General features: G+C 44.0%; 1 protein-coding gene across 1 annotated transcript; it reads left to right on the top strand.

The window, feature by feature from the left end:
- The first annotated feature begins 24,448 nt into the window (after positions 1-24,448).
- LOC146859308 (keratin, type I cytoskeletal 19-like) lies at positions 24,449-42,168 on the top strand. The gene is made up of 8 exons (XM_085649981.1): positions 24,449-24,904; positions 28,295-28,377; positions 30,296-30,452; positions 30,990-31,151; positions 32,375-32,500; positions 33,208-33,428; positions 36,077-36,108; positions 41,692-42,168. Exons 1-8 carry the CDS (start codon positions 24,449-24,451, stop codon positions 41,796-41,798), a joined length of 1,344 nt encoding a protein of 447 aa, XP_085506107.1. The 3' UTR covers positions 41,799-42,168.
- The last annotated feature ends 18,780 nt before the right edge of the window (positions 42,169-60,948 follow it).

The following is a 60,948-nucleotide window of genomic DNA, read 5'->3' on the forward strand; positions in this document are numbered from 1 at the left end:
CTATTCCGGTCTAGAGGATACATGTCAGAGACAAATTCAACCGATTCAACTTGGAGAGGACTTAAACAATCAAATTGTCTGACTTACTAGACCTCAATTTTAGTTTATAAAGTTCTGGTTTTGTTAATTCAGCCAAGGGAAGCTTTGAGTCTGTCTGTGAGGGAATACAGGGTTGAGTATCTACACTGGATGGTAGTCCATAAAATTTCTTGATATGACTCGAGTGCAACCACCCTTTCCTTCCCTCGATTTTCACAGCTGTCCTTGTGGTGAGTAGAACCAACTTCGGTGACTTCCACCTAGGATCCAGTTGGGTCTTCCGGTCAAAATTCCTGACCAGCACCAGGTCCCCAGGAACCACGTCATGGGGTTTCACCTCAGTATTGTCGGGAAAAGCTGCGGATACCTGTGAACGACAAGATTGTAGTGCAGACATCAAGGAAGCCAGGTAATCTGTCAGCATATTACAGTCAACATCAGTGATTTTACGAGGTATAGGCGTCCCCCACATATTTGGTGGTCTACCGAAGATCACCTCATACGGGGATAGCCCTGTTCGAGAATGTGCTACCATTCTCATGTAAAAGAGCGCAACTGGTAAGGCTACTATCCAATCGACTCCTTTTTCTCTACATATTTTGGACAATCTAATTTTCAGAGTTTGATTATGACGTTCCACGAGACCTGCCGCCTCGGGATGTCGGACACAGTGGAATTTCCATTGGTAGCCTAATAGAAGGGAAACGTGTCTCATTAGTTCGGATGAGAACGGCTGGCCGTTATCTGAGTAGACAACACGTGGTAAACCGTACCGTGGGAAGAATTCTCGAACTAACTGTTTGGCAGTAGTCGGGGCAGTGTAATCTGAAACCGGGTATGCTTCTGTCCAACGGGAAAGAGCACAGACAACTACGAGAACATATTTGAATCCTCGACATCGTTCCATCTGGATATAATCCATCTGGAGGACTTCAAAAGCATGATCGGGAGTTTGGAATCCACCTTGCTCTACGGGGATGCTTTTACCTGGATTAAACTGACAACATATCATACAGGTACGAATTTTTTGTTTCGCTGCGGCTCGCAAGTGTTTGTTGAACCAAATGTGTTGAATGCTGTCTAGCATAGCTTTTTCTCCTAGGTGCGCTGGACTATGTATTGTGTTAATGATGACTTGGACCATTGAGTCGGGAAGAAACCATATAGATTTTTCCTTCGTCATCCATCCTTGATCTGTTTGGATCCCTCCTAATTCAGTCCATTTCTTTATTTCTTCTGGTGTAGCATGTGTCTGTATGTCAATTACATCAAGGGCGGGATCCTTAACTGTCATGCAATGTGTTGGTGTCAGGACTATTGTCTTTGTCATGTCAGTTGTGTGAGTCTGATTCTGAGCAGTCTGTTTAGCTGTTCTGTCAGCTAGGTCATTACCCTGAGAAATAATATCGGTAACCTTTGTGTGGGCTTTGCATTTCATAATCGATATTGCAGTAGGTAGATGAATCGCGTCTAATAGGGCTTGAATGAGGGGTCCGTGTTGGATGTGGGCACCGTGAGAAGTTAAATAACCTCTCTCTCGCCACAGTACGCCGAAGTCATGGACGACTCCGAATGCATAACGTGAATCTGTGTATATGTTGACTTTTTTATTTGTGGCTTGAATACAGGCTTGTGTCAGAGCGATGAGCTCTGCTGCTTGAGCTGACAAAGTGTTAATACAATTTGTTTCAATGACTTCAGTGTCTGTTGTGACTGCGTAAGCGGCCACTAACTCTCCTGTACTTGTTCTCATACATGACCCATCTACATATAATGTCAAGTCTGGATCTGACAAAGGGATGTCTGTCAAGTCTTGTCTGGGTTTCGTCGTGATAGTAATGACTTCGACACAATCATGTGCCAATGGATCTGTTCCGCCTACTGGTAACAGTGTGGCAGGATTTAACGTATTACAACGTCTGATTTCTATGTGTGGCTGAAACAATGTCAATTCGTAACCGGTGAGTCTTGCTATAGTCAAGTGTTGTGTTTGTGTGCGGTTCAAGAGAACCTCTACTGCGTGTGGTACTTGTACTGTCAATTGATGTCCTAACACTATGGCATCGCTTTGTCTGATTGCTAAAGCTGTTGCTGCCACTGATTTCAGGCACGCTGGAAGAGCCTGAGCTACTGGATCTAATGTACTAGAGAAATAAGCACATGGTTTGTGTGATCCTGCTTGTTCCTGAGTGAGTACTGACAAAGCAGTACCTTCGCGTTCTGTAACAAAGAGTGTAAACTGTTTACTGTAACATGGTGTTGCTAGGACAGGTGCTTGACATAAAGCTTTCTTTAAGCTTTCAAAGGCATGTGTATGTTCTGGAGTCCAAGGGAGGACAGTCGATGTGGCTGCCTCCTGTGTTGTCAACTGGATGAGTGGTTTTGCTAGAAATGCATATTGAGGGATCCACTGCCTACAGTATGAAGTGAGGCCTATAAAAGCCCGCACCTCCTTTTGTGTCTTGGGTGGTGGCATGTTAGCAATTAACTGGATGCGATCGGGTGTAAGCTGCCTTCCCTCCTTGGACAGCGAGTGCCCAAGATAAACAACTCGCTGGACACAGAATTGCAGCTTGGAAGGGGACACCTTGTGCCCCTTGTCAGCCAGAAATTTCAAAACCGTCAGTGACGCTGTTTCACATTCAGGTTCGCTTCGGGCGGTGATCAGCAGATCATCGACATATTGAAGCAAGGCAGTGTTAGCTGGCATGTGTATACTGTCAAGTTCTCGTTTCAGTGCTTGGCTATAGATGCTGGGGCTTTCTGTAAATCCTTGAGGTGCGCGTGTGAATTTAAAACTTCGTCCATTTAAACTAAAACCGAAAAGATATTGACTTTCCGGATCAATTGGGACACTAAAGAAAGCATTCTTGAGATCAATTACAGTGAAAAACGTTGCTTCTGAGTCAATAGCTGTGAGTAATGAGGAGATATCTGGGACCACAGGGTATTGTGGTACAATACATTTATTTAATTCGCGCAGATCAATAACTAATCGATATACTGGTGGTGCTTTTGGATCCGTTCTTTTAAGGATCGGAATTATCGGGGAATTACATACATTGGAGTCAGTTTCCACAACCACTCCTTGGGCAATAAGCTCGTCAATGATTTGCAGTAAAGCCACTACAGCATCTGGAGGTAACTTGTATTGTCGCATTCGTGGTAGTACCACTCCTGTCTTTAGTGTGACTCGATATGGTGTAATGTTCATGCAACCAACATCAGTGGGGCCTTGTGCCCATAAATGTGTAGGTAAATTCTGCAGTCGGTAATCTATGTCTCTGGATACGTAGTGACCTTTAAAGTCACGTAAAAATAGTCGTACTCCTTCCGGAGAGCAACATATTATAGCTCCTAGAGCTTTCAATGTTTTTATACCTAACAAGTTTTCTGGACATGATTTAGTAAGCAATAAATCTGTAGTACGTGTTAATGGACCGACTGTAAGTGGAAGAGGTTGTGTTACGTCATTTATTATCGGTTTTCCTGAGAATCCAAGGGAAATATTTTGTGAGCCTGAGAGGGGTGCCCCTGGAACTTCACTGCGTCTTATAGTTGTTCTGCTTGCCCCTGTATCAAGTAAAAACTTTCTGTCTTCCCCTAATAGTTCACTATGTACATAAGGTCCCTCTTGGTCTACAGGAACCTCTATAAGGGGTAAGCCAACTTCCCTCTCTAGGCTATCTCATGAGTATCGCTGATAATCGGGATAATCTGTTTGTGCATACTGATACATTTGTTGTGTTGTTGCTTGAGTTGCAGCAATAGGCTGCGCTTGTGGTGGTACTACGATCTGTTGTGGAGCTGCCTGTTGCGGAGCTAGTTGTTGCGGAACTAACCTAAGTTGTGCCTGCTGAGGCATTTGTTGTTGATTCTGATCCTGTCTGGGTGGACGTGGTCTCTCATGTGTTCTACCTGTGGCTATATTATGTTTCAGGACTGGACAATCGTGTATATAATGACCTGGTTGTTTACAATAGTTGCATGTCCCTTTCGCAGGACTTGCGGAATCACCCTTTTGATGACTATCGGCTGGAACTGACTGTGCAACAAGCATTTTAATTTTCGTATCTTTCATACGTCTTTGTTCGTGTTCTTGTTCTTCTCTAATTCTATTGTGGTGATATTGTAACATCTGTAGCATCTGTGATGGGGTATTACCTTGCCAGGTACTTTCGAATTTCAATACTCTATTCTTGACTTGTAGCAGAGAATTTTCAACTAATTTTGTCACAAACAGATGTGGATATGACTCACTACTGGCTTTTATGCCACTATTTATACTAAAACATTTTTCAAATCGGGAATAGAAATCACTAGTGTCTTCATCTGGTTTTTGTTTACAGGCTGAGATTGCACCCCAGTCTTCCTTTTTCGTAGTTAATAAACGTGGCAGTACCTGTATTAGTAATCCTGCTAGTGCTGTAGTCTTTTCCCCAAGCCCTGCTCCTGCAGCTCGGGCCTTTTCTTCGTTTTCTAATGCTGTCCAATCTATCTTTTGGTCTCCCACCTCCCATTCTTTTTCTTTGAGTTTCTCATAAACACCGGCGGGTAATAGGACTTTTAATATTTTCATAATATCGGGGTAGGTATACTCTCCCATGAGTAACATGTCTTTTATCTCACGGTGGAAACCTGCTGGGTCCTTGTCATGGCTGGGTACTACTTTCTTCATTTCTAATAATTCCAGTTTAGTTATAGGCGTGTACACAAACACTAGTGTAAAATTATCACCGGCACCTCTAATTGGGTGTACTTCGCGTAACGGGTTCTGTCTATCTATGTGATACATTTTTCTTCCCATGATGGGAACTGGAACGTGTTCTGGGCATACGAAATTTAAATATTGGTTTCGGGATTCTAGAATTTCCTTAATCAAATCAGTACCTGACCCTCTCCATATATTTGTGAGTAGTTCTGTCAATATGTCAGGTAAGGGTCCTGGATCGGAGTGTTGGCTTTTATATAATATAAGGAGGTGTTGAATCATGTATATACTAGCTAAACGCTGTTCATATGGGTCTAGATTCAGAAACGTGTGTGTAAGTACATCGTCATTGTATTCGCCGGGACTGTCAGCCCATTGTACTGCTGACCTGGCTAATTCTTGTTCGTCCATGGAATCGAGCACGTGGTACCCCCTTCGATCTCGGAGTAATTTATCAGCGGCTTGGAATAAGTGTTCGGGGGATTTTGTATTTAGCATAGGGTTTGGAAAATGTCTATTATATTCCGGACGTATTAGACGTATTGGGTCGTTAAAACCTCTGGTATTATTATGGGATCTTCCTTTACCTACATAAGCTATCGTGTCTAATTGCTCTGATTCTTGCTCCTCCTCCTCTCTGTTTAGGTCAGTGGCGTCTACCTCTAATCTTTCTTCGTGTATTCGTTCTACTTCTTTGCGGATCTTTCGGTACATAGCTACTATACATAACTGTTTATCATGTCTCCCTTCTGATATATTCTGGCCCCAAGTGACAAGTTTTTGCATTTCTTCCGGATTTACCCCAGGCCGGTCTTGATTTCTGATTACACAGTTTATGAGGAAACGTAACAGTTGTCCCTGTACCTCCGCTTTCTGGTACACCATGGCTCTGCTAATACTTTCAGGACCTCGTCCTGACTGGACAAAGTGATATATATTTTCTAAATGTGTAGCCATTCCTGGTAGCTTCGTTAAATATATTGCAGCTCGTCGAATACGTAATGATGACAGCAGCATTTCGTCCCGTTTACCGGGCACAGGATCATATCTACAATCTACTAGAAGTTCCTTAAGCATGTCGGGAGTTGCTAGTTTGGGCGTACGTTGGTGTGCTAATTCTCTAAGGGAAAATTTATTTCCTCTGGGTGGCGTAGAAAAAATGTCTGTCGTACCTCCTGTAGCACCGTCTGGGGTGCTGGACGTGAAAGGATTTGTTGAAGGTGAGACAGCAACCGTCGTTGCGGGAAAAGCTGTAGAAACAGATGTGCTTGTCGGAATGTGTGTCGGAGCTTGTTGTTGCGGAGGTACAGACGGAGGGTCTTGGCGATGAGTACCATCGGTAAGCGGTCTATGTGGTGCGGTATTAGCATACTCGGGAGCTGCGTCATCTAAATAAGAGGAAAGGAAAACATCTTCTGCGGTTCTGGGATGCCCCTTGGGATGTGCTTTTATCGGAAACAATGGAGGTGGCAAGTCTTTTGGTATTTCCGGAGTAGCCTTAGGTAACCCTTCGGCCAGAAGTGGATACATACCATTCATAAGGGCGTTTCTTTGTCTGTCTACTTGTTCTGATTTTACTCGGGTACCTTCCTCAAGTAATAGATTTTCTCGGGTTTTATTGGAATTCTCTCAACCTTTCTCTTCCTGTCTGAGTGCTTTTTCCGTACGTCTATATGATTCTTTACGCCATAATTCAATGGCATCTTTCTGTGACTGTCTGGCTTTCTTTTTCCATAATTCTTCTTCTACTCGCATGATGCAATCTGCATCCCAGGTCCCCGCTGCGGGCCATCTCTGACTCTCTGGTAATTCTTTGGTGTAGTCCACCCATAAATCAAGAAATAATACGGCATCTAGGCCATGCTTATGATACATAAAGTACCCTGGAGTGTCCCTTGGTGGGATGGGAACAGCTTCTTCGAGTACACCTTTTCTAGTTTTGATCTGTCTTAGTTTCGAAAAGAGCGGCATTTTTAGACCTTATTACTAGAACACACTTTATAAAAACACAATAATGAACAGTCATTCACACCACAGTATATAGAACGTATTTCAAAACATTTAACACTTAACAGTTTTACGAACAATGATAACTAATAGAAAACTAGTTACTGACATAATACTGACACTAGATAGTACTTATTTATATTTATTTATATGCAAAACATACTATATATACTGCTAAACAGTACAGATACACTGCTAAAACAGTGCAGACCGGATTTGTGTACCCAAACCCGTCTTGACCGGCACAGACTATGTGCACGTTAAATGCCTCCCCGGTAATGGTACTCACCGGGTAGCTCGGAACGGAAGGCCTCGGAACGGAACTGAAACTGGACCGGACTGGACTCGACTCAACTGGACTCGGAACTTCGGAACCTGGCGGGTCTCTGTATACCTCGGATCTTGCTCTCTCAGCTAGGCTCTGGTCGGGATACTTCGCACTTCTCACCGCCTCGTCTGGGTGTTGATCGCAGCCTCAGTCGTCCCCGCTTGGCCGGAGGGAGATACAGGAAATCCTGCAGGTACGCGTTTTTGTCCGTTCAGCTGTGGCAGGAGACCGGGCCTGCAACGCACCGCCGGCGCGTGAGATGAGAAAGTGTCCCTGTTCGGGCGCCAATTTATGTGGTAAATATTTCGTTACCGGTACTATTTTTTATGCGGTAAAGTCTTAAAAGAACAACTCAGTAAAATGAGAGGCAGAATCCGTGGTATTAGAGGTTTTAAAAAGGCTTTATTCCTATACAAAGGAATACAATTCGAATTGTAGGCATTCTATTCCATCACCACGAAAGTTCAGGAAGGAAGGGCAATACATTATTGACAAGTAATCATTTTTATAGAAAAGGCATTACAGTGAAACAGATGCAGTAGGCGTAACAACTGATAAGACAAAATAAAATATGCATGCGTAACTAGAATAGGCGTAACTAGAAAACGTCATTATACATGATGTCACAAGTAGGTGGATCCATAAGAGAATCCTGCAATGTCAGCAGAAATATTTGGCAGAGATGCGCGCGCAGCCGCATGACGTGTGATTGACGTGCAACTAGAGGGTGAAGGGGACTTGACATTTAGCTCTATATGTGGAGACAGAAGTCTGGGGTTATGTCAACCTAATCCCAAATCATATCTAATATCCTATGTTTAAAGAACTGTGTTATCCAAAAAGAGAGGTCTCTTAGGATAGAATCTTATTCTATACTGACTGTTAGTGCGTGTACAAGCGTCTAAGTGTCTACACTAGATGCGAGGGGGTAGGAATATTCCATGGTAACGGGTCTATGAATTACTTGCATGAGGGCAGCGAGGCCTGGCCCTTTGCACGGTAGCTGGAAGAATGTTTATCTAACTACTAGACAGGAATGCATCGGATGAGGAGCGGAGGAGATAATCTTGAAGGTGAAATACAGTTTTTGGCAGGCGACGGGCTGGATCAGGCACCGTTAGCCGCGCAGGGAGTAGGACAAAGTTCATGGTCACAGATGCAGGCTCAGACTGGAGCTTTCAGAGGCAGAAGGCAGGAAAAGGCTTGATGACAGAATTCGGGCCTACTCGCCTGAATCTGTAAAATGTGGAACGTGAACCACATAAAGTCGGTGGCCTTTCATACTTAGGAAAGGAATATCTGACCCATTCATGGTGGATCTGAAAGAGGACATGTTGACGGTGGACGCACATATATTTGCGTCTTCAAAACTGGAGCAGGAGGGAACATACATGTACTTATAGCATGCACATGGAGCCGTTGGGGTCTATGATAGGGGACATAACTGATCACAAAATCCATATTTCCTCAGGAAGACGCCGAGAAAGAGAAAGACGGCGAGCGAAGGACCAACGGAGAAACACAGGAGAATCAGGGGACGAGGACATCGGGACCAGGACCATCCAAGGACCGCGACGACATCAGCCCCAGCCTGGTCGGCGAAGAAGAAGCGTCAGCAGAACCGGAGCACTGGTCGGAGGACTGGTGGAAGCCCCCGGAGGACACCTGCATGCCGCCGTAACTCTGGAGAGTTACGGCTTCAGCGGTACGTGCAAGGGGACTGTGAGGATATGAGGGGCTGGGAGGGAGTTGCGGCCCTTCTTGTGTGTTTTGTAAATTGTTAAGGAAAACGGGGGGGGGAGTATAGAGAGGGGCACGAATAGGCAGAGTCAACCAGCCATTCCTTATCTCCACCCTCTACGGCACTCGGGACCGGGGAAATAGCTCATTAAACGGTGCAGACCAGAGAGCACTCGCCACCTGAAGCAAGGGGCGAGCTTGTGATTATAGATACATTTTTTTTTCTTTTCCAGATACATACTTATACGGCCTAAACCTATCAACCGGGCATATCACAATATCCTTAGCCTGAGCACTGGGTGTGTCAAATCCCTTTTTATTTTATTTTACCCTTGGTGACTGTAGTTGTTCCCTCCCCCTCCCCTCGACAGTCATACTTACCGCCTGTTGTCTCTTCTCTTTCCATGGTACCCGGGGAACGTCAACACCAATAACCTGGAGAGGACCCCATTGGCAGACGAGACTCCAGCATCACTCACGAATCACCTACCACGAAGCCCACCTGTGTTTACCCATTTATTTTCCACCCTGTGTCTCTAATAAATACGCCATCATTGATCCACGCATAAGACCTCCTCGATCCTTTTTCCGCCCATCCCTCTCACACAGACTCTTTCTTAACATAAGCAAATTAACTATAATTACACTGTTACTTAGGACCATTTACTCACTTTTGTTGGAAAAAAAATAAAGTTTAGAGTTTTCAAAGCACAGGAGGACAAGGGCCAAAAACATCTACAAGATCATTTCCTGAACTATACACCCAGGCAAATCTTGATGTCCAACAGAGCAGATGTGAATACCAAGGTCAGATTCAATATCAAATCTCATTGAAGTAAATTGTTCAGGGTATTTCGGGCTCAGCTTTGACATTGCACCCAGACCATAGCAGACAACCATTTCAGGCATCCTTTAAAAAACAAGCTTGTTGGAAGAGGCTTTTTTTTATATACCAATAATACTGTGACTAGTCCCGCCTAAAAGGAGACGGCGCCTGATTGGATGTAATTCAAGCATCACAAGTCCATACTTACGGATTCTCTTGCACTGCATCACATGCACCAAAGAGCTTACTTTCTTCTATGACGCTAACACTACAAATGGCTTCTTGTCACAAGCTTGTGCTTAAATAAATAAGACCCAGAGGAAGCATCTAGGGGGAGCTTTACTAAGATTTTACACCAGGTTTGCGTCGGAAATTGGAGCAAAATCTTTCTTTTCCGATTTAATTTCCAGCACTAAACATGTTTAGTGCTGGAAATAATGTAAAAGTATTGCTGATTTGCATTACTTAACGCCAAGGGGGCGTTCCATGGGTGGAGCATGTGCCTTCCAATACCCCCACCCAAGGTTTCTGACGTTAAACCCAAATTACTAAATAAAGTAGACAGGATTTAGCTTCAGAAAACCTCACCCTTTTGAAATAGGTGCAAGGAAGGAGAAATGCTTTCATTCCTCCTGCCTTTTCTGATTTTGTACATGTGCAGCATTGTACAGCACACATACAAAGATGCAAAAGGGTTTAAGTCAGTCTATGCATAGTATTTTGTACTGGAAGGATACCCTTCTAGTACAAAACGTACGCTAGAGTCACAGAGACACCCTTCAAACATGGCGCAAATGTGTCTCTGTGGTGCATGGCAGCCAATTTCAGCGCCGGCGCTAGGGAATGGGGAGGAGAATGCCATATCTCAGTAAATTTGGCGCTCTCCTCCTCTCTCCTTTTCACACATTTGCGGCGGCTGCACTGCGCTGCATGAAAAAGTGGTAAAGCTGCCCTCTAATCTTACAATTCATTTTTTCAACCATTATCTCAGATCAGTATTGGGCTTTCAGACTTTCAAAACTGCAAGGGATCTTTTGAGTTGAAGAAGTCTCAAAATGAATCACAGAAGAAGGGTTGTCTTGGGATTTTCTCCAGCAACTGAGGCACATCAGCTTTTTTTTTATATGTAGGTTTTTTTCCCCTGGTAAAATATTTATTGTAGTGTGATGATGCTTATTAAAAGACTTTGGAAAATACTTTCGGGAAGGGACAGGAATATTCTTGTTTTACTTCTTTACATGAAAGTCCTCTTTTTTCTCCCCACTCCACAATTAGGATCCTGACACCCACTAATAAAAATATATTACTGCTGAAGCTGCAGAAACATGGCTTGAAATAAGCTCATAAATGGAATAAATATATGACTAGTCAGAGCAATGCTCTTAAAAAGAAAAAAAAATGAACCTATGAGCTGTGCTTCAGTTTTGCCCTAGTGCAGGACTTGTTCCCAGGCTTTGGCAGGGATTGACGTGTAGGGTTTGTATTATTAACTCCAATGGGGTGATATTTTGGCTACAATATTCTAGTCCTATCCAATGTGACACATATACCAGCTAGGAAAATAGGTTTACTCTGTTGAGCCATCACTACCGGCACCCCCCCCCCCCAAACTTTCAGACAAAGACAGTAGTTAATTTGAGCCAGTGGTTGTCGGTGTGGGCCATCGGCACTCATTTTTGGGGTCCAACACTTATATTTCCTCATCAGACATTTCCCAAGAGCCTGAGAGGGAAAACACACAAAGGGGAAAGAAAGAGGGAGAGAAAGACAGCAAAACCGCCATGCAGTGACAAAGCAGTAACCTGCAAGAGTGAGATAAAGGGCTGGGACTGTCTGGTAGTGAATTAAAGAGGCATGAGTGGGATTCAGAACTACACAAAAACGGTATTCGGTGCGCTGACATTTAATTGCACCGGGCGCGGGCTCCTAAGCAGTGCTTTCGGCCCAGGCACTCCTTATTTGACCAATTAAGCACTGGACAGATTCACCATCTCTAGTGGGTCTGGTACACCCTCAGAAAGGACACCATCAGACTGCAGACTAAGTGCAAAAAAGTTAAAACAAGAAGTCAGGCCCGTTCCATCTATGCACCAAGGACTGGAAGAATGTCTCCATATCCATCAAACGTGCCCCAAAGCTGCTCCAATTTAGGAAAGAAATGAAGACTCCATTCTTTAACAAACCCTACATCACAACGGATGAACCCTCCACAGCTCAGTTTCCTCTCCTATTACTCGCTGACTTTAGGCTTGCTTTTGACCATGTATAGAGCTCTGCTCCCTTTTCGCTAAGTTTGTGCTATAGAAACGCCATATACATACACACATACATACAATGTCCACCAAGGTCCAAATGTGTTAATGGCTGCTGCTCCGTTTCTATATCAATGCTTCATAAAGTATGGCAGGCTCCAACAATCCCTATAGCATGCCTCAAGCATAGATGTCTCTATCGCTACCAAACAGTAATTTCCATAGCTTCTAGGCACTTTCCCAATCCCCAGTTATTAAGGTGTTATTCTTCATATTTACTTATGTTAAATTGCTCGCTAACCTCTCTCTTTCAGGTCCGGTAAGTATTTTTGCTTGATTCATCGTATTACACCTTTTTTCCACTTGCTACTAACCCTTAATTTCTTTCACAGTTTACCCCCCTCTCGCCTCACTAAGCGAGATATTCTTTACGAATTATTTACCTTACGAGTCATCGACTCACTTTCATTTCAAATATCGCACCGTAATAATGCTCGCTCCGTCTCCCCTCGAGCCGACAAGCACTGTTTAACTTTAGAGGAGTGATCCTTGGCAACAGCGGCGTCGCGCACTCACGTTGCCAAGGTACCTTCCTCAATTACTATACTAACAATACAAGCATTCTCTCGCACTTGAAGCGCGTGTCTCAATTCCATGGCAACGCGGGACAGCAGCTGATCGGGAGTTTTTAGCGTCAGTTACTCGATCAACTCCCAATCAGCTGCTTCTGTTGGGCAAGTCACAGTCTACCCAAAAAAAAAAAAAAAAAAAAGAGAAGGGGCTAAGGTTATATTTTTCAAACCTTCAATACCAAAAAAAATACCTATAGTTCGAATTTGAGGCTATTTAATTCCCAACTTTCATTTCATTACTAGCCTCTTTCTACCCTTCTTCATCATGTCTGATTCAGATTCAGACGATGGATCTGCCCCTACAGCCAATATTGAGCATGAAGCTTTTAAAAAACTCTTACATCTAGAGATGAAAAGCTGTATGATTGACACTATTAATAAAGTCATGTCCACTAAGAGATCTCTCCCTTCAGAGGCTGAAACTATACATGAGATTCTTAGCGATGACATTAATACTTCCAGGGGTAAAAGTTTGAAAAAAACCAATAACATACAAAAGTTAACCCCTAAGAGCACCTCGGGAGGTCCTTGCACCTCAAATAATTTTGTAGGTCCTAGCACCTCACCATTTAATGGAGGTCAACGCACCTCATTCTCCCTAGGTGTCCCTCGTGGCACAACATATTCAGGTGTCCCTAGCGGCACAAAATATCCGGGTGTCCTCAGCGGCACAAAACATCTGAGTGCTCATGACTCAATGGGAGACAATGAATGTATTAATCTCAATGATGACAATGCCTCTGATACCCCTGATGAATACATTCTGGACTTAGATGAGGACGATGACCAAGACCTTTTTAATATTGAAGATGCTACATCATCTTCCAAAGATATTATCATCAATCCTCTGGGTGAAGAAATGTTCTCACCTCTAAATCCTTAACACCCTAGAAGTTCAGAATGGTACCCTGAAGAACACGTGGCCAAATTTATTAATAAATGGCTCAGATACCCATTAAAACCTCATACTCGCAACATCCTTAGAGCAGAATGCTCTAGACATTCTATTGAAAACAAAACATGTCAAACTCCAAACCTGGATCCAGAACTGATCAAATTTCTCTTTAAGCTCGGTCGAGATCCTAGAAAAGGAATGGAGAGATCGCTTAAAGGCTGCCAAGACCGTCTCCTTGACGTTCTAGGTCCACTATCCAGGATTATTGATGCAGCAGAGGACAGCCATGTAAATGGAACGCCACTCGACCTAAACCTCATCAGAGGCTGGAGCCAAAGGGCTCTAATTCTTCTCGGCAATGCTAATGCCAGCCTCAACGCTGAAAGACGGAGAGTTGTCTTAACCAAAATCAATCCTAAACTCTCCGATATGGCTGACAAAGAAACTTCAGAAAACCCTAAAGGTCTCCTCTTCGGCGAAGACCTTATTAAATCTTTGGGTAAATACGTTTCTACCTTCACTGCCCTAGACAAGGCACAACAAAAGATGCGAAGGGTGTTCAACCCGAACCTTTTTGGGAGGGCCAGAAGAAGGGGCCTCTCTTCTGGCCGTTTCAATCAAAAGCCCTTTACAAGATCACGTGGTGGTTTCGGAAGAGGCTTCCAACAAGCCAACAATCCTCAGTTCTACCCCCAAAGAGGGAGAGGTATACGGTCCAGAGGTTATAGATCACGTGGAAACTCCTTCAACAACAACAGCAACCCAAGTAAGTGCTCTTCACTTTCCTCCACCCCTTTCTTTCCCACAAAAGGTAGGAGGGAGACTCAGATTCTTTTTTCAAAAATGGAAACTAATTACTCAAGATCCTTGGGTTTTAAATACTGTCAGGGGTTTTACAATAGACTTCTCCGAAATACCCTCACAAAGTTCTCCTCCTTCAGTCATTCCAGTTTCTCTAGATCAACAAAAGATAATAGAAGAGGAAATCTCCTCCATGCTCCAGAAAGGAGCATTAATAGAAGTTTCCATGGAAGAACTCAGGTTCATAAGCACCCTCTTCCTCGTAAAGAAAAAGGACAAAGGGTGGAGACCCGTTATAAATCTAAGACAACTGAACAAATTTCTGATTTACAGACACTTCAAAATGGAAGGAATCCATCTTCTCAGAGACCTTCTCTTAGAAGGAGACTGGTTGGTAAAATTAGACCTAAAGGATGCCTATTTCATAATTCCTATGGCCAAGATCCATCAAACCTTCCTTCAGTTCCTCTGGAAAAATCGACGATATCAATTCCAAGCCCTTCCTTTCGGCCTTTCATCGGCCCCTTGGTGTTTTACAAAGGTTATGAGGGCTATCACTTCTTATCTAAGAGAAAGAGGCATCCGTCTGATTATTTACTTAGACGACATCCTCTTATGTCTCAAGAGCTCTCTCAAATTTATCAGGATCTCAAGACGGTAATGGACCTATTGGAAAGTCTAGGCTTCATCATCAACAAAGAAAAATCAGTCTTGACTCCTTCCAGGTCCCTGGAGTTTCTAGGTTTCACCGTAGATACCTCCAAATGTCTTCTCTTACTCCCTTCCAAAAAGATTGCCAAAATCAGAAAGGAAATTCGTCACGTTTTGAAACAAAAAGACCTTCCCCTAAGAGAGCTAGCCAGATTACTCTGTCTCCTCTCTTCCTCTATCCAGGCTATTTTTCGGGGACCTCTAAATTACCGGGCCCTACAGAGGGTAAAAACAAGAGCCCTAAGATCCGGCCTATGGTACGAAGATCGGATTTCCCTAGATCAAGAAGCTCAAACGGAACTGGAATGGTGGCTCAACAACCTAGACGCGTGGAATGGCAAAGCGATCTTTGGTTCAAAACCAGAATTGATTTTAGAATCGGACGCGAGTCTCCATGGCTGGGGAGCTTGCCTACTCAGTCAGACCACAGGGGGTCTCTGGTCCCAAGAAGAATCTTATCATCATATAAACTATTTGGAATTGACTGCAGGACTTTACGCCCTGATGAGTTTCAGACACTCTCTCCAGGGAAGCTCTGTCATCTTAAAGATGGACAACATTTCAGCAGTAGCCTACATAAACCGACTGGGCGGTACCAAATCTGCGGATCTATCAAATTTAGCCAAGAAACCCTGGATGTTTTGTCTAGAACACAAAATCTCTCTGAAAGCAGAATATCTTCCAGGAAAATCAAACATCTCCGCGGACTGGAACTCTAGGTTTCTCTTATACCGCAGCAATTGGAAACTGAATCCTTCAATCTTCAGTTCCCTGAACAGAATTTGGGGTCCGCTCGAAATAGATCTTTTTGCGAGCAGACTAACCTTTCAACTTCCCAAGATCTTTAAAAATGAGGAACGCCTTTTGCTGGGGGACCTACCTGCTATCCTGCTGGGCCTGCGCTGCTGTGCCTGTGTCTTGCCGCCGCTCCTGGGCCCCTCACTCTGTGTGTCTCCCCCGCCGCCACTACATCTCGCGGCCGAGAGCGGGGGGAGACTACAGCTCCCAGAAGCCTTGCGGCCGCTGACGACACTCACGCGACCGGATACGCATAAAAGAACGCACCTCCCTCGGGGGAGCAGGATCTTTGAAAACGAGGAACGCCTTTTGCTGGGGGACCTACCTGCTATCCTGCTGTGCCTGCGCTGCTGTGCCTGTGTGTTGCCGCCGCTCCTGGGCCCCTCACGCTGTGTGTCTCCCCCGCCGCCGCCGCCACTACATCTCGCGGCCGAGAGCAGGGGGAGACTACAGCTCCCAGAAGCCTTGCGGCCGCTGACGACACTCACGCGACCGGAGGCGCATAAAAGAACGCACATCCCTCGGGGGAGCGGGATCTTTGAAAACGAGGAACGCCTTTTGCTGGGGGACCTACCTGCTATCCTGCTGTGCCTGCGCTGCTGTGCCTGTGTGTTGCCGCCGCTCCTGGGCCCCTCACGCTGTGTGTCTCCCCTGCCGCCGCCACTACATCTCGCGGCCGAGAGCGGGGGGAGACTACAGCTCCCAGAAGCGTTGCGGCCGCTGACGACACTCACGTGACCGGAGGCGCATAAAAGAACGCACCTTCCTCCGCGTCGCGGGACGTGCGCGGGCGGCGCCGGGCTAAGCCCGGGCAAAGGGCGGGCCGTTGTGTGGCCGTTAGGGGGCCTGGAGGAGGCCGGGCGGGCCACCCCCCTAAGCTGCGAGGAGATCTTCATAATCGCAAGTACTTTATTGGTGACTGACATTTAGGACTCAGTGTTTTAATTCCGTAGTGTTGTTTGTAATATCCAGCTCGCACCTTTCTGTGTACTCAGAGACTCATGTTTTATTATGGCCAAAAATAAAATTACCATGGATAATTACCTGGTTAAAAGGGTTACTAAAATTAATAGTGAAAGAAGGAAATCATTAGGAAAGGAGTCCTTGTCAGACCCTGCGCTGCCATTTCCAAACGATAGTAGTAGTACTACCATAACGGACTCTCCAAATGGAGCCCCCCCTATGGAGAACCCAGCAAATTCGCATTTGGATTATGTTGCGCAAAGTCAAATTCTACTGGAGCCTCCTATTGAACCTATATTACTTCATTCTCCACCTTCTAAAAGAGCTGTTAGGAAATGTAGGAAAACTCAAAATAAGCGGGGGAGTGTACACCATAAGACATTGCTGGACCAGAGCCAGAGGAGTACTGTGGCTCAAAATGAGACTTCAATTACCAATGAGGACGTGAACTCTGTTCTTTTGGGGCATATTGCTATAATGTTTGAGGCTAAATTAGAGCTCATAATCAAACCACTTGTGGAGAAAATTTACCTGCTATCTACTGAAGTATTAAGATTGGGTGGCCTCCTAGAGAGGATTCATAAGGAACAGTCCATAAAATTGCCTGAGACATTGGTACAATCCAATCACTTTGTACAGCCAACAGTTACTGAGGGAGTAAGACACCATAGTTCTATGAAACCATTGCAAACAGCTGGTAATACTACTAAAACTAAAGTAGCTCCAACTAGTAGTGAGAGGTTCATGGCCCCTGAGCAAAAAATCCATCATGCTAATCTTCCACCAGACTGTGAACCCTATGTCATCGTTCTTACAAATGTCCCACCCCTTGACCTAGCAGCACCTAATTTTCGTGAGGAACTACATGACTCACTCAAACGGAAATCAGTTGCTTGGCTAAACAAAAACTGTGGATTCCCTACCAACTTTTCTGATCAAATATTGTCCACTAGACGAGTCTCTTGGATAGGCAACGCAAATAAAACTTGTAAGGGGGATTGTGTAATTATACATTTTAGATACCCTCAGCATGTTGCAACTGTCCTATTAAGAGCAGCATCACTGGCCTTGGGGGAGAACGATGTGGGTGTACATCCTTTGGGTTATTTCTATAGCCATTTGGGTAGGTCTGTACAAACTACGATTAGAAAAAGGGCTATGTGTACCAATAGACTCCCAATCTTTGACATCCCAATTGAAAATAGATTTGCAGTACTGAGCCTATTAGACCAAAACGACTGACTCCCAAAGGCAGGGAAAAAAATTCCACAAACCATAGAAGACACCTTGTTGTGGGGGTCTAACATGAGTAGTATAGACCTCGACCCTATAAATTTGGTAGCATGTAGTCCTATAGATAAGCCACTAGATGTGCTGCCAAATAGCGCCGGAATTACCTATGCCAGGTTGGACGAGGCTATTGAAATGGGTATGGTTGTTAAGTCTCCTTTAGTACGGTCGGAGACTAAACGAAATTACGATGATAACTTAGTGGAAGAGATAATTTCCCCAGTCACATTTGAGGATGTTACTGATAGAGATTACATATTTACAGGTACATCTCGACCATATTTAGAAGATAAAAATAACATTAGACTGATTTCTTGGAATATAGCTGGTTTATCCAGGAATATAAAGGATCTAGTATGGTATTCATATATTGAGAACCATAATATTATACTTTTACAAGAAACATGGATTGTAGCAACCCCCCATAGATTAGGTTACAAGTCATTTAGCTCTAACGCAATACCATCAAACAGAGGAAGGGCATCTGGGGGGTTGGTCATCTGGGTCAAAGTTACCTTGGAAATATGTATCACTCAGTTATCCATTCCCTCCCCTGATTTGTTAGGACTTAAAATTGTGACAAGAGGGAAAGAAGTTATATACCTAATAAATATTTACAATAGACCGTATCCATCTAACAAGGAATCAAAGTTTGTAGCAATTCTGGATTCTATTTTAGAAGACTTAGGACAAAATGTACAGGTACTAGTCTGCGGGGATTTTAACTGTAAATATGAACCTATTCAGGGCCTGGAAACATTGTTTGACGAACAAGATGCTGCTAACGATATTATGTGTTTGGATCCCTTAAGATCAGTTAAAAGTACAATTGCAGCCACACAGATTCTACAGTTGACCGTATTGCATGACCTAAGGGCTTGTAACGGACGCTTTAGATCCGATAGACCACCAGCTCCAACATACTTTAAGGGAACTTTCAGGTCACATATAGATTTTGTCATGGTTTCCCGGAACTTTTGGGGTCTATTATCTGACTTTAAGGTAGATCCTAGGACGGAGAGTGATCATTTTCCTCTCCAACTATGGCTAGATTCTTTCCCTTTTATTAAAAGATCTCATAGAGAGGTTCTATTAAACTCTCCGGCCGGGAATTTACAGATAACTAACAACAGGCGTGCTCTAAGATGGTCTTGCATCCTGGGTAAAGAAAAAGCGCTGACCAACATTTATAATACATTCTCTGAAACTGTTGGAGCATCCCAGTTGCCTTTATTAGGCACACAGGATGTTGTTGAATTACACTATAAGCTAGTCGACGCATTAACCCCGCTGTTGAGTAAAATATACAAAGAAGATGGGGACAGGAAAGGGAACCATCCCGAATTAGTAAATCCATGGTACAATCACGATTGTAGAACAGCAAAATCAAGGTTGATTCAGGCAGTAAAATCTGGGAATCGACTTGATATAAAAAATGGTAGACAGGCCTATAACAATACTATGGCCCAATCTAAAAAAGCTTGGGATGCAAGCCTATGGGAGGATCTCCTGAATGCAGCCAGGCTACGTGATCAGAGTACATTTTGGAATTTAATCGCCAAGGGAAACAAAAAGGGTAGGTCATCAAAGGATATTTTCCTGGATGAAGATACTTGGTGTGACCACTTTTCGAAGCTTTACTCTAACGGTAATAATGGGTTGTCCCCTGGCGATAAAGAAATTAATATAGAAAAGAGTACTGTGCCTCTATATTTTAGCCTAGAAGAAACTAATCAGGCATTACAAGCTGTTAAATCAGGGAAAGCCCCAGGCCCTGACAAAATTCCCGGTGATCTATTAAAACATGACGTGGAAGTGTGGGGGCCTTATATAAACTTTTTGAGTAATTCAATAGCGGCTGGAACACCGATCCCTGAATCATGGAAAGGTGCAGAAATTATAACAATTTTCAAGAAGGGTGATCGCTACGATCCAAGTAACTACCGCCCAATTAGTTTAATAGATATTTTACAAAAAAATTTTGCCAGACATATTTTAAATATGCTTTCAGACTGGATTGAGGAGACAAAGATATTAACTAAATACCAAGCAGGATTTAGATCCAAAATCAGTACAGTCGACCAGGTGTTTAGGTTTATGTGTATCTGTTGGAAATATATAAATATTAGGAAGGGTAGCCTTTACGTGGCGTTTATGGATTTAAGGGCTGCCTTCGATCTTGTTCCGCGTAATTCGCTGTGGATTACATTAAGGAACATGGCAGTTCCAGGTGAGTTACTTAATGAACTCATCAAGCTACATACAGGGAATTACGCTAAAGTTAGATGGGGGAAGGGTGGTGAAACCTCAAGAGCCGTACCCGTAGATCGTGGTGTGCGCCAAGGTTGCGTGTTGGCCCCTACACTCTTTTCACTGTATGTAAATGATATCCCAAGCTACTTAAGGAATTGTGTTCATGACTTCCGGAATTTAGGCGGTGAAACAATTACGTCTTTATTATTTGCTGACGATACTATTCTTATTTCTCAGACACCAAGGGGTCTACAAAACTTGGTTAACTCCTTCCAAAAGTATTGTGTGGAGAAGGGGTTAGAAATAAATCCAACTAAAACTAAATATATGTCCATAAACCCCTACAAGACTCCTAGGAAAAATTTGTTTTTAGAGAATCAAAAATTGGAACAGGTAGGGAGTTTCATCTACTTAGGATTAATGCTGGACAATAATCTGACTTGGAAAGGGCAGATGGATAAAAGTATAATATCCCTCAAACAAAATTGAATGCCTATCCTAAAAATACATGGCGCTAGCTATTCTAAAGCTATTTCACCAGCACTAGAGGTATTTAAAGCGAAGGCTCAATCGGCTGCTCTTTATGGTGCCAAGGTTTGGGGTTACTGCTGTAATAATAAATTTGGGAAGGTAGAAAATTATTTTGTATGTAGGCTTCTCAAAATACCGACCAGAACCCCCCTTGTCCCCGTATTCCTTGATATAAATCTTAAAAGAACAGATTATCTAGCCTTATTGAGACCTTTGTTGTATTGGGTCAGGTTATGGTCAACTCCAGAGTTGAGCGATTATAGGTGTGGATTGTCTGAAATAATCCAGATAGATGGGCACCTGAAAACCCCATGGCTAAAGTATATATGCAAGTGGTATGAGAGACTAGGGCTTTCCCATTTTTGGGAGACCCCCCAGAACATGACCTCGACTTCCCAAAAAATTGTAAAGGATACTTTCTGGTCTTATGTTAACGGTGAGCTATTACATAATTCTACAGCAGGCACATTGACCCAGAAATTCCTAAACATAAAAGATATACCCCATTTTGAAGAATTCATGGATGAGATTGGCCCACCGCTAGCTAAAACACTATATCTACAATTTAGGTATGGGGTTCTACAGATTAGCGCTTATATGTGTAGGTGGGGCGGTTAAGAAGGTTCAGATTCGTGCACTCTCTGTTCCCTAGGGGCAAAGGAGGATGATGCCCATCTACTCTTCTTCTGCCTGACATACAAGAAACCGAGGGTCTGTTGGATCAAACCCCTATGTAAACACTTGGGGACAAGATCCTACAAAGAAGCAGAGCGTATAATCAGGTCCAATACCTCACAATTAGTTGTGTTTGGCATAAGTAAATTCTTGTTTAATGTGTATCTCATTAGGAAACGGTTTGGTTACAAATTGTAGTGTAAGGAGGGGAGCCTACCTATTTCCTTTTTCATATAGAAACATGAAGTACTGTCTCCCCTAGTCCTATTCAGTTTTTAGATATTTAAATTCTGGCTTTTAACTAATTTAAAAACTGTTATTTATATTTTTAATATGCGGTATAGCTGTATCGTGGAGTAATAAACTTTTTGTCAATTATATGTTAAAAAACAAAATATTGTTAGTCTGGGTTATGTATGTAAAATGTGTTATTATTTTGAATTTTGCTTTTATGGCTATACGCTGAAATAAAGTTAAACTGACTGACTGACTGACTTCCCAAGTATTTCAGCTGGATGCCTGATCCCGGTGCTCTAGCAGTGAATGCCTTTCTCCAATCTTGGAAAGGTCTGAAAGCATACGCCTCTCCTCCCTTCGCAATGATCCAAAGGGTTTTACAGAAAGTGAGACCAGACCAATGTTCCATCGTCCTGTTAACTCCCTTTTGGCCATCTCAAGCATTGTTCCCCACTGCTCTAGAACTAACCTACAGAATCCCTTTCCCAATCCCTTGCCAAGAATATCTCCTAACAGACATAGATGGCGGAAGTCACCCCCTAATCCAGACAGGGAATTTGAACCTCCTTGCTTGGAAAGTGTCAGGAGATCTAACGAAATCTTAGGCCTTTCGTCATCAGCTGCAACTCTCCTTAGAGAGTCCTGGGCCACAGGGACTCACTATAGATACAACAACATATGGAGACGCTGGGTTTGTTGGTGCCTGGAAAGAAACCTGGATTCCTTGGAAGCACCTATTGAAGACATAGTACATTTTCTTGTTGAACAATTCGACAGAGGTCTCAGCTATAGAACCATCAATTGCTATAGATCAGCTATCTCAGCTGGCCACACTCTAGTCAATGGTAAAACGGTAGGTAAAAATGTCATAATTTGCAGGGTTATGAAAAGTATTCGTCTAAGAAGACCCCCCAGACCCAAATACGAGTCTCTATGGGACGTGAATTTAATCCTAGATCTTTTTACTAACTGGCCGGATAATTCTCTCCTAAATAGAAAAAACCTCTCTATCAAACTTGCGACCCTGTTATGCCTAATTTCCTGTCAAAGGGTTTCTGATGTTATGGCTTTAGATATTTCAAATAGATCCTATAACATGTTTGATGTTAATTTTCAGATTTATAGAAGAACTAAAACCATGTCTGATTCTATATTCTACCCACGCTTCGATTTCTGCCCTAAACTTTGTGTAGTTGATTGTATGAGAGAATATGATTAGAGAATGTCTACCCTTCGTGCACCTAATGTTAAGCAATTACTCATTTTGTTTGTTAAACCACATAAACCTATAACTCAACCTCCATCGCTAGATGGGTTAAAACCGTCATGAGTCTAGCTGGTATCGACCTAAGAAAATATCAAGCTCACTCAGTTAGAGGTGCTATGGCGAGTAAATCTCTTTGGTCTGGAAGTAAGTTAGACGACATCCTCAAACAGCAGACTGATCTAACACTAGCACTTTTGCTCAACACTACTGTAAGCCTATCGAACATATGTCTGACGCAGTCTTACAAAGCTACCAACATGCATAATGTAGCCTCCGTTCTTGTAATGAAATTGCGATTCTCATATTAACATGACTAGAGAATCTGGATTTCATTAAAGACACGGAGGCTGACATTATCCCTCCCATCCCTCCCTGGGATGAGTAATCTGATTTGTTTTGATACATTAAACGTTTGTTTAGCGCACAAAATTTTTTAAATGCTAGTTTATAATTCACAATGTAAATTGTTTCTTCTCACTTGTATTTGCTATTTCTGGCAATAGTCCTTTCAACTCTCTTTCTCTTTTCAGGTAACTCTTCATAACTCCGAAACATTTGGATTCTTTATCTTCTTCTCTTCGTCTCTTCTTGTGATGAACACCTGAAGATCATTCTAAAGCTGTTTGGACATTTCAAATTTGTTTTGATTTCATGTTCCTTTATCTTTTATCCGCATTTATAGAGGCAGATTATACTTGGCTCATGCCCTTTATGTATTTACTATATTCTATTCTGGAATACTTGTTATTGTGATGTAATGCGGCTGCTTGGAGACTGCATTAAAGGATAATGCATAATGTCAGCCTCCGTGTCTTTAATGAAATCCAGATTCTCTAGTCATGGTAATATGAGAATCGCAACCTCAAGGGACCCCGTGATAGCATAACACTGCAGGGCTTGCAGATACATTTCCTACAGTGCTCATCTCTTCCCTTGGCCAAGATTCTAACCCTCCCTTGGCCCTCATTCAAGGCTGAAAAATGAAGTTAGAAAGTGTCTGCAGATCACAGCTAGTGTCAAGATGCTCAGAACAGAGATTCAGCTAAGAGGAGTGTAATGGTGCAAAAGTGGCTCTTGCAGTAATGTTATGTGTGCCTGTCCCGGGCATGTCCCTGTAATTACACCAAGCATGGCGTGAGGATTCTCTCCAGATTTGCATTTATAGGATGCTCCATTACCATAAAACTGAAGCCTCAGGTATGAAGCGATGCGCGCCTGTTCTTGTATAATGATAGACTCCTGGTCCTTCAAATGCCACACAATAAAATGGCTAAATTTTACGTCCAATTTCATGTACCTCAGATGTCTTGGCATGGATGAGAATGCATGTGTCATGCCAATAAAAAATCCCCAGTAAAAATCTTTTTTCCTCCAGAAACTCCCTCTGCAGGAGCTATAAAAGAAGCTGTCCACGGACTCTGCTTCCACCGTAGGCGGAATAACCCAAGAGCACGCAGAGTTGGCTTGATTTGGACCCTTACCTTCTGTCATCATGAGCCATAGCATCAGGCAGAGCTACTCCTCTTCTGGGTCTCTGAAAGGTGGCCTCCCAGGCGGGAGCGTTCGCTATTCCACATCCTCTGGGCTTGGAGGTCTGGGAGGTAGTGGTGTCTCTTCCCGCATGTCTTCTGTCCATGTGGGAGGCTCCTACAGAGCTCCAAGCATCCATGGAGGCAGCGGAGGCATCTCCATGTCTCAGTTTTCAACTGGGATGGGCGGTGGCTATGGAGGCGGCTGGGTCAACGAGGGCCTCCTTAATGTCAACGAGAAGGAGACCATGCAGTACCTGAATGACCGCCTAGCCACCTACCTGGGAAAGGTGCATTCTTTGGAGCAGGAGAACAGCCAACTGGAGCGGCAGATCAGAGAGTGGTACGACAAGCAAGTACCATACATGTCCCCAGACTTCCATCCGTACTTCAGGACCATCGAAGAGCTTCAAAACAAGGTAGAGCATCCCTTCTGTTAGGATGTTGCTGCTTCAATCCTTCTTCCTGGCTAGTTTACGAAGGGCATGAACAATCGTAAGAGATTTGATAGTATATGGCAAGTGTCATTAGTAGTTTATCCCCTATGCAAGAAGTTGTTATTGCCTTCTGAAGAATGCCCTCCATTATACCCTGAATTTATGCTCGTCTAGATGTGCACTTCTAAACATCTTCATTCCCTACAAATCAACATTGTTTGACGGACAGAAGTTTGTGAGAGACATTGAAAGCGATGTCTTGGGAAGTCTGTTTATAGGGAGCTGTCTTTGTGAAGACCCAGGGGAAAAGGGGGAAGTTTTTGCATATTTTCTTCTTCTCAGAGTACCAATGATCCGAGGTTTTTCTCCCTATTTTTCCACTGAGGTTGTTTTAATGTTTTAAAAGTCTTTTGCAAGTGAACAGAAAAGCTCTGTATGGTACGAGGTGGCCAGTTATGACAAAGGAAAATGTACTGATTCACCAGTACACTTGAAAAGGACGTTGCACAGTTAGGAAACCCAAAGAAGGAAGTGCTCGCATTCCGCAGGCTCTAAACTCCAGGGGATTTGGGGGAGATACAAAGAAGGAGTCAAGGTGACCTAACTGAATGCTCAAGGCACTGGTGCTTTCTGAACGAGAGACACCGCCAAATGTTTCACGGCTGATTTCATACTGTCAAATTGTACTTCATTGGAAATGTAAATCTTACCAATTTAAGGCCCGACAACAGAGAATAGCGTACATGTGTTTTAGGAGCACATTTATCCAGACATCCTTGCCAGCATGTTTGCTTTAGTTCATGAACTCCTGCCCAGAGCACAAAGCTTTTTCTCTAGGAGTCCATTTATTTAAGAAACTGTAACAAATGACTCAAGCTTCGTGACCCATGCAAGAGTTTATTGAAGGAAATAATTGCAGCGGCGCCATCTTGTTTTCTTTAGTGGCCAGTGGTCACGGTTAGCAGTTTTAATGAACACCATAGACTCTTTGCAAATTATTTTCCATTAGACATAGGGTTGTTTTTTACTGGTTGCCAGTTTCATGGTTGAGCAAACTGGCATACAAGACAGACTGTGACTTTGATATCAGTGCGTTCAGCATACAGAATCGAGGGGTGAGATGGTGCCCTTGGAGCACTGGCAGCTCTAGGAGATGCTGTGGCTGGCAGAGCAAAGACCAGCTCCCAACTCATGTCAGATCAGTCCTAGGGTCTTCTGCTGAGGTTAACGCCATCTACCAAGAGTGGTAGTGATTAGGGGCCAAGTAGGCGGCTGCAGAATCGAATGTGGACTTGAAATGCCAGATTATGTCTCAGTTAGAAACCTTCAGGCTGTAATGGGCCACAGTCTTTGGAACTAGACAGAATTATAGTTGGAAAGATGCCAGAGAGGAGATAAGTCAGTTACATGCCATGGATGCCTCTACCCTCCTAACCTGATGGCATTGAATCTGTGCTGTCTGTGTGTTTAAAGACATTGGGCCCGATTCACAGAACAAACTTAAGACAAAATCCTAAACTTAGTACCATTTTGGTATTCACAGAATGCACTTACTACTTCTGGTATTCACAGAATGAACTTACTACTTTTGCGATTCACAGAATAAACTTACTACTTTTGCTATTCACAGAATGGATTTACGACTACTAACTTTATGTCCGCACTCGGGCCGGAAATTCAGGCCCGGAGGCGGAGCTTCCGGCCCGGAGGCGGAGCTTCCGGCCCAGAGGTGGGGATTCCGGCCAGTGGCGGAGATTTAGCCATGGCCAAAATCTCCACCTCTGGGCCGGAAGCTCCGCCTCTGGCCCGGAAGCCCCGCCTCCGGGCCGGAATTTCCGGCCCGAGTGCGGACGTAAAGTTAGTAGTTGTAAATCCATTCTGTGAATAGCAAAAGTAGTAAGTTTATTCTGTGAATCGCAAAAGTAGTAAGTTCATTCTGTGAATACCAGAAGTAGTAAGTGCATTCTGTGAATACCAAAATGGTACTAAGTTTAGGATTTTGTCTTAAGTTTGTTCTGTGAATCGGGCCCACTGAATGGACTCACTTATTCCCCTAAACGGGAAGGTCAATTTTCAATACTATGGTGAACCTGGAGAGCGTCCGCTCCATTCCAATTCCTCTTTTTTTAGTTCCCTTCCTTCTTCAAGCTAAGTAGTTCTCCCGTAACCTAGATTTCATGCTGATTTTGTGCTCTTGTAAGAAAAAGGAAAGGATATTTTTTTGATGATGTCAAAGCCAAGCAGGAAAAGACTTCTGAAAGGAGTGTTTCTCAGTAGGACACTTGAGGGAGATTCCAGAACGGTAATGGTTGGCCAAATGTAAATGTAAATGTTGTAGACTTGTAAAGCGCACAGCTGCCCCAGCAACGGGGCGTCCCGGCGCTGTAGACCGCTGGGGAACCCGTCCTGGCTATCCCTGTGAGATGGTCCCTTTCTGGGTATCTCCAAGGTGAAACCAGGCATCCCCGGCGTCTGTGGGGGGCTGTTGTAGAGATGAGGCAAGCTTAATGGCCAGAGTTGCCGAGTGTGTTCCTGGTTAGAGTAGGTACAGAGGTGAGAATTATCGAGTCCGTTTTGACCCTTGGTCCACGACCCTGCCGCGTCGGGAATTGAACCCTGGTCTCTGGCCGATTCTCTGCTTACGGATCTGCCACCTCTAACCAGTGAGCCACACCTCTCCACTTCATTGTTTGAGAAAGCTCTTCTACTATAGAATGGATGCAGTGTGCACCCTTATGGTCCCAATCAACTGTGAGGTACTTGGTGCCTTCCATAGGAATGCGCTCCCACACAGCAACGGAGACCCTCCTGCACCCTAGAACAATTCATACACTACAAATGGAACATCAGGGTCCAAACATGAAACCAAGAAAACCTGACCTCATCACAAAATCACATGTGTGCCTCCTTCCACTATTCAATTGACTACAACCATATAAGTGTTTATGTATGGAATGTCGATAATGAAATATCTAGTTTCTGTATTTCCGTTGCACTGCTCTAATACAATTGTCAAGCAACCTTAAAGTTAAGCAATCCCCCAACCGCTATGTCTAAGACTGTGTGGTAGAAGAGCTTTCTCAAACAATGAAGAACCCCATACGTTAAGGTTCTTTAGGCATAGATTAACGTTCCTTTGTGAAAATTCATGGTGGTTCAAGAGTATTTTGAGAGATGGAGAGAGAAATGAAATTCTTAGAACTGCAGCGGACCTTTTCAGCATATAGAATTGTGTCCCTAAACCCCTTCAGCTCCTCCATTTTTTCTTAATATCTCTCCTTGTTGCCTATTCTGAATTAATATCAAACCATCACATGCGCATTCCTGCTAATCAGTGTCTGTCCTTACCTGAAAGTTTGCTTTGTGTTTCAGATCCAGGCCGCCACTATGGATAACGCCAAATGTGTTCTGCAAACTGACAATGCCAGGCTTGCTGCTGACGATTTCCGCAACAAGTAGGTCTTCTAATAGACTGGACCATTTCATGTATATTTTTCCATGTGATAAATACCAGACCACGCTACTACTCGCGGAGCCGTACAACGTTAGTTTGTGATATGATGAATCTGAATAAGGATCTACATAAGGGTACTATTGATTGATCCTTCATTGATATGGATATATTCTTTCATTTATATGTTTCTAGTAGTTCTCTTTTACAAGGAATCATAGTGGTTGGGTTTCCAATACGTTAGATTATTGTGGTGCAGTGTTGTGTGATACGTTCCTCCCGGGATGATTATATCTCCCAGATTCCATAATGAAAGAAGAGAAAGGAGGCTATAGCTTTAAGGAAACCCCTGACTCACCCACTTGAAGCCCATGTTTGCAGACAAAGGGAATAATTGAGATTTTGGACGGGCGGCCTGTTTCCCCAATAGGCTGATAGAGTAAATTACTCCATCGCCCTGATAGGGATGCTGTCTGCTGAATATGTAAATGACTGCCAAGCTTGCGGTCATTTATAAAGCATTGGCAGGAACCGCTGTTATAGTTCATACATCAACAGGATGGATCCTGACATTAAAATTGTATTTTTATGTTTTTTAAATGAAAATCCTGAAACTGAATTTTTTTAAAGAAAAGAAAACGTACCCTCACCATAGGAGTCCTCTCCCCTCCCATGGTGAGAGGAGTATTTAGCAGTTTTCACTGTCCCATACTACCATGATTTTACTGACAGGCAGTGAAAACTGACTTCTTATTTCGCCCATCTAAATCAAGTGGGTGGAATTCCAGGTCTGTCTCTGACGCCCTGTACTCCATAGGGCCATTGGAGGGATTTAATCACAGCGGAGACGGAGTAGCCTATTCCGTAATAAAACCTATGGTCAACCTGCATCTAAATTGGGCAGGCGGACTATTAACTTGGGGGTATAGATACTCTGTTGCCATTGTGATGGAGTATCGATACCGCCAAGATAGAAATTGTCCCCTAAATGCTTTAGTATAAACATTAGCAATACAAAAAAGTAGGAAGAAGACAAGAGTGGTCTTAGACAGGTAAGAATTAAAGGATTGGAACAGGAACAGAAGAAAAATATGTGGAAATAGGAGGAATGGAACAGTAACAGAAGACAAATAAATAGAATAAGACAGGAACAGAAGAAAAACAGATGGAAGTCAATGAAAAAAAATCAATCTGACCTTCTTTAATGTAATGAGATGCTCAACTAAAGAGCTCTGTTGACTTTGGGCCGAGTTTGCGCTATATAAGAAAGGAGGGGGAAATGAGGACAGCTGGGGGACTTTGAAAATGATATTCAAAGAGTAAAGCGCTAGGACACTACAAACATTAGAGCTCACCTGATTACATTTACTGCACCTCAATCCTCATGCAGGTTTATGGGGTGAAATGTGTTTGGATAAATGCATCTAAGGCCCCCATTTGTAAGGGTGTGTAACTGAATGATTTCTTCACATGGATAACAATGTTATCTATCTGAAGGAAAAAGAACAAACGTTGTGCAAGTGGACATATTGCCTAACCCCAGTACATTTTCTGGTCTGTGATGACATATCTGACAGTCATAGATTTTCTTGATATTTGCCGAAAACATATGAGAATAGGAGAAAAGTCCTGAATGTCTGCAGTGCATCGTCCGAGTCTACATATTTAGCATTTATGCGTTTTTGATAAATCAGACCCTCGGGCTTTCACTGCGTCAAGTGAATTTTACAAAGTACATTGAATATTTACCAGTCAACTTTGGCATTTGGATCTAAGTGGCCAGAGGTGAATGCTTAATAATAAGGAGCTTACCCATGGTGAGCCAGTCCCGCCTCATCACACAATATACTGTGCCAGTCTTCCCTTTCGAAACCTATCTTCCAGATCCCAGAAGTTTTTGATGTCTACTCTCACCCTCCCAGGTTTGAAGTGGAGCAGGGTCTTCGCCAGAGCGTGGAAGCTGATGTAAATGGCCTGCGGAGGGTCCTTGATGAACTCACCCTGGAGAGGAGTGACCTGGAGCTGCAAATTGAGAACTTGAAGGAAGAGCTGGTGCACCTGAAGAAGAACCATGAAGAGGTGCTGCCTAGCAATAGTCTATCAAATAAGACCAGGGTCTGGTGGCAGAGAGGTCTTTGCAACGTGTGCATTACTTTGCTAATCTGACTTCACCTCTGCGTTATTTAATGATCCATGTGTTGGCCATGAATAGAATGTTGAGGGTTTGCATTTCTAGCCCTAGCAGTCTGTAAATAATTCAGGATTTTCAATGGTAATGCAAATGTTATCCACAAACCAGTCCCAGACTTATTAATATGAATATTGATAAATCACACCCTACCATTTGCTGCCAGGGACTGGATTGTGAATGTCTACAGTAAGACTAACAGAGCAAACACAGGACAGCACCACTCTGCCAACATGCCCAAACCATAGCTGATGTTTTCCTGTGTGACATTTTATTGAGATTAAGGGCTGGATCTCACACAGTTCACGACATTCCGTGCTGCCTCTCTGCCTCCTCTTTGGTAACCCGCAGAGCTCTGTGAACGGTCGCGAGTAACCGATGAGTGTGCTATCTATCGCTTCCTTCTTACTTCAATATTCTCCCCACAGGAAGTGACCATACTGCGAGCTCAGCTCGGAGCCCGGGTCAACGTGGAAGTGGATGCCGCACCATCTGTTGATCTCAACAGGATCCTGAATGAAATGAGAGACCAATATGAGAGGGTGATGGAAAAGAATAGGCAAGAGGCCGAGACCTGGTTCACCACCAAGGTAAAGTCCCCACTGAAAACTCACAAACCAAGGGTCTGAATTAAAGAAGGGTTGTTTTTGGACAGCTGGCAAACTTCTGCTAGAGCCCCATCCTTCATTCTCAATATTCTTACACCCTATTTTGAATATGGCAGAAGACAGTCTTTAAGCAAGTGTAATATTGGTCCTCGGCCTCATGCAGGATGTTATTTGGGCAGTGGAAGTGCTGACAACAATGGTGGCAGGTCAGCCATCAGTTCCCAGCATGTAATGTGAGTACTGGGAATGTACTGGGACTTTGAAAGAACAATTCTATCACCCACATATGCTGATACGCACATGGCACAGTGAAATCACTGCCATAGAATCTAGACTTCTTTCCTTGAGGTGGGTCCCACTGTAGAAGAGGCTGCCATTTCAGGGTCTAAAGCCACAATATCATGTCAGCCATCAGTTCTCAGCATGCCCGGAGATGCTTGTAATGTGAGTACTGGGAATGTACTGGGACTTTGAAAGAACAATTCTATCACCCACATATGCTGATATGCACAAGGCACAGTGAAATCACTGTCATAGAATCTAGACTTCTTTCCTTGAGGTGGGTCCCGCCTTGAGGCTGCCATTTCAGGGTCTAAAGCCACAATATCATGTCAGCCATCTTCCAATATTGTGTACATTTCTCAGTTTGGCAGAGGTAGTCTTCACTTCCGGTGCCAGATTAAATCCTGCAGAGGTCCCTAGGCAGTCAAAATTTCGGGGGCCCCCTCGTAAGTTATCTCCCAATACCGAATGTACCAGATTTTTTTACAAACTGCCAGCTACCAGAAGATGAGCTTTTTAGAGACAAACTATTATGTGAATCTGATGTCACTGGTTCATGTACTTTAAGTTGTTAATGGGTACATTACATTAATACAGTATTTTCTGTATAATGTAAAAGTTTTGTTTCTTTGAGTTGATTCATTTTTTTCTATCTTTTGGAAGCAATATTTAAGAACACTTGATTGTAATTTTCTTTCAATATCAAATCAATATTATTTTGATCCATTGTCGCTGGGCCCCTAAAAGGAGTGGGGCCCATAGGCCGGTGCCTAGTTTTCCTATTTGGTAATCCGGCACTGTTCTCTTCTGTTCTCCTAACGCACTTGCGGGTGGAACATCTTCCTAACAAAAAAACTTTAAACCAGATTAAAATGTTCATACCTCACTGAGAAGCCTGTGTATGTACTTTCTTTACATTTCAGAGTGAAGAACTGAGTCAACAGGTGACTTCGAGTGCGTCACAACTGCAGTCTGTGCAGACGGAAATCATTGAGTTGAGACACAGCGTCCAAGGCTTGGAGATCGACCTGCAGGCTCAGCTAAGCATGGTAGGTATGACTTCACACCAGGCATGTTCTCTTGGGATGCACCTATGTCATGCCAAGAGGGTAGGAACAGGAGGCATCAACCAGCCTTTCCCAAAAGTTGGCAGCATACCAATCGATAAGGTTGATCAGTCAATGTATTTGATGTTTTTTTGATGCCTAATGTCCTTCCACTGACATTGCTTTTCATCACTCATTAATTCCACCTCTAAAATTTAGATGGAGTAGGTGGGTGAATATGTGACTGCAACCCTCACTTGCATTTGGACTTAGGGGGACCTACAACGGCTGGCGGAAATGGGCATCCAAAAATATTGGTACAGACCCTTCTGGCCAACCTCTCACTTACCCTATCACTTTTAGTGGTGCATTAGGTGTCACAATTTGCCACTGTTATAAACACACTTACAGCAGGCCCTTTGCTGGCGTCCAGAAGCAGACACAGTGCCCAAAGACCCGCTCAATGTAGGACACGCCTTTCCGCACCATGGCTGCTCTATTTTTTCCTGCCCTAGGCAGCCCCCAATTTCTTCATATTCATTTGATAACTGCAATGCGGGAGGTGTAATGGGTCTGATGCTCTGCTTCCTTAAAATGCAATTTGATAATGAAATGGGTAAATCCTACACTATGCAGTGAGAATGACACTATGCAATGAGAATGATACTATGCTAGCCCTCCAAATCCCTATTCCCTCTTTTTGTTCTCAGAAAAGTGCGCTAGAAGGAACCTTGGCGGAGACCGAAGGCCGGTACTGTGCCCAGCTCAGCCAAGTCCAGGCCTTGATCAGCAACATGGAGGAGCAGCTGGCCGAGCTTCGGAGCGACCTGGAACGCCAGAACTATGACTACAAGGTGCTGATGGATGTGAAAACACGCCTAGAGCTGGAGATCGCCACCTACCGCCGCTTACTGGACGGGGAGGACATTCCGTAAGTATTCTGCAAAGGGGTTTATTCGCTAACATGTAGCTATTACTCCAAGTATGGATAACGAGCCAATGGAACCGTGTTATGTGATGTTGTTATGTTAGCAGTTTTGTAAAGCGCATGGATTCTCCATATGGAGTGTCCCCGCGCTAGGCTACCAAAGAACCACCACCGGTCTGCTGTCTGCCTCACTCATTCCTTATATTTGCCTGAAGAGCCAGGTTTTAAGATTTTCCTGGAAAATGGACTCTGCACCTTCCAGTCTCAACTCCAGCGGAAGAGCGTAAAAATAAATAAATAAATAAATAAATGTATGTCCTCATGTAATGTAACTGGTGCTATGTAAAGCGCTCTGATACCTGGTTGGATTTGGGTCTAGTTCGCGCTATATAAAACTCTGAAAACTGGCTGTCAGGTATCTAAAGGAATGACCACCCAACCATTCTCCGTTGATCTTTGGGACAGCGACCAGTTCCGAGTCAGTTGTTCTCAGACGTCTGCTAGGGAGGTAGAATCATGGAGGACCAATGATCTGCTTCTGGTGGTGCCATAGGACAGTGGGTCTTCTGTTATCTGTACATCTCCTAAGATCTTGGTGATGAATGGTCAGTTCTCTTTGCCTTAATGCAAATACGTCCATATGAATGGTGCAGACCAGGACACCATCCGAGTAATTGTTTTAGCCTGTATTTATTTTCTGCAACCGACCTACAATTTTGCTGCCATTCACTTTCCCTCTCCACTCATCCACTGCATGCATTAGATGTGTTTTCTGACACAGGAAGTGATCTGGATCAAGGGGTGAGCTAGGAACATAAAGAGATGAGTTGGAAAGGAAATGTAGACTTGTCATAGGACTAAATATGGAGGAAAGACTTTGCAATGGAATCTCAGCCTTGATAGTCATGTAAAAATAGATCAATAATTCCGAATCGATATATGAAAAACACAAAAAATAGAGAGAGAAGACGAAAGGATTTTCATTATCAATTAGAAACAAATTGACAAAGTGCACTCGGCTGTACCCTCAGTACAAATCAAAGGCATACCTGAAACACCTTGTGTGCTAAATTGTTAGTCCAAGACCCTAGCCTGCCCGCATACTTAAATTTAGCGATGCTGCCTGGAATCAATAGAAACTAATCTGAGAAACAGAAAATAAAAACAATGACAGTGGGATTCTCACATCAGTTTCTGTTATGTGTAGTCTGTAAGACAGCACCTGAAGACCGAAACCTCAAAATTGTCAATTTTCTTACTGTATTTGCTAATGATTTCTCTCCTTTCAGTGGAAAAGTTGCTTAGGAAAATCTGATATCTTTCTGGAGACAGGCAGTGATAGTTAACAACTTATTTACAAGGAATAAACGCAGCGTGGTGCCGCAAGCCATTTGGCTACAATGATATGACGGATCCCTTTGCTCTCTTCTGCGCTGGCACACAATTAGCTGCCATGCGTCTACACAGGCACCCTTGTACCAGAGTGCAAGTGTGCCTGAGTTGAGGGGAGTCATTGTTTATGTGCAGGAAGGTGCCTCTTCCTGCACATAAACAATCTGAAATGGCGTTTCGAAACTTCTATGTGTGCAGCTTAATGCAGCACACATAAAATTTGCAAAACGTCATTTTTTTAATGATTGTTTATGTGCAGGAAGGGACACCTTCCTGCACATAAACAATCACAAGAGGTGATTTCCTCATTCTATGTGTGCTGCGGAATGCGGCACGCATAGAAAGAGGAAAGAACAAGGAACAATTCAAACATTTCTCCTCGTTAAGCCTCCCTACGCCTCCCCTGCGGAGGCGTAGCATTCTGACCAATTTCCAAGTTTACGATTTCTCGTAAATCTGGAAATGCGGCAAAAGGCATGGGTGTTGTGTGGGAATACCCACAGAGACACTCATTGCACGCCCCTTTCACGCAAAGTGCTGCGTGTAAAGGGGCATATTTACAAGGACACTATAAGCCACGCAGGGTGGCTTTACGTGTCCTTGTAAATATGTGCCAGCATGTTGCGCCGGTAGTGCGTCACAAAAAGTGATGCACAGGCGACGCAAGGGGCGTGTAAATAAGCCCCCGCGTGTTTTACTAATTTTCGACTTGATTTCCCCATGCAAAATCCTTCGTGTGATATCTGGAGAAATTTGCTTGGGATAATACAGAAGCCTGAGTGTACATTTTCCTAAAATCGGAATTTGAAATCAGCTGCAAACACTGTGTGGAATCTGTGCAGGACTTTGAGTGTGTCCAAATGTGTTTCTATGGCCATAACTAAAATCATTCTCAAATAGTGGCATTATTAACCCATGCAATTCGAACTCACAATGGCTAAATACCAAGCTAGTCATTAGAGGATTTGGAATTGCAACATGCATATTTCTTAATGAATGTCTTGCCTACTCAGTTGTTTTAAAACCTGTCCTAACAATACATATACATTCCTATAGCCTAGGAAGTCTGCTTTCACAGATGTCACTGCTTCAAAAAAATTCTCAAATACATAAATAAACTACGTTGTTGATCTTCAGATCTCACCAACTTCTCTTTCAGCTCATGCTTTTACATGTATGACCTTAAAAAACACAGCTTCTTTGTTCTGTAAACGTTAATGCACAAAGTATCTTACATATTTTTCTTTTTATCTTCACAGAAACAGATCCTATTTTCCTGGAGGTAAAGAAGGTAAGATGATTACCTTGTTTTTGATAACTAATCTCTTTGCTTCAGTAGTAGTCTATTGATGAATGTTTTTGATCTAAATATTAACAGAGAATTTGATGGGAGGTAACGCTTAGCAGGATCTGTTAGTCCACCCATGGCACTGTCTTCTCCATTTACAAAGATGACAATCTCTAGTTTTAGCTAGTCTTGTTTGGTAAGTGCTTCTCTCCAGCCCTCTAGCACTTTACAAAGTCTACATTTCTCCACCATTTTTAAAAAAAAGTTTTTTCGCTAAATTTTTTATATTTTCATGCAAGATTTTTTTGCTCCTGGCTGCCTCCGACATCTATTATAGTAGGTTTCTGCCCGCAATCATTTGCTCGAATACTTATTTCCTATAGAAATGTGAATGTCTCTATTATATCTTCTGTGCCACTCCTTTCCTCTAATGTACCCTTGCTATTTTGTTGGGCCATCATTTTGGGCCTTGTGGCTAAAAGCAAGCACTATGTTTTTTACCCTTCTCTACACTTCCCTCAAATTAGGGTTGGTCAATGCTGCAAAGATGTAGAATCTGTTTAATTGGCAATCCCTTATTTCTGAACTTGCATGCTGCATGAGTTACATTGGGTTTTAATGAACAAGTGGAAAGCTACACACCACACATCACAATGGGAAGCAGCCCCTTAATAGTAAATGAGCGTTCTGAAATCTGATCACAGTAGAGACTTCAGACGTGTTAGTCATGCCACAGGCAGTGCTATAGTAGTTGAAGGGGAGGAAGCTTTAACATACATTCTGAGGTACCCAGGCTCCGGGTGGACAAGGGGATACTGCCAGCTTTCTGCCTGTGGAACCTCAGCTGGCTATTAGAAGCCTTTGACCTGGCAACCATTTGTCACAGGGCCACGATGTCATAGAGGCAGATTTCCCTGACACCCATGGAGAAAAGTTCTGCATGTCAAGGACTTTGGTGTTTTTTTTTCTTTAAACACCCTCTACTGTGGTGGTGCAGTTTAAAGGCTCCTAGTGAGCCTTAAATGGCACCACTTAGGGACCGCCATGCACGTTCCTGCATGGGAAGAAATGCACCATGGCATGCATTCCTTCCTATGCAGGAACTGTGGGTGCAGTAATACAAGGAGGCACAACATGTGACCCCATGCATGCACCCCGTGCACAGGGGCAAGGGGAGGCCCTGTAGGGCCCTCTTTCATCCTCTCTGCCAGCAGTTTCATGGAGGAAAAATCTCCATGAGACCGCTGGCAGTGAGGCAAGTCGTAATATGATTGGCAGTGCCTCAGGGCACCACCAAGCATATTGTGGCACTCAGACTGCTAGTGGTTGCGGCGGTGCAATGGCTGTCCAACCGCCCTAATTGTAATAGGGCATTGTACCGCCGGTGTGGTGGTGACTGGACTGCCACTGCCGTGCCCCCATTAGTCTGGTGGTCCGTGGACCGCCAGACTCATAATCAGGCACTTAATACATTTGCAGGGGTTATCCTATTCAATGAACCCTGCTATCACAATAAATGCTTTTAAAGAATCCTAAATGTAATTGCTGTGCGCATTACATGAGTAAAAATCCAATTCCAAAATATGGAAAGGTGCTACAGGTGACGGTGCAGTGAGAGTGAAAATAAGTAATCAATGTGCTAATGCAAAATACAGCAATGCAGTGTGAATAACCAAGAAATGCCTTAACAATCAGGACATCTATTAAATGTAGAACCCCATTAAAAAATATTGTGGCTAGGTTGCTCAAAGTCCGGCAATCACTGCAAATATGACTGAAAAGTCGAGGTTTTGACCCCTTAACATCATTTAATGGGGTCTTCATCAGGACAGAATTGTAGGAACCATTAGCGTTAAGTGCTTTAAAATTCAAAACAATTACATTGAAGAATCTTTAAAACATTTATTTTGACTGCAGAGACCTTGAATGAGAACTCCTGCAAGTCAATTAATAGTTTCTGAGTGACTTCCTTTAGAACCTTGTACATGTGGTAGTAAGTGCAGCACTGTCAGGGTGTAATGGGTCATCAGGACTCTGGGCCCCACTGCCACTTCATCTGCTGCACCAATTGCAGCTACACCCCTGGGAAGCTTGCACTACTGAACATATGAATAAGGCCACAAGTGTTTTGCATTGCATAAAGATGCTATTTGGTAGCATGTAGTAGTGAGTCAGTTTCACTCCTTCTTTGACAAGAAACATCCAATAAGTTGGTAAATCCAAATTGTTATTTATTTGTTCAAGTGAAAGGCTTGTATTTCAATTGGTCCAATTATTAGAACAAAATACATTCATCAGGGTAAGGTGAACAAGCCAATTTTGGAGCGGAGGTGAGCAGCCAACACGTGTTTCGCCCTTGTGGCACGGTTTCTGGCCAGGGCTTTCTCAAGGCTGAAAGGAAAAAAGGGGGGGGGAAAGGGATAAGTCTTAAGAGGAAAGGGGTCTTTAAAGGGAATCTAATATCACCCGGTGATATTTAGGAAAAGGTTTAGAAAAAAGTTTAGAAAAAAGTTACTTCGTGATATGTATAGACCCAAACCAACGAAGCAGTGCTCAGGAGTCACGTCAAGTGAATATAAATGCAAGAAACGTAAAGTGTCCCGTTTATTATCCGTAATAGGTAAATGTTATTTTCACAAATATAGTGATCTTGACAGTGCTCAGTAAGAGAAGTTCTTTCCACACATTTGTAACTTTATCAAGGTAGGGTAAAAACGGCAACCATAATGACAAAAAGAAAGATATATTGCTACACCAATGTTTTGTTAGTATAGGTCGGTGGGATATAAGGAAGAAGTTAGTTGTCTCAGTGGGCGAATTGGATAAATAGGTAAGGTCAAGTTTATACCTTAGTATTCAGGACACAGCAAAATGCAAACGCTTCATGTATCATAGTTCATGGTCACTGTATAATACAAACGATCCGGCCTCTGCACAATAAGGAAAATGAGCAGGAAGGAGAAAGAGAAAGGGAGCAGAGTAGGCGTGGAAAGAGGAAGGAGAAGGAGAGCATGAAAATAACAATAGAGAAGGGAAATAAAGAAATGGGAAAGGAAAAAGTGAGTACGAGCGCCTGCGAGCAAATAAAATTTAGTCATGCGTGTTTGCATTGGTACTTGTAACAATCGCGATTCAATGGCTAATTGATTTCACTCATAGTGCTCGTAAGCTCTATCAACAGGAGTCTCTACCTTATGGTGAAATGAATCATGTTACTCTCTAGTCTACATGCATATAATTTGGATTCATTGAATATTCTAATGTTAATTAGAACATTGGAACGTTGGCAGCTCCATTGAAGACAATGGAGCGCTCCGGGCTAATACTGGCTGGTATAAGCCCGGAGCACCAACATTCCAATGATTGTCTTTGTTCACAGCTCTGGCTGTGAACAAAGACTTCAGGGAGCCGGAGGGGATTTGAATCCCCTCGCGCTCCCTGAAGGGCTTCGTTTTGTTAGAACATTCTGCCCTCTAGTGGCAGAATGTTCTAATAGCCTTATAGCCCTTCGTAGCAGGGCTATACCGCTGTTAATGTCCCGCTGCTGTTGTTAAAGTCCCTCGCCTTCGGCTCGGGCCTTTAACGCTGCAGCGGGCCATTAACAGCCGGTATAGCCCGCTACGGCGGGCTATAAGGCTATAGTAAGTATCAATACGAGCGAGCGGTCTCATAAGAAAACCCGGGTAAACCCCGTTGTAAGAAATTCGAGTGGCAGAAGCCCAGAGAATCTATGTTACAGGTTAGGGGGCCGCCTGTTTGTTTCTAGTTACTTACTTTCAGGCTCTAGAATTGCAGTCTTGGAAAAATTACCGCCACTAGTGTTCCTCACCGCGATATATTCGCGTTGTGGTCCGCGGCCATCTTTAAAAGGCTAACGCGGCCGATCACGTGTCTGTGGCATTAGTGCTTGAAAAACTTAGGCGCCATCTTGTAATGTGGTAATAGTATATAACGGTGCCTTGTATTATATACAAAGGACAACGAGAATTCAAGTTGGTCTCGAAATTCATTTATAATCAGGAGCAATAAGGCGGGGAATCTTTAAGAGCAAGTGTGGTCAAATACTAGCAAAACTTCCTATTTTTGGGAGCCATGAGTGGTCCGGGGCCATCTTTGAAAGGTTCTCGGGGCCAAACACGTATCTACAACATTAAATGATGATACGGTTTATGATCTGAGACACCATCTTTTAGTATAGTGTTATTGCAGAAATTGCTTCATTATACGTGTGCAGAGGGGTAAAATGAGTTTGGATAGAGATCAGAGATATTAAGAGAATTTTTGATTTAAATTGAATGCATTCATATATTTTCCAAATTACCTATTTGTTAAGAAACATGAAGGAATAAGAAAATCGAACTTGCCTTTCCTGCTCGAGGTGCAGTCAAAGAAGGGCATCAAATTAGATTTTTATTTTTGGTTTTTTATTTTTAATTGTTTTATTTCGTAAATTTTCATTTGCAGGCCATGTTTGTGGTCAAAATACCATGGCGAACATGCTCATTAGTGGGATGGAGCTAGAGATTATTAAGGTAGTAACGGTTGCTAGCTCTATACAGGACATTTAGATATTGAGTATATTAGGGGGTGAAGTATAAAAGTTATCAGACTGATTATAGGTCTAGCACCTAATAGACCAGTACAACCCTATTCAAATCAATATGTTACAATGTACATGAAGAGTGGAGAAAGTAAGGGGAACATTTTTGAAAGTAGTTTATGGCAATAAAGATATAGGGTTTGTATGATATCCAGGGTAAGAGAACGAAGAAAGAAAAATGCCGAAATTAGGCAAAGCTGTAGAAATACATATATGTTTCAGAAAGAATATATCACACAAGTTTCTCTTTACACTGGTCTCCGGTACAACAGTATTATATGGTGGTTCCCTGAATCACTGAGAATCATTAGGGTATAATTGATTACTGATTCTTTTAGTGGCCACTCATATGAAACAGTTTGTTAATGAGTTGAAGAGTCTTATAGCCAATGATGCCATTCCTGATCTTTGTTGAGGCCAGTCTCTACGGTCCCATAGCCAATTATGTAGGCACTTTCCTTCTGTCGTAGACGTTGTTCCAAGTTACCACCTCTGTCATGTTGTTTGATTTTTTCTAGACCACAGAAAACGAAGTTACGATTATGTTCATGGTACATATTGAAGTGTTCAACTAAGGGTTGTCTGTCATCTGTTTTGTGGATGTTTCGGTAGTGCTCCTGTATTCGTACTTTAAATGGACGAATCGTGCTCTGAGTGACTTCCTTTAGAACCTTGTACATGTGGTAGTAAGTGCAGCACTGTCAGGGTGTAATGGGTCATCAGGACTCTGGGCCCCACTGCCACTTCATCTGCTGCACCAATTGCAGCTACACCCCTGGGAAGCTTGCACTACTGAACATATAAATAAGGCCACAAGTGTTTTGCATTGCATAAAGATGCTATTTGGTAGCCCCTGTGGCTAACATCTTATTTAAACCTGGTTTTGCAGAATGTGTCTGTGATTTTGGGTCAAACCAATTCCGCTTGAAGGTTTATGGAAGGGATTGACTGTAAAGATGCTAATAAACCTTTCTCTTTCTCCTCAGTCTCCTCAGGGACACACACCACTATCTCCAGCAGTACCAAAGTACGGTCGATCACTGAAGACATTGAGAATGGAAGTGTTGTCTCCTCCCGGGAGCAGGTTCACTAATCTGGCTGCTGAACCACACATGTTGTCCCGCTCAGTCTGAATATAACATCCTGCTTGACCACATTCACACCGACAAACAGCTGCCACAATGGCCACTTTGCCTTTCCTCTAGAAGCAAACGCCACAATCCACCACTTTCTTTAGCATTTTCAGAAAATAGTGCTCTGAAGAGGAGCTATTAATGGATTATGTGATGTTTATTCCAAAGCTAGAGATGGCTTTAATCTCATTCAGTTCTACAACTTTGTGCTTCTTCTTATGTGATGTGGTTTTTCACAGTGGCGTGCATTGGGTTGTGTTGAAGGTGGTCATGTATTTCTCTTGTGCTTCTTGCAATACATCTTTTCAATAAACATCATCTACAAAGATCTGTCAAGGGTGTCTCATTTGCCCTTTTTTTAGTATATAAACAATTTCCCAGGATATATCAGCTGATAAGAAAGAAGGAGAGAGTCACCCAAATACAGCTAAAGCCAATCAGAACATGATCAGTAAAGCAAAGGGATAAAGCATCAGGGCCTAGAATACACCTTCCTGACAGCAAGTTCTATATGCCTCTCCCATCCTAGGGGGCAAGGAGAGTTATTACTGCAAACCCACACCATGTGCATATAAATAGCCACTTGCATAACCAAGAGACTAGCCTAGCGCCCACAGCTGGCCACTCGGTATCCTCAATCCAAAGCAGAATATGTCCCTAGCACCATGCAGTTCTCCTAGATATAGAAGTTGGCTTTTCAATGCCACCTGAGGTATTTTGGGGCCACCTGGCATTTTAAGTGACCATCTGGGAGTGTGCATTGTCTCCTAGTACATCCCTCTTAATGCCTGAAGTCCACTCTGCCCACACTGACTTCCCAGATACTGCTTTGGTTTAACATTTCTGTACGCTTACGGCATCACAGAGCTTTGGGGGGCAGAATGCAATATGATGGTGTTATACTAAGCACCCAGACAAGCAAAAAGAGGGCAGGCACACCAGTACTTACCAAAACAACCAACAATGTGATGGAGGGAATGCTGCATGAATCTCATCACTGGCAATCACTCGGAGTTGCATTCTAGACTATCATTTTTCGTCCAGTATGCCACTCTCAACGGAGGTCAGCCAATTGCAAACCAGTCTTACCAGGCCTGGTCACCTCCAGATGGGAACACAAAGAGTCTCAGAGTACTCTCAGGCTAGAAAGGCCTCATTAGAATGAGGCATAGGGTATGCCCAGACCCAGATTCCTTGCTCACTGTCCAACAGAATATAAGGTACACCTCACTGACAAGTTCCAACAAGGGTGAAACCTGTCTGGGGTTGCTTGCGTTGTTTTGTATTGTAATTGCAGCTATATAGCGCTTACTACCGCTGACGAGGCGTCAAAGCGCTTTGTTCATTTCTACAGAGGTCCTCACCTGGAATTTCAGTGTGGACTGTTTCCACGAAGTGCTGGGTCAGCATGAAATTCCATATGGTGAGCCTGTTTTTAAGGTGGAACTGTGGGTGACCATTAGTGGGTTGGAATACTACCTACAGTAATTGTCAGTAGTTCAAACTAATTGCAAAGGTTCCTTCCATCAACTTTTGTACTTACATCAGACTTATACCTGTGACCAGACATTCCACACATGCACTTATTAAAACGTTCATCCTGGAATGGGATTCCTCACACTGGATTTTCTATGTTGGTTCTGTTAAAGAGAATGAAGAATGGATCTCCCTGAAAACAACAATAATACATGTATAACATATATTTATAAACCAGAAGAACAACACCAGAAAATTAATGAAATGTTTCTAGCATCCCCTGCTGTCACCCCAATCCTTCCTAGAATCTTGAATTAACCCTGGTGCTGGATGCATTGTTACACAAGATGAATGGATAGCATAGTAAAAAGACAGTGGAGGACAGTGAAGAGCAATGGGGGTGCGGTACCTAGAAGACACAAGTGAAGAAGCAGGTGCAAGTATATGACTCACTAACCGAAAAGAGGCGCACTTTATACTGCAAGTGCTGTTAATCTATCTAGCCATTTGGGATGCTCGGTTGTCTCTAACCAGCAGAACCTTAAACCTTAAAACAGTAATATTAAACCTTCCTACTCAAACCTGCATATAATGAAGGCCAATCCCTAGAACAGCAGCGACCTCTGGTGGTGCTTATATATCAAAAGGGCTGATGGATGGATCGGCGCTATGAGACTTTAAAGACCAGAGACTTAAAAACCAATCATGGAAACCCAGAGGCAACACATAGAAAAATCCACACAGGAAAGCCCACAATGGATAAACCACACATGGGTCAAGATTTCAAGATGCAAAGCATTTAAGGTTTATTACAAATTAAAAATGAATACAGAACACAAAAGGCATTAGTCAGTTTATTCGAAATGCTCAAAATGCAAAATGTCATTGGCAGTGAAAAATAAGCAGACATCTAATCAATACCCAGCACTGTAAAGAATCGAGCACAGGGCAAACGACTACTAACGAGCACATTTCACACGGGCTGCTCAATGAAGCAGGAGGGAAAGAATATGAAATTATTCAAGGTGAAGAGTGACCAACAGGCCAACATGAGTTCTGTTCTCTGATAGGCAGGGAAGAAATGTTCTGAATATTCTAAGTTTTAAAGTAAATAAGGCTTTGACGTGTAGTCTGCCTCAGTGGGATTCATGAAGAAACTCTGGCTCATCCCCAAAATTGGCAACCTTTGTACATTTCTAGACAGAGAAACTACACAGTCAATGTGATCTGACAAGGGAAGTAACATTGAACCATCCAATAGGTGAATAAGAAACCCATCATATGATGAATATTGAAATGTGCCCCTTCCCTAATGAAGACGCTGTAGCATGCTTTACACAGAAAGCAAGACTACCTTCAGATTATAAACAGCGCCTCCTTTCGGTCTAAATGAGTGGCCTTCAATTTTTATACAGTTTTAAAATCTACCCTGTCCAGGAACATCAGGAAGACAAAATATTGCATTTTATAAATGTTACAAAGCAAGTAACACCAAAGAACTAACGATTTTTTCATACTGTAATGTAGAGTGTGAAGGTCACATCTGAATCTTCATGGTGCACAGGCAGGGAGGGGGAAGATGAGTTGTTGTCAGGCTCTGCAAACCACTCACAATAAACAAAGTGAAATTAAAAACACAAGTAGGCCTAAAGCCTCACTCGTCCAAAGCTAAACATCCTTGTTATATTGAACACAGTACAAACATTGCATGTGTGACTCTCCTCTGCTAATGCATGAATTACTAACTATTGCACCTGTACCCACACCTCTAACCCGGAAGTGTGAAGAGGGCCAAGAACAAATGAGAATTCGAAGTATAGGAGAGTATTTGTAGCTAGGAGGAGCTCTGCTTTACGTGTTACGATGGGAGGGGGATTTTGGGCAATTGGAGGAGGAAGAAAGTGACAACTACACATGTACCCAGAGCTGTATTAAACACTCCGGGGCTTATTTACAAGCCCCTTGCGCCACTTTTGTGTCACTTTTAACATGGGAAAAGTGACGCAAAAGTGGCGCAAGGGGCTTGTAAATCTGCCATTCTGTGTTTAGGTTGGTGCAGCTTAAGAGTTTGCACCTGATGTACTATACCAGATTGCAACTTTTCAAGTTTGGTGTGAATATTTGTAGTAAATGTTGTGGATACTTTCCGCCACATAATATGAAAGTGGCCTCCGAAAGGGGCAATTTTTATCAAACAACTTGTCGGCAGTGGTGGGACTCACTGCTAATGTGACGACGATAGTGGTTCTGATGTGCATTTGGGGCGATAGGCTCTAGCTACAGTATAATAAAATCTTTTATGACCTTGGTTTTGCGGTGGCACAGCCAGTGATTCATTTGTAAACAGATAGTCTCCAGGACCAAAAGTGTTCCCAAGAGGCAACTGCAGCCTAAACCACCCACTGCCCGGCCAGTGCTGCCAAATACCAGTACCACTGTTGTGTACTGACCATCACTCTCTAACAAATGTTTCAATTATTCAGTATTCATTATTACCCAAAGCTTTGACATTTACCTTTCTAGTTAGCGGATGTGTTTGCTATTTACTGAACTTTGTTCCAAAGTGCCTTTAAAATTGCTGTTCATCCATTGTTAGACCTGTCATTAGGGTGGTCTTCCCCCAACCCCTTTGCCTTACTCCTCCTGTCTTTGATGAATTCATTTTTGGTGGCCGAAGGATTCTGCTCACTTTACCACTGCTAACCAGTGCTAAAGTGCTTTTGCTCTTTCTTTTAAACATGGTGTAATTGGCTTACACCCGTTTGGCACATTTAATTTCCGTGTAAGACCCTAGAAAAGTGGGACTACCTGTACCCAGGTCCTGTAAATTAAATGCTTCTGGTGGGCCTGCAGCACTCATTGTTCCACCCACTTAAATAGCCTTTTAAACATGCCTCAGGCCTGCTATTGCAGCCTGTGTGTGCAGTTACAAACCGCCATGTCGCCCTGACAAAATGATCCATTTGACAAGCCTGAATCTTCCTTTTTTTAATATATACAAGCCACCTCTATGGTAAGCCATATACAGCCCATAGGCCGGGGTGCAGTGTTTTTTTGTACTTTTAACTTCTACATGTCATAGTAGTAAAAACTCTTTAATTCATTTTTCACTACTGCAAGGCCTACCTCTCCCAGAGGATAACATTAAGCTACTCTCTAACATTTAATAAGTGATAACTTTCATTTGGAAACAGGTAGAAATGTTGTGTTTGGAGTTCAAAGAATTGTAAGTTAAAACCCTCTTCAATGGTAAAGTCAAATTTCTGAAAATGCTACCTTTAGAAAGTTGAATTTTATTTGTCTCAACCATTTGATGGCTGCAACCTGTATCATGGGTTACATGACTAGGTGTGTCTGGCAGTTTGTCTTTGTGTAATACTCGTACATAGTGAGAGAAAAGGGAGATAGGGGTCATCTCTGTAAGGATGATGGAAAGGAGCTGTCAGCTATCACACTTGCATATCACAAAGTCTCTACCTCGCCACACTTATAGAGGGTTTCACACTAGTCTTCTGTGCCCCCAGACAAGCTGGGGCCAGGGAAGGGAGGAAGGACATTCCAGAAACCTCTGTAGGGGAAGTATTCCAGAAGGTTCTCCTAACTCGAAGTGGGCACCAGGTATAAATATTGGAACCTCAGACCCAACTCGTCAGTATACTTCTGGACCTGTGAAACACTCAGAAGAAGGACTGCTATGCTGCTCAACCCCAAGAAGGACTTCCATGCAGCCCTACTCTGCTCTCCTGCTGCCCTACTGTCTAAGTCAGCAGGGCTGGACCTGCATCTTGAACCCAAAACCACCAGAGTGACTCCAACTGCTAATTGTCTGGCCTCCTGATCGGCGCCTCATGGACAGAAAAAGCTCCAACCATCTTGAGCCCTGCACCTCGACTCTGCCTGCTAGGTGTCCCCATTCTCGATGCGGACCTTGAAGCTTCAGATCAAAACCACCGACACAGTGTATAGCAACCTTGACGCAAGCACACATAGCAGCACTCACAAGACCTCACATTGCTTCTTGGGACTGTCACTGCACGGCACAACATTCCGCAAGCAGGTTTTAAGATAAATTTCTTAGTGGAACTAACTTGGTCCTGTATCTTGCACCATTGTGGTCGGCCTGAACTTGTGACTTTATCCTGGTCCGGCTCAACCAGATAACTGTAGCTGGAGCTTGTGCTGTTAAGCACTGTTTCTACCTAAACCTTTCAAATTGTATATATCTGGTTCTGCTGATTGAATTTTTGTTGTTTTGGTGTCAAATTTTGTTTTTTTCATTCTATTTTACTTTATTGGTGTGGGATTTTTCTTGTGTTGTGTTCCCACGCAATTACTGTTTGAAGTGCTGCATAAATACTTTTCACATTGCCTTTAAAGTTGTGCCAACCTACCACAGGGTTAAGCATAGGTTAACTTGGGGTTGCTTGTGGCTTCACCCCATAGAGAATTGTGGTTGCTTCTTAAGTAAGTTTCCACCCCACTCAACTTGTAACCCAGTTTCCTATATCCATGATTATTCTAACTCGGTCAGCTATCTCAGTGGGTTGGGTGGTGTTATTGAGCTTTGTTGTATAGGGATACCTCATCAGTCATTGTTATTTCTTTATTGTAAAATATATAAAATTGTGATTGAGTTTTTGTTACAAAAACAAACTATTCCTGCACTGAGCGTTTGGGCACAACAAAGGCTTTATTCAGAATAATGTTTTGTCTTTTCATTCATGTTCATGATGGAGAGGGTCCATGGGGTGCGTGCCAAAAATATATATCACATTACACTTGTGGACACCACATCCACTGCCTTAGATCTCTTGGCACCACTGACAGATAACAGGTGTTTATTGTTATGCAGCTCAGTCTTACTCATTTTATCAACCTCAGAAGGATGAGATGGTGATAAAACACCCAAGGATACAAACCTATGACCATGTAGACAACTACTGCCCCTGTAATGTGTAATGCAATATAAGGTGGATTTGTAGAGCGCTGGTTGTCGCCAGTAATGGCATCCAGGTGCTGAGGGATGCGTTTGCTCACTGATCCACCAGATCGCCAATCGCTTACAGCCAGGTGGTGACAGCTGAATACAAATGTGCAGTTCTTTATGTGTAGTGCAGAAGGAAAGCAAATGTCTGTTCCAAAAATGTATGTGGAAAAATGTAGAAAAAGTTGACATTTATAAGCACAGGCGAAGATTTTCTAAATCCAGGAGTCAGAGATGTCCATGGCTTAATCTTTGGTTCCCCTGCGCTAGCTCCACTCCTGATGGGTAGAAGAGCAGAGGCAGCAACAGACAAGGTACCTTTGTAGATCCCATAAGAGGCGGTTGCAGGATTGAGTGCGAGACAACCGTGGGAGAGTATATTTTATAACATCTAGCAGGACCGGACTGGGAACCAAAACCAGCCCTGGCAAACTGCTTGGCCAGCCCCCCCTGTGGGGGAGGAGGGGTGCGGCCGAGCTGTTTGCAACGGCTAGTTTCGGCCAGCCCTCACCCTAGCGGCCCACCGGAGAAATGCCCGATGCCCGCTACGGCCAGTCTGGCCCTGATTAAATCCGTGAAGTGTCGTTGACACTGTAAGAACAGAGGCCCACCACCATAATGGTGCCATAATACGTAACAACTCACCAATGCTATGTACAATAATTTATCTTAAGCCGCAGATGCAATTGCAACTGTTCAGTATTCAATTCCTCTAGTATCTGGTCATAGAGACAGATCATGTATGAATAACACATTAGGCATTAGACCAAATATTCTTATAGGAGTAACCAATTAACTAAATCATACCCATGTCTCCAAGCCATTCCACAACAGGATTGAGTATAGTTAGGAAATCTGAAAACAAAGTAAATCCGCAATAGCAGCGTGTGACCTATAAGTAAATAACTGTGACAAACCTTCATAATACTTTAAAGTGCTCAGTATATACAAGTCAATGAAAGGTCACAAAAAAGCGTACGTATAAAGCTACTCTGAGCAACTTAGTATACCATTGCTCTAAAGCGAAATTATTAAAAACCACCCATATTCCATGGGGCCTCTATATTTGTGATTATCAGGCTGCCAGACGTAGCACCAGAGATGCTTGCAAAGTATTCGAAGTAATCATACGTGCCACTCTGCGGAAATGTCACCAGATAATTCCTCATTCAAGTAATCTTCAATTAGGCTAGCCCTTGCTAGGAATGCCATAGCTATTGAAAATATCAAAATACAAATGGCAATGCCATATCTTTAACTAAAGTTAAGACAATTTTAGGTGTGCAGCGCGTTTTAAGCAGAAAACAAATAAACACAAAGTCATCAGATAATAGTGTCATCCCTATTTGCGTGACTCAAACCAGGGCGACCAGAGCCCTGCAGTATATTACATGCATAAGAAGTACCTCACCTTACAAAGATGACGGAGAGTACTTCCATCAGCTTGTTGGCGTCTCGCTAAGGGCTATGAAAACCTTTGTCCTAAATACTGGACCTAGATCAATCCGTAACTGCCCATACCAGCAGGCAGTCGGATACAATGGTTAGAGCATTCTGTACTATTCAAAGGCTACAATATTCCGTAAACGACTGTGTGCCATCTCTCCAAGGGAGAGGGTGTTAGCTCATGATCGTTAAAATGGCGGTCGCCATCTTGTAATGGAGACCCACAATATCAGTATGTATGAATTAGATCGAACAGTCTGTGTTAATCAAGTGCTACATTAATCTGTCAGTGACCATGTGCCATTTCTCTATAATAAAGGGTATTAGCCCATCATTGATAAAAGATGGTCACCATCTTGTAATGGAGACCCGTAATACAAGTATATTGGACCAATCTTATCTACGGAAGAGAAACCTGATAAGTAACCACAGAAACACAAACATAATCCTTTGGGTATAATCCGAAAACCTAATGCTTTGGGTATAGTAAAGTGTAGGGTGTAATTGGATGGTCTACATTCCATATCACAAATTTATAGGATCCCTTCATAGGTGAACTAGCAAAAGTACCATCTCCAATTAAAACAGCTATCGATTAAATAGGACTAACAGGACATTAGGAGTCGAGTCTTCTGTACAGGGCAGCATTTTACAGCAGCCAGGCTCTCTCAACTCCAGAGGGCACATGTATAAGGAAATGGCACAGAGCCACGCTGCAGCAAATTTTGCAGTGCCCCACTGCATCATTTCCAAAATGTAGGGATGCGCCGTATTTACAAGAATATTGCGCACCCCTGTGTTTTCCCTAGCTCTGGCGCTAGAAATAGCTCCCTAATGGCAACACAGATACCCTTGCACCATTGTGCAAGGGTGCCTGTGTTGCAGGGATGATGGTTTGTGTGCAGGAAGGTGTCCCTTCCTGCACAAAAACAAACATTAATGGAGTATTGCTCTTTCTATGTGTGCTGCACTATGCAGCACACATAGAAAAAGCAAAAACAATGCGAAATAAAAGTATTTCTCCTCCTTGCGGCAATCTAACATCTGCTTTTGCATGGTGTTAGTTTTTGGAGCTGCCTCAGATTCACAGATCCTTGTAAATCTGGGGCAGCATTAAAAAGCAGTAGATTTTGCTGTGGAACGCCAACAACAACACGCATTGCACGCCCCTTCCATGCAAATACCTGCGTGAAAGGGTATCATATTAACCAAGCAGCGTAAGCCATGCAAAGTGGCTTAACACCGCTTTGTAACTATGGTGCAGGGCATTGCGCCACTGGAAAGTCAAAAAAAGTGACGTTCCGGTGGCGCAATGCCCTTGCACATATGCCCCGAGTCTTCTTGGAGTACGTTGCTTCAGCATTCAACACTCAGGCCTTACTCAGTAGACAGGTCGAAATTCTATACTATTTGCGGTTATCTAACTAACTAAAGCTAATAAAACTCCTGCCCTTCCCACTCCTACCTTGTAATTGTAATTGTAAAAATATTTGTTGAGCGCGGTTGCTGCCCGTAGGCGTCCAAGCGCTGACTTGAAGCAGAGAGGTGACGGGAAGAGGAGTTAGGGAACATAGGATTTGGCAAACAGTAGTGTCTTTAAGCTTTTCCGGAATGAGAGCAGGTTTGGGTTGGACCGGAGTGAGAGGGGGAGAGCATTCCAGAGCCTGGCGGTATTCAAAGAGAACAGCCTACCCCCAGACCTGGCTCGCTTCACTCTGGGAACAACAGCAAGGAAAGCCTCCGTCGACCGAAGGTTCCTGTTAGGGTGGTAGGGGATGACAAGGTCGTTGTTAATGGCTGGGCCCGTTTTCCAGAAGACGCGGTGCGCCATGCACAGCGCCTTGAAAGCTACTCTCTGCCTCACTGGTAACCAGTGGAGACTTTTTAGAGCAGGTCTGGCTGACTGGTTGCGCGGGATCTGTAACAGGGTACGTGCTGCACAGTTTTGTAGAACCTGCAGTTTCCGGAGGGTCATCTCAGGTGCCCCCACGTATAGGGCATTGTTCGAGTCCAGGCGAGACTGGATGAGACCTTGTACCGCCACCTTTTTGGCCTCTAGAGGAAGTAGCGGGAGGACCTTCCTCAGGATTCTGAGTAGGCCAAAGCATGTGGCGGACAGTTTAGTGGCCTGGGTGGAGAAGGAGAGTTTGTTGTCCAGCCACACTCCCAGGCTCTTAACACTCTCCTTAGGGGTGGGGGGAGGGCCCAGTGCACAGGGCCACAAGGAGGTGAAAGGCACAGGAGAGGCTGGGCCTAGGAGCATGAGCTCCGTCTTTTCTCCGTTTAGCTTTAGGGAGGAGTTGGTCATCCATCCTTTGACGTCCTCTAAGCATTTTAGCAGATCTGCCGGGGATTGCCTGTTGTTCTCAGTGGCCAGCGAGACCACAAGCTGGGTGTCGTCGGCGTACGACACGATTTTAATGCCGTACGGTTCGACAACACCCGCCAGCGGCCTCATGTACACGTTGAACAATACAGGGCTCAGGGAGGAGCCCTGCGGTACTCCGCAGCTCAGAGGTTTGCTAGAGGACACTGTCTCTCCGTCGAAGATCTGAAAAGATCTCTCAGACAGAGAGGAGTCAAACCACCTTAATGCGTCACCTGAAACTCCGATGTCATAGAGACGGTCCAGCAAGGTGGTATAGCTGACCGTATCGAAGGCGGCACTTAGATCAAGGAGGATCACTGCCACTGATCCTTCCTGGTCCAGTACCCTTCGAGTTTCTTCGTTGACCGCTAATAAGGCGGTTTCCGTGCCATGCTTCGGTCTGAAGCCTGTCTGGGATGTGTGTAATAGAGAGTGGTCCTCTAGGAACTGGACCAGCTGCGCGTTTATATACTTCTCTAACACCTTGCTAGCCCAAGGGAGAAGTGAGATGGGGCGGTAGCTGGAGTGGTCATCTGGGTCTAGGCTGGGTTTCTTCAACAGCGCCCGCACCATGGCTTGCTTCCAAGCTGTGGGGACAGAGCATGCGGATATGGACGTGTTTAGAAGTTCCAGGATTACAGGCAGGGTGGCTTTGCTTGCCTGCATCAGGACTTCTGGAGGAGCAGGATCACAAGGAGAGCCCGACTTGACTTGTCGTGCCACTTTGCTTAAGGTGTCGAGGTCCAAAGGAGGGAAGTGCTCGAGGGAAGGCTGTTCTGGGTGAAGAGGCGGTCTAGGGGGGAGTGGATTAATCATATCCGGGGTTGTGGCTGCTGTTGGGAAGGTAGAGTAAATTTTTAAAACTTTATTGTGAAAGAAATCCGCAAGCTCATTGCATTGGTCCTGGGTTTTGTTAGGAGGGGGTGCCGTGTTGGCACTGGTACATTGCTTTATTATATGGAAAATTTCCTTAGGCTTTGATTTCGCTTCTAGTATTTTCTAAGAGTAGTGGGTTGCCTGGGCCGTTCTGATCCCTTCTCTGTAGGCTTTGATCGCCTCTTTGTAGGAAGCCTTTTTATCTGGGAGAAAGTCTAAACGCCAGGCTCTCTCTCGTTGCCTGCAAAGGCGTTTTAGCTCTCTTAGAGAGTCGGAGAACCAGGGGGCTGATTTCTGTAATCTCTTCGAGGAGGATCTGCGAAGCGGGAGGATCGAATCTAGCGAGTGAGTGATCCAACCTACATAGTTGCCGTTTGCCACATTGGGGTCTAGGCAGGGTGGCGGGCGGGTGGAGTGCAGGTTATGCAGCCAGGGCTCCAATGGGAGCTTTGTCCAGTTCCTCCTAGTGGTGACTTGGGGAGGTAACTGGGGGGTTTTGTGTGTAACCCAGGTAAGCGGGACCAAAAAATGGTCTGACCATGGAAGGGGGATGGGTTGATCAACAGTTAGATCCAGGCAGTTACTAAATATAGGGTCAAGTAAATTGCCTTTTTCATGGGTCGGGGCTGATACCAGTTGGGACAATAGAAGAGCTTCCAGATCATCTAGTAACTCCTTAGCAATGTGGTCTGAGGGGGAATTGAAATGGAGATTAAGGTCCCCTAGGACCGTGTGGTTGGCAGAAGATAGAGTTCTTTCTGCTATGATTTCTGGAAGAGACCTATGGAACACTTTTACAGGCTCAGGGGGGCGGTAGATCAGGGTGCCGGAAAAAGAGCTATTTGCGTTGAACTCTATGCAGAATGCTACACTCTCGCCCTCAGGGATAGTTTCTGCTGTATACTGCATCGGTACTGGTTTTTCAATATGATCACCAGACCTCCGCCTCTCCCTACCGGTCTATCCAGTCTAAGGATATAGTAACCTACGGGTAAGGCTAGAACCACGTCTGGCTCAGAGTGAGCAGTGAGCCATGTTTCTGTCAGGAAAACCGTGTCTGGCTTTTTCTCCTCGAGCAGCATGGCAATCTGTGTGCTATGTTTTGGTAAAGAGCGGCAGTTTAGCGCATACATGCGGTAAGTTTGTGCCGAGGCCGACGGGGATTTGCGGAAGGGATGTTTGCACCCCGAACAGCGGGCGGGAAGCTCTGTAGGAGCATAGATATGGGTGCACTGGGGAGCGGCAGTCCTACCTATGCTGTATATGGCCGCCGAGCTGTAGGTCCTGCTCTGGGTAGGGTGGGAGCCAGGGTTTGTGGCCCCGGGCCCCGGCTGGTCGCGGACGGGCGCAGACGGGCTTGCCTTTGGCGCGCCTTCGGCGCCCCGCCGGCGCGCCCGCTGCGCCCGTCCGCTGCACCTCCGGAACCAGCACATCCTTAAATTACGGAAATAGGGGGGTGTGGCCTGTTCCAATGGGCGTGGCCCTGGTGTCCCGGTGATTCACCTGCGACCCGCTGCAGCACCTGACTCGGCTGCGCGGGGAGGGAGTCACGTGGGGAGCCAAGAGATCGACTCTAGTTGTTATTTAAAAACACAGTATCACAGTTTTTAAAAAACACAGTATCACAATTACAATTTTAAAATTTCTCATATAATGTTGCACTTTCTGTTCTAGGAATATGCTTTGTGGCATCAAATGTTTCTGAGTTCCGTGTACCTCAAAATCAAGCTATAGACACCATGTTATGTGTGTCCTGGGTCCTCTTCCACCTCTAAACTCCCCCTGTCCCGCACAGTCCAGGTCCCTGAACTAGAGAGGGAAACCGTCCTAGGTCTGCCACAGGGGAAGAGCACAGCAAGTCTCGTGGCCTTTTTCCCTGCAAGGACAAGAGTGTTGACGGACAATATTATTGTTCAGTAGCAAATGGACTCTTGCCAGGCGCCGCACTCATTCTGCGCGTTGCGTCAGAGCTCCTTGGTGGTAGTTGCTGGAGAACTGGGCAGTGTTGATCGGTGAAATGTATGTGCTTTGAGTCAGAGTCAGGGTTGCAAGTGAAAGCACTGTAGCCTCGTGCAGCCCGAATATTTCTATGTATTAAGAACAGACAAGATATCTGGAATTTAACTGATCTTTTCACTCTGGGTTACTTCTACACTGTGAGTCAGTTTCCGATTGCATTTGCCAATCATTAAAGTTACACATTGACTGCCACATTACATTTTACATAGCAGTGCTGTTTGTTAACAGATGCCAGGAAAACACGCAGCATCAAACCACCTGTTTTGATTAAAAATTAGGTGAGATAAATTGTTCCTTCATTGCCCATTCCTTCTCGTGGCACCTCTGAAACAAGCATTTACAATGCAATGGTCGCGGCAATATTATAGGTAGAGCTATTGGTATTGCTCATTATTTTTTTATCAGATGGGTATAATGGCATCCAGTACCCCACAACTTACCGGGGCAGCTACTGGAAGTCTGCAGGCCGGGGAAAGGGTAACTGGGGGAAACGAAGGGGACAGAAAGAGAAAAAAAAGGCACAGAATCACGGGGACAGCGAAGGGGTGACGGCGTTCATGTAGGTTTGTGCCTTCGGTTCAAGTTAAGCACTGAGTAAAACACTGAAAGGACAGTTGATCAGTGATTGGCATGGTCCTAATCTAACCGAAGGGAATGTGCTGACGTGCCTTCCTTGTGTATAGCGCGGTGACTAACGGGGATGTGCCCCCTCGCCGATGCAAGTACTGGCCCCATTCGTGCTGAGATCTTCCCAGCAGGGTGTCAAAGTGCATGTCTTTGTTAATTGCACGAGGACTTGCGAAAATGCTGTCCACAAGTAAATCTTTAGGAAATACAACCGAGCTCGCGCACAAGCCTCCTCCTGACTGATTACTTGCCATTAACAATAACTTGCGCAAACGTTTGTCTAATACCAAACTGCTCCCGACTCTGGCTTGGCGCACTTGTGTTTTAATATACTTATGACGGCGTTCATGTAGGTTTGTGCCTTCGGTTCAGTGTATGAGTTGGTGGTCATCCGTGCGTGATTGCACAATCTAAACCAGACTATCTTCTCGCCAGGAGAGCAGCTGGCTTTGTTCACTCAATGCTAGTTTGACTGAGGTAAGCGGTTTTGCTGGAATTCTGCCTTCAGTTGTAGGGCTAATTGACGCTGCTTTTTACCCCAGCCAGGAATTTGTTTGATGCGACGAAGAGGGAGTGGGAGGGGGGAGTGGGGGCGGGCACGCAGGCTGCCAAATGGTGCGCTTACCCCAGCCAGGAATTTGTTTGATGCGACGAAGAGGGAGTGGGAGGGGGGAGTGGGGCGGGCACGCAGGCTGCCAAATGGTGCGCTGAAATTGATCGCGATCGCGATCACATCACGGCGAAAGTGAAAGCAAACGAGTGCTTTCAGGCCTCCAAATGGTGCGCGTGCCCGGACGGCGCACATGCACTGTATTTGGAGGCCTGAAAAGCCACTGTTTGCACTTCCAAAACTCGCTTACTATAAGTCTCGCCAGAGCAGCGCTAAAGCGCTGGCTCAGGCGAGACCTAAAAAGGCACAGAATCACAGGGGCAGCAAAGGGGACAGCAGGAGAAAAAAGGCTCAATAAAGGGCAGCAGAGAACTACTGCGCAATTCAAATTAAGGTACGGGCAGGTCAGCAAGAGGCACACAAACACACACATTCTTATATACAACCAATGGCAAAGATTAAAAACACCATCTGTTTAAATAATGCGAAAAACCAACGTGCAACACACACTCATTATGGTCAACAATAACGTACCGCTCACCCCCATCAGATCGATACTCCCAGCACAGTGTATTATAGACCCCAGAAAAAATAAATAAAAAAATCACGGCCAGTGTCCTAGTGTAAGCAAGATCATTAATACAGATGTATAAAAGTCAGAACTGCCTTTTAATATGCGTTGTTTAATTTGATATTCCATTGACACTAAGAACGTATAGACACAGAGCAGCAATGATCGTCCATTGACATTCGAAACAATATGCGATGTCAGAAAGGGGCGTTTAGCAGTGCGTGCAGTTAAGGTATGGATGTAGGAACTGGGTTGGAAGCCTGAGTCGTGTGTATGGGGAGAGACACGGGACCATAGAGTGGCTTAATTAATTCATGCCCCTTGGTTCACACGCCCCTTTCACACTTGCCGGGGGTAACCCCCTCAATCAGCACTTACTTGAATTTACCGCCAACTCAATTAGATGAAAGGCGACAAAGGCTGCATGGTTCTGGGATTTGGCAGCAGAGAGAGCTGGCGTGGCCTTCTCTTCTTTAGAAAAGCCTCTTAGGAGAAGTGAGTGCAGTCGGGCTGGGAACACAGCGTTCTCCGGGCACACGCCAGAATTAACCCATTTCCGATCAACAAGGAGACCCTATCCGATGCCCAAACAAACGCCCTACCAAAAGCCACAACTAATGGGGCATCGTTTCTGCGGGAAAAAGACAGAAGATCGAGCCATTTTTCCATTGCACGAACTTCCCGCTGTTTCCTGCCATTTGTCTTCCAGCTACGCATGCTTCTCCAAGAACATTACTTTCAGACGTGTAAAAAGAGGCTGGCGCGCCATATTCCATTAACTGAAAGCGAGAAGGCGTTGCTACTAGCGTATAGCAACACACTTCAAACTAATCTGCACTTATTTAAATGCAGAAGAGAAACTTGCAGCTCCTTCAACAGGACTCCAGATCAGATATTTTCTGCTGCTTAATACCCAGCTCTGAGATTTCCCTCATTCATGGCCTGACAATAGCGAGCTCTAAATACAGTTCCATTAGTCAACGGCAAACTGCGATGTTTCAGACTGATGCCAAGTTCAGCACAAAACCCCCTCCCCGCTACACCCCCATGAATAGAACGTGCCTTCTTTCCACCTCGTCCTGCTATTTAATAGACTTTATCGCACTTCACAGTTGGCTACTTGTTCTGACCGTCAACCGGAGATTAGATATTGAGAATTGCAGGCCCTATCTACCCGGAGTACTATTAATTTAAGATGCACCCAGTATCCAGCCTACATACAGGCAGTAAAAGCAAGAGATACGCTCCCGCTTCCCACAGCCCAAAATAGAAGCAGAATAGCAATTTTAGGCTAGGATGTCTGCGAATTAAAGAAATCTTTACATTTTACAAACTAAGATATGACTGACCAGACAAAAATAAGGAAATCGTCTAAGGAATAATTACAAAAGGAAGGGCCATTTAAACAAAAACAACCAGAGTTAAGCATTTTAATCTGAAAAACGAATGTACACGTTGGGACCATAGAATCAGAAACTGTGCGGGGGGCCTACTGAAACTCCGCGCTGCCACTGACTAGGTTAGCCCGGCTGGCAGCTTGTTCACTCATTATATCACAAAAGAGGGGGGACCGGGAGCGTAGTTAGAAAATAGGTCCAGTACCCGTGCTCCCTCAGAATAACTAGTATATTACGAGAGGGTAACTGTTCCTGAGGAATTATGGTTGTGTTTGTTCTCTCAAAGTGGTGTGGGGAATTTCTCCTTTTGTATATAGTGCCCTCACACACCCTTTCGGGTGTCTTGCTTCATCATAGGGCGTTGCTCCTCGTGGGGGTGGCGCTGCAGTCCCCCACGGGCCCCGCAAGAGGGCTCTTTGGCGGAGATCTTTTGATTGGAGACGCCGCAGTTGTGCATGGGTGTGTGTGGGCCTAATGGAAAACAAATGGGTGGTGCGGTTTAAAAATTGCTGGGTAGAGTTTCAGACCTTTATTCACTGCCCTACCTGGCAAATGATTAAAAATGGTTATCCTGGAGCTACTCTTAATGAAAAAAATATTAAAAGAGGGCAGATCCTGGAAAGTAACTGCTGCTCTCAGGAATGTGAGTGGGGAGCCTACTGGTGAATGGTCAACATGTTTCGCGCTTACGAATGGGTCCTTAAGGGATCCCAGATGCGCTTCGTCAGGACCTAAAAAAATATAATTAAATAGTGAGTGAAAGTGTTTGTGAGTGAAATAGAATGACAGGTTTCAGTGAGGTGTGATACTGTAGACCTGTTGAACCTCAATAGTAAGGTTAGTCCAGCGTCTTTGCGCTGAGAGGTTTACCTGTCTTTTCTGGAAACCTCAACCCAACCTAGATTGGTAGGGAAAAAAAGGGGGGGGGGGAGAGACAAACACAGGGACAGGGAAGAAAAATATATGCAGAGACAAATAATCATCAAGGTAAGTACTGGTACATTTATCTCACGAATGTCAAACAAGCGACATAAGATAATAACACTGCACGCCATGCTCCTAAAGTAAACATAACATGCGTATCAGACGGTCGTGATGACTATGATCCCAAAATATCTTGAATCCGTTTCTGTGCAGTGAGAATATCATTGCATCCGTGTGTATTCACTTGGCCAGCTATTCGTGTGAGGCAGTGAAACTTGCCCCGTGGGAACTGTAGCTAGCTATATCGTGGCTGTTTAACGATAACGAGCAATATCTGTACCGTGTGTCAAAAGTTTAGTATTGGTTTTACCTCGTCTGATGGTGCTCTTATGTTCCCCTATGCGGACCTTAACTGCTCTACTGTCACGAGTTTTCCCATAATAATAAAAAAAACCGCCACATCCCCATTAGTTACGATCAATGGTTTTTACATTCAAGTAACTTTATTGACACAACATTATACACACGAACAACTTCCTCATCAATGCGGGGGGTGACCTAAACATGACATATTGGCAACAGATCCCCGAAAAATGAAGCTACGCCTCCTTCATGCAGGACACACCTTAAAAAACATAAACTGCATTCTGTACAACGATCCCTTTTATTACATCATACATACTTTTATCTATTGCCAGAATTATCATGACAATTATTCATGAAACAACTAGACTGGCGATCGTTTTCCAGACGCTACCGCGTCTGTAACAACGTCCTACTTGTTACCGTAGTAACCAAGTCACGCAATGTAGTGACGTCTTCGGTCTGCGCCCACCAACACGTCCTCAATCAGAGTAGTGCAGCGGAAAGACGCTACCGCGTCTGTAACAACGTCCTACTTGTTACCGTTGTAACCAAGTCACGCAACGTAGTGACGTCATCTGTCTGCGCCCACCGACACGTCCCCAATCAGAATAGTGCAGCGGAAAGATCGGATATAAGCGGTAATTGTTCGCTCCTTGACTATCCGTTCCAGCGATAGATGGAGAGGGGGTAGGTTACCACGTCCCGGGCGAAGGAGCACGAGTGAGTATTTCCCTACGAAAGAGGTAAGCCGAGCCGCACAACTTTAGAGTCTGATTTATTTCCCGATTCTCAAAAAACCTCTCTCTGTCTCCCCGTCCTTCAGTTTCTCCTTAGTGCCAACTCCACTACGCTGATGGGGCCCTTATCCCTACAAATTTAGGGTAGGCCTTAATGAATAATCTAGTCGCCGATCCTTGATCCTCACCTTAGTTTCACGGATAACGTTAGTTGTGTTATTGATACACACGAACACACCACGGTACAGATATTGCTCGTTATCGTTAAACAGCCACGATATAGCTAGCTACAGTTCCCACGGGGCAAGTTTCACTGCCTCACACGAATAGCTGGCCAAGTGAATACACACGGATGCAATGATATTCTCACTGCACAGAAACGGATTCAAGATATTTTGGGATCATAGTCATCACGACCGTCTGATACGCATGTTATGTTTACTTTAGGAGCATGGCGTGCAGTGTTATTATCTTATGTCGCTTGTTTGACATTCGTGAGATAAATGTACCAGTACTTACCTTGATGATTATTTGTCTCTGCATATATTTTTCTTCCCTGTCCCTGTGTTTGTCTCTCCCCCCCCCCCTTTTTTTCCCTACCAATCTAGGTTGGGTTGAGGTTTCCAGAAAAGACAGGTAAACCTCTCAGCGCAAAGACGCTGGACTAACCTTACTATTGAGGTTCAACAGGTCTACAGTATCACACCTC

Source organism: Triturus cristatus, chromosome 3_2 (assembly GCF_964204655.1).
Source record: "Triturus cristatus chromosome 3_2, aTriCri1.1, whole genome shotgun sequence".
Taxonomy (NCBI): Eukaryota; Metazoa; Chordata; class Amphibia; order Caudata; family Salamandridae; genus Triturus; species Triturus cristatus.

What these genes read in the sequence shown, in the direction of transcription:
- LOC146859308 (XM_085649981.1), top strand. Translation starts at nt 24,449, where the DNA reads ATGAGCCATAGCATCAGGCAGAGCTACTCCTCTTCTGGGTCTCTGAAA. An exon ending in TCGAAGAGCTTCAAAACAAG is followed by an intron (nt 24,905 to 28,294) that starts GTAGAGCATCCC and finishes TTTGTGTTTCAG; the next exon opens with ATCCAGGCCGCCACTATGGA. An exon ending in TGAAGAAGAACCATGAAGAG is followed by an intron (nt 30,453 to 30,989) that starts GTGCTGCCTAGC and finishes TTCTCCCCACAG; the next exon opens with GAAGTGACCATACTGCGAGC.